This window comes from Amblyomma maculatum, chromosome 5, assembly GCF_055883805.1.
Source record: "Amblyomma maculatum isolate TAMU_Amacu chromosome 5, ASM5588380v1, whole genome shotgun sequence".
Taxonomy (NCBI): domain Eukaryota; kingdom Metazoa; phylum Arthropoda; class Arachnida; order Ixodida; family Ixodidae; genus Amblyomma; species Amblyomma maculatum.
This window is the reverse complement of record NC_139348.1, coordinates 68,964,281-69,036,221: the sequence shown is the minus strand read 5'-3', so window position 1 is coordinate 69,036,221 and position 71,941 is coordinate 68,964,281. Positions and strand designations below refer to the sequence as shown.

Sequence of the window (71,941 nt, the reverse complement as noted above, 5' to 3'; positions counted from 1 at the left end):
TCATTTCCTATATTTTCTAGGATGCCTGAGGAGAGTCAGCGTGTTGACGTCCTCTCCAGGAAGACCGCGGCAGCCATGAAATGATGGCTCGTAACAGTGAAGTAATGGGACGGCGGGCACAACCAGCAGGAAAACGCGACATCTTCAACTCAGCTTAGAAGCTGAAAGCAGTAATAAATTGATGTGAAGGCTCACAACCTTAGTAAGCTGTAAATGCCACTTCTTTATTACGAGGTTTTTAGCCTCTTTCGAATATTTAAGAAAAAAAAATAAAGAGCGCTGTTTAAAACTACATTTGTCGATGTGCAGGCTTTTTTAAGCTGCATACGAATGGGGTGCTTTTCACCTGCCCGGATAACACCATTGCTGATGCCAAAAAGTTAGAGCCCGCTTGGAGGAGATTGTGCGCATATCAAAATACTACCGCAGTGCAAACGCTTATGCACAATCGAACTGCAGACGTTTTAATGGGTAAACCATAGGCCATGGATGCGTAGACTCCTAATCATACCTGGATAAACCACCGGGAAGCGTGTACCGCCGAAGTGGTTGGGCCATGTGTGGGTAAGCCATGGCTCATGCATGACCCTAGCGCGGCAGTAGGCTGATAAAGTCGGCCACACTCGTCGCCCGCGGTCGACTGCCGATAATTGGCCGTTCTTAGGTCATTGTCAATTCCCGACTTCGGTCTGAGGTGGGTGGCCTAGGTCGGCCCGATGAGTTTTAGTCAGTCATATTGGCAATGGCCGAGCGCGGGTCGGCTATGCGCTTGCCGCTTGCCACTGCCGTGTGACATCAATAGGTATATTCTGGCTAGCGATGACACAACAAATGAATTGTTCGAGCGTACGCACCCGGTCGCAGCCATCTTCGGCAAACTGGCAGCGGAGCGATAAGCATTCACCTCATTAGCTGCAGTGTGTTTTATGAACTTCAGCACAATTATAATAGATTGTAACGATCGAGTAGCTAGATTTCTGTGTTCACACTTCAGCACTCAAGAGCTGTAAATAAACGCTTATGCGTCACAAGTATGCAGACAAAGCTAGTGATTTCGGCGTGTGTGGAAAGCGACATTCACCCGCTTAAGTGAGCTACCCACAAAATCAGCCGAAAGCTTATATGAGCTAACTAGCGGCCAGTGCAGCAGTCGTGGGATTAGATCGCTTGTGTATATTATATCGAGCCATTTCAAAAAATGAAAATGGTCGCCGAACGTCCTCTTGTTAACGATAATTAATATAAATTGTTTGCGCATCGTAGAAAGCATAGGAGCGGCAAAAAACTAGCGCGCCAGTATTATGCGGAGACAGCCGACGATCAAGCACTGATTCCTAGTGTTGGATGAATCACTGGCTGTCTCAGCCGTATTGCTATGGAGGCGATCAAAATACAACAGGGCACATGCTATACAATGGATGTGCGTCTTTCATCCTAATAAACCCAAGGCAGCTGAAACTAATCTGGAACTCATCAGTATAGTGTTTCTCATTGACCATAAATTTCATTACATGAATTCTGGAATTTTCTACATCTTCCTAAAATAATTCGCGCGATTTTATATCCTTCGTAATAATGCTGTAAAATTTGTTTCCTCTGTTTTTGTGCAGGTGCCATTTGCAAAAAAGTTGGGGTGGACGCTTTGGAGGCACACGCATTTATTCGCAGGTGCCTGCCTGGTTCCTGTGACAGAATGGGTGAAGAAAAAAGGCATTATGCTGAAACCTCCCCTAGCGAACCAAGCATGCCACCTGCGAATGAGATTGCAGGGTCAGCCCCCTCACTACGCCTATGAGTGTGCCCTCCCGCGCCTTGGCCCCTTCCACCTCCCGAGAGCTACCCTGCCCTGCCCAACACTGCCACTGCCCTGCACGCCCCTGCTGCCACTCTGCCTGCCACTGCCCCACCAGCTGCGGCTGTGTGTGCCCTCAGCACTGGCTAGTTACAACTGCCGTCTAGTAACAATTGCAATAAATATTATCTTTTTGTGAACCCTGCCCTTTTTTCGTGAATATCGACTGGATGCTCATGTGCGGCAATTTGAATTATTGTGGTCACTCTTATTTGAAAAGCCATTATTGTCCCAGCAAGTTCGATGTGCTGTCACGAATATGGCTTGAATGCAAAAGGCTGCATTTTATGGCCTGCACAGGCAGTGCCACAAAATCTGTAATCTTGACATGATCAATGGTTCATGAATGGAGTAGCCGGTGTACCCATGAACCTTTGGATGAATGTTGGTATCGACAATATGCGGCATGAATTGAGTAGCCAGTGTACCTGCAATGGCTGACCATTGGCATGATATTGGCATTGACGCTGGGTCATCAATGAAACAGCTGGTATTAAACAAATATTAGTAATACAATGATGGCATAATGCTGGACAGTATTGGCAAGAAGCATGGTGCATGAATGGAAAGTCAAATATTGTGCCTACATTGGTGGCTCCATCTTGGTTGAACACTGGACCAGTCTTGGAACGAAAGATGGGCCAAGAATGGAGAATGTAGTAAAATGCCCAAATTCAATTATCAATCCAATATTGATGCCATTCTTTTCTGTGATGAACCATTGTTGGACCAATGCTGGTGTGCCGCTTGGGTAGTGCGACATATACTGCGCCTTTCAATCCTGTGCATCAAATATTACTTGCACTGACATCGCACAGCAGACGTTCGCCTTTCCTTAACACCATCATCGAAGCGCAGCCTCCAGCTGTCGAGAACCTACCCGGGAAATTCGGCACATTAGGCGGGCATCTTAAAATACGCACCACCACGGCTGGGCAGATATTTTAACTGTTAGCACTCCTAGTTGTTTTCGTGATGTAGTATTTCTATTTGAGCCATAATAACATTTATATATAAAGTATCCGATAATTACGTGCCTTGTAGCTGTAATATGCTGCGCGTTTACTTTTTGCACGGATGCATGCAACCTAATATTCCTTTTCCGTTCTCGACTATGGGAGCTCCTTTTGCATTAGAATTTTGTGACACCACTTAACAACTTCTACTACGATTCAGGTTCTGACACCCTGAAAATGTCGCAGAAGCCTTATATGTAGATGCAGCGAGTAACGAAGATGATCCGTATAGGTATGCGATTTGCAGGATACGCAGGCCATGAGAGGAAGACCAGCCAGGCTTGCCTTCCCTAGGGCCATTGCCTCCTATGTAAACCATCGCCAGCCATAGACGCACAATCTTTGGTTGCATGATAGACAACTAAGCTGTGAAAAGAATGGTGATATGCACGCATTAACGACCATTCTCTCCCAGAGCAAGTGCACATCAGTGGCTTAATCCGCTGTCTTCAATATTTTTTTTACTTGCGCTACGTCAAGGAAATCATAATTAGGTGTCCACTGGAACAGATGGCTTTGTACATTGCTACATTGGCGGCTGTGTGCCGTGCAGGAAGAAAGTATCGTTTTCCAGTACTCCTACAGAAAGAATTCTAAGCTCAGTACTCAGAGGTATAGGCGAGCATGTGCCCTTCGAAATCTGCGAAGCTCCACTGCACAAGAAAGTACCATCCATAGCGGTTGCGGCTTCTTCAGCCGCGCCGTGCACAAAAGCCAGCAATTGTATATTTTAGTGCGCTATCGGAGGACCTTTACCACCGAGATCTAGGCAGTGTTGTGACCGTGCATGGTCCGCGCTTGCCCGCCCTATTCGCCTGTGGGCATGGTATTGATATGTGCTGTTCGTGCAAGGGCTCTAAGTGAGCCTGTTTAAATGAATCCTTTTGTGTGAGCCTGGTTCGCTTTGTCGAGACCCTGCAACTGCCAAATTGGCCATGTCAAGGGAACCTCAAGAAAAATACAATGAAATGTCAACCTGTGGGAAATAGCACTCAAGTGCTTTTGTTCAACTGTTCACCCTTCCCGTCGAGAGGCGCTATTGTCAAGTGAGGAATGCCTATTGTTCAAAAGAGAGGATCGGAATGGCACGTCCGCTGACTTACAGGAGAAGAGAGAAGCATGACGAGTACGGATATTAGAGGATTTCCCGGGAATGCAGGAAAGAGTTGCAATTGAAAGAAAGGGACAATGCTGGGAGCAGTATTCGTGGCGTACACGTGCACTTGGGTTTCTGAGAAGGAAATCCACTTGCCGGAACCACCATATCGGATCTTTGCAGAATAGAAATGTACCTCCTCGCCGTTCTCAAGCTCTACCCGCCAACACGTGAAAACGCCCGGCGAAACAATACCGGCCAGTCAGTGCATCAGACCATCAGTGCAGTGATGTGTTCGATTGGATGCCGATATCTGAGGGGCGTGCCCTGGAGCTGGTTGGTCAGCATCTTCAGAGAGGGGCTAAACATAGGGGGTTTTAAGGACGTTGCAGAGCACGAAATGACGCTTTGAGCCCTGGGTAAACGGCAAATTCGGACGCTTCTCGCTATGAACTCTTAACGCTTGCCATTTTGCTGATATACCCTTTTTTCATGTAAATAATTTTTCTCAAAGTGCCATTAAACCTGCTTGTATATATTTTACCAACTTCGAAGATTCAATCCTTCATCAACCCGGAGTCTCTGCACGCTACCTAGTAAGGACCGGGTCGACTTAGTCCCAGCCCCATGACAACTTGTGACCAGCGGTGGAATCTTAATGTACAAGCCACAACATCTGGTGATTGGATGTGGATCAGAATCTACAAGCCACATCTGGTGATCGGAGGTGGCTTCTGAAGCTACAAGCCACAACATCTGGTGATCGGAGGTTGCATCTCAATCAGCAATCAGGAGCAACAATCGGCCAACAAGAGAGCAGCTCGGAAAATCAATCGCATGTGTGGATGAGTGCTTGGCTTTTCTTGTGATGTGGACTATGTTCTAGAACAGGGTTAGATTTTAGAACTGGAAAAGAGTGTTGAAACGCCTTGAGGTTTGGTAGTGTGCACAGGTGTTTTTGGAAGTAGCCGACACTCGGAGCGATCATGGACCTACAAAAGCTGCAGAAACCGGAACTGTTGCTATTGTGTGAGGAATTGGGAATTGATACAAGTGGTTTGGCACGAAAACCTTTGATTATAAAGACAATCACTGATTTGGGAACCGATGATGAGGAGCTCTGTGAAGCATGGAACCTCATCGGACAAAAAAGGAGGAGCAGCTCAGACAGCAGAAAGAGCGGGAAAAAGAGGAAAAGAGGCTTGAGCGTGAACTTGAGAGAGAAGCAAAAAGTCTGCAGCAAGAAATTGAGCTCCGGAAATTAGAAGTAGAGTTGAGCAAGAGGTCGGGAAATTGTCCCCAGCTAGCGGTACCTCTTCTCAACAAGGAGGCAGAGTTCAAGATGTCAAAATACATGCAGCCATATGTGAGATCAGGGCATATCGGTCTGTATCTGGCTAACTTTGAGCGAACCTGGCAAAAACAGTCCTTCCAGCGAGACACTTGGTCCCAGAGATTATTGACGGTTCTGCCCTGGGAGGCAGCGGAGGTTGTCGCGCGGCTAAGCAAGGAGGACGCGGACAACTACGAGAAGGTGAAGGCTTGTCTTCTGAGAAAGTATAGGCTTAGCGCTGAGGCGTTCAGACAACGTTTTCGGAACGCTACCAAGTCCCGGGACGAGAGTTACCCTGAATTCCTGTACAATTTAAGAGTCAATTTGGGCGAGTGGCTAAAGAGCACAGATTCCTACAGTGATAGGGATGCTGTAGTCGAGCGAATTCTTTTGGAGCAGTTTTATAGCTGCCGCCCAGAAAATGAAAGAAATTGGTTACAGGACCGAGGCGACATTAAATCGGCAACTGAAGCTGCCGAACTCATTGAGGAGTACGCTTCGCGCCGACAATTCAGCAACCCAGCAGTGGATAGGCCCCGCAATCCCAAGTTTAGTGTGAATAACCGTCAGAAAAGGCACTTTGCTAGAGTTTCAAACGAAGAAAGGAAAGTTTCTTCAGGCAAACTTCCTAGAAAGGACTTCAGTGAGAAAAGTGGGGAAGTGACCAACGCGCAGAACACAAAGAATAATATTGAGGCTAGGAAGCCGCTCACATGCTTTAGGTGTAATGAGCAGGGTCACATTTCCGTCAACTGCCGGAAAGAAAAGATTGCTTTCTCGTATGTCAGTGAATGCGATGAAAATATACAGCCTTTGGAACCCTACCTGCATGAAATAGTAGTCAACGGGAAGCCTTGCAAGGTACTGCGCGATTCGGCCGCAACGATGGATGTTGTCCATCCGGCGTATGTGTCGCCTTCCGACTATACAGGACAGTGTGCATATATCTGCCAGGTAGTGGAGGAACAGATTGTGGGCTTGCCAATCGCGAACGTGGTCATCGAGGGCCCTTTCGGCGAGTTAACAACTGAGGCTGCCGTTTCACGAAACCTTCCTAAGTACTATCCGTATTTGTTTTCCAACAAATCGGGCATGCTGCTGCGAAAGAGGGGCATTCTTTTCGGAGACAGAGTTGTGCAAGCCTTAACACGTTCAAGGGCTCGAGAACTAGCTACAATGCTCATTCCAGAAAATTCCACAGCGTAGGAAACGACAGTGAAAGCAGTGGTCGATGCGGAAGATAGCGGGTCAGAAAACTTTGAGAGCGAGGCATCTCAGATAAGTCAACTTGAAAGTGAGCTTGATGAGACGCGGAATGAGGACGTTCTTGAGAGTAACCTCTTGCCGCCAGTGTTTAGTAATCTCCCGAGACTTTTAAGTGGAACCCGAGAGGACGTAGCTATGGAGCAAGCCAATGATCCTAAGAGAGAGGAGATAAGGGAGCGCCACCGCGCCACTAAGACAGCAAAGAATATTTCTTTCGAGATGAGAAATGGAGTGCTGTATCGCTTATTCAAAGATAAGCGCGGAGTAGAGCGGGACCAATTAGTCGTTCCCCAAAAGTACCGCGAAGACTTACTGCGACTTTCGCATGGCAGCTCGTGGCCATGTCACCTTGGAATAAGGAAAACAAAGCAGAGTCTGTTGCAGGAATACTATTGACCTGGATGTTTTAAGGATACGGAAAATTTTGTACGGTCAATGCAACACGTGCCAGCGTATTGAAAAGGCGCAAGATAAGTGGAAAGCTCCGATGTTGTTACTACCAATCATTACCGAGCCGTTTCACCGGTTAGTAATAGATGTAGTTGGGCCACTACCTGTGAAAGAGTCTGGGTACCGTTATATATCCTCACTATGTTATGTCCAGCCACAAAGTTTCCAGAGGCTGTTCCGCTGCACGAGGTTACGTCCGAGATTGTAGTGGATTCGCTGCTGTCAGTGTTTGCACGAGATGGATCCCCTTCCGAGGTCCAAAGTGATAAGGGTAGCGTTTTCACAAGTGTCCTCACCACCTTATATTTTAGGCGATGCGGCATTAAGGTAGTGCACAGCTCTATCCACCATCCGCCGAGAAACAGCGTAGAAAGATGGCATTCTGTTCTCAAATGCGTCCTGAGGGGACTGTGCTATGAAAACAAGCGAAACCTGCCTGCCTGCAGCATTGTTCGCTTTGCAGTCAGTGCCGCACGAATCCACTGAATTTAGCCCAGCCGAGTTGGCGTATGGAAGGTCACTGCGCTCACCTTTGCGAATGGTGCGCGAAGCCTGAGAGGGGCGCGGAGAAGACCCAACAGTAGTAGAATTTATTCTGAACTTCTTGAATCGCTTACATAACACTAAAGAACTCGTTGAGGCCAACATGAAGTCAGCCCAGGCTCGTTCCAAAGTGTACTATGATAAGTCAGCCCGTCAAAGGACGTTTCGTATCGGGGACCAGGTGATGTTGCTGAGAGGTTCAAGGCAGAATAAGCTCGAAGTACAGTGGGAAGGACCTGCTGAAGATGTTAAAAGCTTTCTAACGCTACCTACGCTGTGAAAATCCCCGGTAGGCGTAAAGAAGAGTACATTTATCACTGCAATCTTATGAAGCCTTATGTGCAGAGAAAAGCCGTGGTAAATCTAACGTTAAAGCTTCCCGAGGAGTTGGGTGACAACTTGATTTGCCTCAGCGGAGAAGAAATCAACGCTCAGGAGCTTCTCAAAAAGACGCAGCAGAGAGGGCTTATTGCTCGTGAGAGAAAGAGTGTGCTTGCATTGTATGGGCCATTCAAAAATTGCAGTGCTATCTTGGAGGGGCCAAATTCACCGTAGAGACGGACCATTGTCCCCTGGCTTGGCTGCAAACTGCGACATCGAAGAACAGTCTCCTTCTGATGTGGAGCTTGATTGTACAACAGTACAATTTTGAAATAAGATAGAAAAAGGGGAAGTTAAATGGGAATGCGGACGCGCTTAGCCGTTGTTTCTGAGCGATCCGAGGTGCTCCTCACCATGTATCCAAATTGATAATCAGGTTCTTTTTTTTTCGTGCGCTTCTATATATGTGACCATGTGAAGCAGCACGTTTGGTTTTCTAGGCATATGTGGGTCCTGAGCGTCTTGAGTGAGGGCTTTTCTCGGACAACGATGACAGTTTTCTTTTGACTTGGTTTCTTCAGACGGGTGCCGAGTGCTTGCTTAGACATGTGGTTAAGTTTCAGACAGCTCAAGCCATTTGGCCTACGACAATCAAGACAACGCGACAAGCGACAGCGAGCTTCAAGCGTTGATGTGCAGGCCATTAAGTCGTTTCTTCATGCAGCAGCTACGACTGCTGCCCTCCGTGACTCTTCTGGCGGGGGAGGAGGGTGTTGTGACCGTACCAAGATACTTTGTTGGCCGAGTTGGTACTTATTCATTATTAATATAAACAGCGCGAACACGAAAACAAGGGACAAGAAACAAGAAAGCCACAGTAAATGCGCTGTTTATGCATGTACTGTGGCTTTCTTGTTTCTTGTCCCTTGTTTTCGTGTTCGCGCAGTTTATATTAATAATGTTGTGGCCGTGCATGGTCCGCGCTTGCGCGCCCTGTTGTTCGCCTGTGGGCATGGCATTGATATGTGCCGTTGGTGCAAGGCCATAAGTGAGCCTGTTTCCATGAATCGTTTTGTATGAGCCTGCTTTGCTTTTCGAGACCCTGCAACTGCCAAATTGGCCCTGTCAAGGCAACCGTAAGAAAAATACGAAGAAATGTCGCCCGGAGGGAAATAGCCGGAAGTGCTTTGGTTCAACTGTTCACCCTTCCCGTCGAGAGGCGCTATTGTCAAGTGAGGAATGCCTATTGTCCAAAGGAGACGATCGGAATGACACGTCCGCGGACTTACAGGAGAAGAAAGGAGCATGACGAATACGGCCATTAGAGGATTTCCCGGGAATGCAGGAAAGAGTTGCAAATGCCGGAAAGGGACAATGCTGGGAGCAGTATTCGTGGCGCGCGCGTACACTTGGGTTTCTGAGATGGAAATCCACTCGCCGGAACCACCATATCGGATCTTTGCAGAATAGAAATGTACCTCCTCGCCGTTCTCAAGCTCTACCCGCCAAGAAGTGACCACGCCCGACGAAACAATACCGGCCAGTCAGTGCATCAGACCATCAGTGCAGTGATGTGTTCGATTCAATGCCGATATCTGAGGGGCGTGCCCTGGAACTAGTTGGTGAGCATCTTCAGGGAGGGGCTGGGCATAGGGGGTTTTTGAGGACGTTGCAGAGCACGAAATAACGCTCTGAGCCCTCGGTAAACGGCTCATCCTGACGCTTCTCGCTATGAACTCTTAACGCTTGCCATTTTGCTGATATACCCTTTTATTCTCATGTAAATAATTTTTCTCAAAGTGCCATTAAACCTACTCGTATATATTTTACCAACTTCGAAGATTCGATCCTTCATCAACCCGGAGTCTCTGCACGCTACCAAGTGAAGGCCGGGTCGACTTAGTCCCAGCCCCACGACAGCCGCACAAGTAGGTGGGTGCGAAGCCTTGGTGGAGAGCGCAGCGTCGCGTCGAAGAATAAAATTATGTGTTAGTCGCGATGAATAAAATAGTTAAGAGTTACTCTTAATGGGACACACACTTCACATCATAAGGATAGCAAACAAATACAGCCACGCCGAACACTGACCAGGGAATGAGGCCGCGGTCTTGGAAATACGAGCGCATGCGTGTTTGTGCATACACTTCATTACAGCGAATACTTGTTTTGTGCACACATAGGAAAGCGTCGCTTCCGAACTGGACTATTTGATGACAATAGTGATTGACAGCAGCTGGGAAAACTACCGGGCTTGGGGAATACAGGATGTTACTGCTGGAATCATCATAACCTGCAAATCGTTAGCCTCAGCAGAATCCCCCAGAGAAACAGACATAATCTTCACTGTAGCCACCACCTTTGCGAGCGAATTTAAACAAGCCATATACACCTATATAAAATGACGAACCTCTGGCACCGTCAGAAGTATTCTACTCAACTTTTACCCCAATGGTAACACGGGAAATAGTTACACTCTGGGGTGCAACAAACGCTGTTAACACAGGCATTCCATACATACTCCAATACAAGGCTGTGGGCGCCGTGGATGCCGTGGAATACATACTGTGGACGCCGTCTTAGACACAGCATGTGGGCAAAATACCCACACCGCACAGCTGACTTTACGGAGAGCAAAAGGTGGTGCAGAGAAACCCTGAAACCGTATAATTGAAATAATTAACTTCCAGATTCCTCAAGTCAGAAATCAACTCGAACTGCCTCTTCTGTGAGGTGGAAAGTTGGGCGAGTTGGTAATTAGACATGATTGAAAAAATACACTGAGGTAAAAAGGACGACGACTAAAAAATTAAAGCTTGTAAACTTTTAAAGCGCTTGTCCAGTTCTTTAAGTGTTTAGTAGTCGCCTTTTTTCGCGCACCGACTTTTTTTATGCAAATATGCCACTTATCTTGGCAAAAGGTAAATGTAAATCACTAAATGTACGACAGTTGGGCTACACTACTTGCATTACCTCAAATCACTCGCTTGATACATCATGTAATATAAAGGCCAGCGACGACCCGGATGTCCAGATCCGAGCCATGGCGTGTCATCATCGGCGGGGACGCGCCTACTGGCCACCTTCAAGCACCACCTACATTTTGCCCAGTAAATTATACCTGACTTCTTTCTCGCTTAAGACATTGACGGCAAATTCGGCAATTGTTTTTTGTTTAACTAAGGGGTTTGCTTAAAATGTGTCAATATTGAAAATCGCTACTGATTTTGTGTACTGTTTCTAGAGCTTCTTTATTACGACGAAGATGGTCTAAAATATCTTCAATAACCGATATCACTCCGGCCTTGGTGAAATTATAATCAGGATATTTGCCTATTCCTTTTATAATATTTAATATATAGTGAGCGTATTGTTGCAGTTAGGATATAATAGCGAAGATCTGTGCGTCTGTTTCTGAATTTTAGATACGACGATATTCAACTTGCTTCTGTGGCACGATGCTCAAAGCTACCTTCTCCAGAAACAAAACGACTCACGCTTATGGATTTAAAGTGCTCATAGCAAGACCCCCCCCCCCCTCTATTTCTGCCGGCTGAACAGAAGCATAGCATGCCGTGGCTCAAGGGGGGGAGAAACCTTATAAGGAGGTTAGAGTTGAGGGCTGCCGTGAGGCTGTTCCATCCTTCTCGACGGTCACAAATAATGCTGCAAGTGCGTCGACTGTAGTCTCTTTTTCCAGGTTCAATTTCTCTTGGATGACATGGAGATTGAGGTAATATACTTCTGTAATTACAAATAGGTGTCTATCTCATAGTTTGAAAATAATTAGATGATTACATTTACGTGCACAAAAAATTGCTTATCGCACTTGTTTTTTTTTCCCAATTTTCAAAACAAAGCCACTGTGCGAGAAACCATAGTTACGTAGGTCAAGGAGTGTAAAATGCACTACACCTTGGAAAGCTCTAGATGTAAAAGCGGCAAGAACATATTTGCAGAATTCGATTCCACACGTGCTGCTGCTTGTCTTTCATGTGATTTCGTTTGTCTTAAATAATTCGTAAACAGCTCGCTTTCCGAGTTATTCTCTGGATTTCCCGCCAGAATAGCACATAAAATTACACCGTGTTCATAGAATCGTATTCAAACCTTTGTAGCATCGCTGAAGAAATAATTTTGGAGAAAACCGATAGCTTTTGAATTCTCCCTCAAAGAGAAAGAAGTAACGTACAACTCTTTATTTCTAGAGCACGCTGTACGAAGGCTATCTTCGGTAGAAAACTCCCTGCACACATGTTCAGGAAGATTGTCGAAGGTAGAGTGTCTGCCGGCATTCAGTTCTTGTATTTGGGGGTTCAATCCGAAGTAATATCTAAGCTTTCCTCCCTTCACTGGGGAGGCGGGCCCGGTTTCACTAAATGACCCAAGATAGGAGTACCGCCTCCTGCTGATAGAGTTACTGGAAAAAAAATGAAAAGTATATATTAGTTCACTTGTTCTTCTACATTCTAATTCAACAGTGATTGGAAATATATTTACGGTGACTCGACTATGCTTACCCAATTATTAAACTGTATCAAAGCATTACAACTGGACCAAACAGAAGCCATTATTTTGAGCATTTTATTCTTTTTCTCAAAGTATTTCTGCACTCTGTTCCCATGAATATAGAAATAATGAGGAAAATATACGGTTGCATTTACAGAAAAACATCCGATGTCTAACTATACTTCGGGCTATAAAAGGGTGTGCTCAATGATTTCAATCACTCGATTTGCGCTAAACGAGAGTTTACTCAGCGAATACAGCCGCTTTCATTCGTATGGCCTGAATGTGGAGAGGCGATCATACCGGAGAGGTCGCTGGGGACCATGTTGAACGTAATCGATGGGACCTGCATAGCCGTATTCAGGGCGCCAAAACATACAGCATGCCAGTACCTTCTGCTATAAGAAAGCAGCATAAGCAAGTTACGGTAGGCATCTTTTGATTCTTTTTGACGTTTAGAAAGTAAAAAATTCGCGACAAATTTTTTAGCACACAGTTTTTCAAAAATTTGGTGCGGTGGCTTTAAGCTTCCCAACCGCACAATATGGCTTGCAGGGAATTCCCAGAACTCCAAATCTTCTGGAAATAATTCTTTGGTCCTATCCTCTGAAATAGCTAGGACTTTCACCAGTGTAAAATAAAAAACTGGCAACAATAGTAAGAAGAAAACCTCCTGGGTTCCTAAGAAGAAGAACCCTACAAAAAATTGGGCACACAACTTCAATGCCGTCTGCAAACATTCATTGGGTACTGATGTGTCCACTGCTTGGCGTCAAGATCAACACGGACTTGACAAAAGTGTTTCCTTGAATTGCCCCGTTGGTAAGACGCCCGACTACTGTCCGGAGTGCCCGGCTTCAAACCTGACCTCGGCGGCTGCGTTTCGTTGGAGGCGAAACGAAGAGGCGTCCGTGTGCTGTGCGTTGTCAGCGCACGTTAAAAATCCCCAGGTGTTCGAAATTACTCCGTAGCCCTAGACTACGGCTCCTCTTCCTCTCTTTCCACTTTCACTCCCACCTTCCTTCCTTCTCTTACGGCGCAGTTCAGGTATCCACAAAAAAAAGTGTGACAGTACTGCGCCTTTCCCATCCTGCGAATCAACTACTATTAGTAGTTGATTTTCCCCGTCTCACACAATTTCGCTATGAAGGCGGAGCCTTTAATGCCTCAACGTTATAAGTAACAGTTGTCGACAGAAATGTCGCGCTTTTCAGTTGGTCGAAATGATCGTGACTTAACAGTGCTCGAATTTCAAACGGGGCCAATTGTACTTGGGGTAGGGACCATGCAACCAAATAAAGATATATGGTATAGTTATGTTGCAATTAATTGGGACACTGTTTAGTTATCAGTTATGTAGCCATAGAGCTTATTTATCTAATTAGAATATTTATTCAATAATTAGTTTCCTAAATATACACTTAGTCAAGCTAGGCTGTACTTACAATTGAGCGAAGTGATAGTCACTTGCATTACTGGGCGAATTGTCAGAGTAGTGGTAATTAGTTTATTAGCGCTAGTTTTTGCTTGCCGAACCTGGATTAAACCTTAGTGAGAGGTGTGCTTCGTACTAATAATTTGCTGAAGTATAATACACCAATTAGCTAATGAACGTGCCTGTGCTAATAAGCCGGTAACTAGTGAAAGTTTATGCTTAGAGAATAGGGACTTTGGGTTGTCGGTAATTACGTCCTACGGTAAAATTGCACCAGTCTCTCATTACTGCGTCTGCCTTGAAGCACTTCAGTGAGCCGAAGTGTCCCCTGAATTTTATGACACCATCGAACTCGACACCTAATAGAACCAGGCCACGCTTACAAGTTTTGCACGTTATAGTGTTGCTATCGCTTTGAATTGTTTCATATTTGGCGCGGCTTCTGTTCAAGTAAAAAACAATAATCTCTAACGCACATTAACATGAAACTTTATGAATCAGACATCCCGCAACCAAAATTTCAAATTGACGCTAGAATGCTGCCGGATTTGCAATGGGTAAAAAAAATATATATTTCATTGAAAACGAGATCTGAAAATAAAAGAGTAACAATATCCTGAGTTGCTAGCCGATAGCGCAATTGCTGAGATGTTAGATTTAGTTACTGCAAGTATAAAAATCTTCCCTACAAGGACATAGTCAGAGTGGCTGAAATCAGTCAATAAGGTCAAAGCTGCTTCTACCTCATCGTGCCGCTGTGAGTTTTGATCCTTGATTACTCCTATTGTGCTATCTCCCCCCTTCACCCAATACCTGAATTTAAGCCACGCCTTATTGCGAAAGGGAATTGCTCGGGGAAATTCGACGTATCATAAGTATCCAGGATGTTTCAGGAGGATATAACAGAAATTCAACGTGACTTTTCTATTAACTATAAATCGTACAGTCAATGTCTGGCAATTCTGATAACCTTACGTAAAAAGATTGTAATTCGCTATTGAACAAGTACTTCCAGAGGTAACGTGTTGTAATAAATTAGCAGCATAGAATATATGATTTACCTTTGGTATGTACCTGTGTATGTCACTAACACTGATCAATTACATACGCCAATATGCTCTGTTTTCTGCCGTTCATTTTATAATGCTTTTATTTCAGGCAGAAATCGCAAGCAGAGACGGTGAGACGTTGCTTCCTAGACATTTGCTGTCACTAGAGTTTAGTGGTGATAATAAAGTTATACTTTCCGCGCGAAGACCGTACGTTGAATGAAAATCATTACAGTTAGTCTAAAATGTATCTGACATCCCAGTAGTCAAGAGACACTTTAAAATTACGTTGTTATCATTAAGGAAATAAATCTGAGCAACCGTACTCGGAAGGAAATCTGTTTGAATTTCAAAATTCGTGTGGGAAATTCGTTGGCGTGTACCATAAAAAGCTCGCTGTGTCCACCCAATGTGGGAGTTTTTACTTCCTACATGGTGCTTATTGCAGACAGACGTATATACAGAGAACATGATAAAGAACTCAGATAATGGCTTCATTTCCTTAGCTTGACAGAGGAAATAGCACACTACAAAGGCTGTAACGATAAATGCCGCATCAACAGCGGACGCTGCCCCACTGATCACAAACGTTCTCGATCTCGCTGGGGCAAAATACATAGACTAAATTGGCTTCTGTGTGATAAAGAATCTTCAACATTTCTTCTAGCGGGAGTATAGGCAGTGAAAGGCAGAATTCACTGCATATGCAGTGAATTCTAATGAGAAAAGGTTGCATGCAGTCCGTAATCAGTTTAAATAAACAGAGGGTAAATGAAACTTCAGGATTTTAACAACACTTTTTTTCCTTGATTACTAGTAACTCCTGCCCTAGGCTAAGCACATAACGGCTTTGGAATTTCAAGCCACAGTTTATTGAATATAAAAACTGTAGTAAATAGATGACTCAAAATATTTTAATGTTGGCTACTATAAAAGAGAAAGGGCACCAAGATAACGTTTTTGTCGTGAGCACTCTTGTAGTACCTGACAAACCAACACCACCACAATCGCATCATATTGCAGCATGCGCCGGCGTCTCTAGTTAGCACTCGCTCTAGACATCATTTGTGGGCACGTTGAATAGCCTCGGAGAAAGATAACAGTCTCGGAGCTATACAGGAGTGCACGAAAAACTCCACGAGTACCGTCAGCCAAAGCCACTATTAGATTCTTACAGGGGAACAAAATATAAGTGCACATTGAGGAACCGAACACCTAAAAGGTGCAACAAGCTGGTCCTCACACGACAAACCTTGAGCTCCCTCATGGTGCTTTCTAACCGTTATTAAAAATGTGATGACAAATGTTGTACTCTAGATTTCCCGTCAGTCGCTTGCAGGTGTGGGTGACCACGGTTCTTAGTTGTAGGTTATACTGTGCGCAGCTTTTTAACAGATAAAATAATTTATCAGGAACATTTTGGCAGCAGAGAATAATATACTGCCCCAGGTAGGGTAGGGTGCTGTGATTGCTCTTGCTCTGCACTCGGTGCCCAAATTTCTCCTTCAACACAATTGTCTATAATAGAAACGTATTTTTCTTACGCACCTATAACAACCATCGCCACCGATAACATGAATCCTGAAAGGTTTTCCATGGCTATTCGGTCCTGCAACAGAAGAAGAAATGTTAATTTGCAAGCTTGTTTTTTGCGTACACTACAATAGGGATACATATTGCCTTCTTCATAGTGGGATTTGATTTTATTCGGTTTATGGGTTAACGGTTTAACGAAGCGAAGCGACACAGCATTCGACAGACGCTGTATTTTCAACCACTTACGGTTATTTGACATGCACTAACATAATATAGCTCGCGGCTGCCTTGCATTTCACCTCCATTGGAAAGGAGCCACTGTTGTCCGGATTCGATCTTCCAATGACTGGGTACACCGGACAGCTGCCCTAACCACTCTGACAGCGCAATAAGGGCATCTTCTGATTTGAAACGGTTATCAGGGCATAGTTATAGTGCACACGCTATCAAATTGTAGGCGTATGTACGATCAAACATATATGATCATACTCTTGGGGGCACTCTTTATTTTGATGGCTCTGCACCAATTTCTCCCCTGTCCATCATCATTAATCATAAAGAGAACTCAAATACAAGGCGATATGAAAGAGCACAAAATAAAGTAAAAGGGGGGAAGCCTCAGTGTGGAGATCGACACAATGTTTCGCTAGAATAGCGCTCGTTGTGTCGTCCTCTAATCTTGTGCTCCCGTCCACGTTCCGCGCTGTTACCTCAAGACGCAATGTTTCGACAAATGGAATTGTCTTCGTATGCCCAGACGAAGACAAGTCCACTTGTGGAAACATCGGTTCGACCTGCGAAATGAGGCTTCCGCCCTCTACCCATGTTCAGTGCTCTGTCATATGTGTTATCTATCTCCCACCTCTCGTTATACCTAGGCGATATGAAAACACAGAACTCCAGATTGGGGACATAAAATAGTTTCTTCCTCTCAGCTTTCCTATACAGAATCACTATACTGACAATTATCTGCGAAAGCGAGAGCGTTAGTGTGTAGGGACAAGGGCTCTAAATCCAACGACAAGTCGTTGTGTGCGCATGTATCTCAAGCCGGCTTCGCAAACAGAAATAATTTTAATGCGGGTTAGCTACGCAGAGTCTGCATTTTGAACTATACGTAAGCAGGAGCTGATCTCATACACTGACAACAACCTAGGCGCACTAATCTAGCTTTCGTTTGTACCGCGGCATTTGTTACAATAACCGATCACGCGTCGTTCTTTAATGCTAGTATATTACGCGGTACCTTCGATATTGTCATAATAATCTAGTTACATATATACTCAAGTTGTTCAAGCACACCGTTAACGCATACCGCTCGTAGTATGAATTATAAGTCGCAAAAATGTGTACCATAATGAACTCCATCTCCAGCTTGACTGTACCTCTACCGCCTGAATGGAGATATCCTCTCTCAGATTCCGCCAAATCCCCAGTTAATTTGCGTCCCAAAAACCTTACTAAAGTAAACCGTTTTTCTTCTCCCTATTAAGCTTGCCTTCATTCGGACTTCACTCTGTCAACCTTAGGTAGAAAAGGATATCCTGGATTAGAATTGAGTTCACTGGCTACGCCTTTGTAAGCTAGGCTGTTATTAACTGATGTTATTTCGCTGATTCATTCGGCACACTTCCCCTCCTTTAACCCTGCACCCACCATTTTCGTTTTATAGTTAAAAGCGTGGTTATCAGTGCAGGTAAACTAAACCAAGTTTAGGCTAACAAACGTAAAAATAAACTACGTGCAGTGCAGCAAAGGTTCTAACCAGGAATTTGGCAGATATTTGCTGAAGGACTAGTTGTGAAATCCCATCCGCGAACCAAAAGAGGAATGCCCAGAACACCGGCGCAATGAAAACAACACGAAGCGAGAAACAGAACGGCGGAGCATGATACCAATGGTAATTTAAAAACGTATGCCGAACCTGCTTTTTCACAGCCGAGCTCAAAGTTTCCCTTTACGCACAAATAAATAACACTTGCACAACATTTCCCAAGCGGATGTGTCTGACCAAAATTCAAAGTTAGCAACACTGACATCCAAGAAATAAACAGTGAAACACGACACCGGAGCCTAATATAAACTGTTTTTCAAGCGGAAGCCGAACTTCCTCTTTCACACGCGAACACAGCTTTCTCCTCTACACCCAAATACATCACACTCGCACACCTCTCCTTCCTCAAAGAGATGTGTCTGGCGAAGAATAAATGTTAGCAATATTCACATCCAAGGTGGCGTCCTAGCGCCGCTATTCTAGATATCATGCTCATACTCGCCCTACAGCCTGTCATTACGAGAAATTTCCTTCCACAGTGACTCAGCGGTTACGGGTCTCGACTGCTGTGCCCAAGAAAGCGAGGTCGAATTGTGTCTGCGGCGGCCTTTTTTCGATGGAGGAGAAAAGTGAAACGAACATGTGCTGCAAGATGTTAATGCACGTTAAAGTACTCCACGTACTCCCCTACGCGCCTCTAGAGCCGGAGTCGCTTTAGGACGTCAGGACCAACAAACCCCATCAAACGAATACTAAAATTGAAATCACAAGGGTGAGATGGCGCACATGCTTCGGCCATGGCAAGTTCGACTGACCTAAGTACACAGCTTTCTGAATGTCAACCCAAACACATTAAAATTCGGAACGATGTAAGGCCTGTCAGTGATAAAGACTGACTGATCGTCAATGGACGCGTTAGCAGATACCAAAATTCTAGGGATCTCCACCCGCAACATAATCTTAGAGATGGCAACCAATGATTGGTCCCCTTTCTTGAACTATCCAATTGAATAGATTCCTCGCTTTCATGCAGCATTATCCAATAATTGCAGCCCCAACTATCCGCAAACTTGCCATCAACACTAACATTTCAGTGGTAGTATATAATCTAAATTATTAAGTGCATTCTTTTATAACTGGTCTAACGTTTCACTCATTGGTATAGCGTTCAAAATGTATTTTCCTAAAAGCGATTGGAAAAACATTAGACGAAAATAATTGATGGAAGGTTCAAACAGTCTAGAAAAACTCACACACAGCCTGCTGGGATTTGCTCGACAAGAGAAGTGTCTACTGAACTGATACCTGCATACCTCGGCATTTATATAGCGAAAAATTAGACTTGCCCACGTTGTCAAGATGAACAAAAATATAAACATTGCTTTTACACAAAATATATGACGACGATCGCCATTTTAAAAGTTGCCAAACCGGAATGCATATAGGGTTATTGCGAGGTCATTTTTGTTTGACAGCAACAATGACGTTGCACAGTAAGATGTCATTCTCTATAATTACATTTATTCCGTTGGTGAGCCAATCATTCTATGTTTAACCTCTGGAAATGAGAGTGGCATATTGTTTCAATTTAGATACAGAAATATGGGATGAAATGCTTTTATTTATTAGTTATGGAACATTTGTACGCTAGACGGATTAGTAGATTGAGCCAGAGTGAATGGCCGCGAAATACCAGGCTGCTATGAATATATACAGATATGAGACTTTGTATCAACCCATAAGCTGCTGTTAATCGGCATTGCAGCATTCAATATGAATATTTCTCCCCTGTTTGGTGACTGCTTGAATGTCTTGTTTATTACTAAATGTTCGCAAAATATTGAGCAAATTGCACTTTTAAAAGCGAACACTCAGTTCGCGTCAAACAGCGAGAAAAACGTAGCGGAGGGTCCTTAAGATTGATTATTTTCGGTGAAGGCGAAAGCATGAATATCCGATCGTGTGTTCTTTCGTCGCCAGTGTAAATCGCCTTCGTGCTCTATCTTCTAACTTGGTTATCAATTCAATCCTGCGAGGTTAGAGAAAACGAATGACGCTCACCTAATGCCACTGTACCACAAACCGTAATGTCTTAGCTGTTAAATATAAAGGAAGGGAAGCTCTAGTCTTACACGCCCATTTCAATTGTCCTGAGTTGGAATTCGTGTCTCGAGATAAACTTCCAACTTCTAAAAGACGTATGCTACGTGTAACATAAAACTGCATGAGATAATTCGAAACTCGACGTATGCCTGCGTCCCGTAGTTGATGCGAAAGTCCGAATTACTTCAAATTGGGGCGTTGCAACTGAAGATACATCTCCACCGATTATCATCTCTATCCTAATGCGGACTCCAGCTTACCCAGTAGGTGGATGCGAAATGGGAAGTGAATTGGTATGACATCCCTTGAAGGCTGCAAAAAAGGCGGTTGTGTCAAAAGTTTCATACGAAATCACGTAATAGATCTCACCATTCTTGCAAATGTCATTCATATCGCACTTTTCTCACTCGGGAGGTAGTCCAGACTTACAATGAAAGTCATAGCCAACACTAAACGATTGAAACCGAAACCGAGAATAGAAGATCGACTACAAATTATTTGCGGTCGTCGGTGAAAGCGGGTGGTGGTCTGAGAGTACTAAAGTCCTACACAACATCGTCAGACTTAAGTATTCCGCCAAGAATTATGCGTGTATAATAATTTAGAGAAAAAAAAAGACTATTGTTTAACATTGGTGCAAAAAAACTCACAGCTGCGTGGTTGCAGTCCCGTTAAGTTCTTGTTATATGCTGGAAAGGTTCACTTCTTGCTAATGCTTTTTTTTGTGTTACTGCAAACCAATTCGCAGTGTTGAATTGCGCACATTTGTGTCTACAGAGCGAATGTTCAGGTCTTTCGTTGACCTGACCTGAGGTGATGACATTGATAATGGGTGTTTTGGTTTACATATGGCTATTTTGAGCTAGATATTAGAGAAGAGAAAACTGTTAACGTGCACCAGGATGACATCAGAGAGCAATAGAGCTTTATCGAGCGAGCCAGGCACGTTTAATCTTATCAAGTGAATTATCGAATTTAATTATTAAGCAAAATTGCTTTGTGTCAATTGGAGGTGCTCTATTACACGCTGGTTTGAGTAGAGAAAATAAATCCAACATCGGTTGTGTGCCTAACTAAATGTCCAAGTCCTCTTCTAGCACTGTTGTCACCGTGTGACACACGTAATACAAGGTGTGTTTTTAAGGTACGCGTGAAGCTTATAGGGTAGTGCGAAACTGTACAGCCTTCCTGATGTTTAATAATAACACGGGAGCGCCGTTATCGCGTCGAAAAGGTGTCAAGGCGAAGCAGAACGGCAATTTGAGGTGGCAGTGAGCACGCGCACAGCTCGTGCTATGACAGTGACTATTTTTGCCATCGCCCGAAGCAACCAACCTCGAAGCACACTTTATGGCCGAAATGTGAGAGCATTTCTCTTGTGTTCTGCCTGTGGGGTCATGTTTGTGGTTTTGGAATGGGCAAATACCCAACGCTGTATGGGCGAGGGCGTTGTTTGTGATTTCATTTGCGGTTCAACTCCAGCCTCTTGGAATCCTTTAAGGAACCGACCAACGCAGTTTGCAAATCTATTTTCGGTCAAGGTACTCTCACCCTTTTACACATGTGCTACCATACTGTAATGGAGGCACTCTACGTAGGGGGGCTTTGTCATGAATTGAAAATACGCACCAGGATGAATTTTTTAATTACACAGTTTATCTAAAAGCCATGCAGTTTCCTTTTAAATTGTAGGGTTGCATTTCTGTGGACGGTAAATAGTAATTACTCCCATTAACCTATGGAAACTAATGAAAGTCGCTCTCAGGTATTTGTTGTACCTAACAAATGAGATTTCTTTCTTGGCCATCTAGGTGTTTTATCGGAACTGATCGCTTCTCTCGGTATTGCTCGCGCTACATGTTGGGGGTAAAAATAGTTGCCATAGTCATTTTGTGAACAAATTCATAATAGCTGATAATGATTGACAGAAACCATTTTTGCAGTAATGAGGGCCGCGTATGCCGGATGCCTCTCACTCTATTAGCAGCCACTGTGGGCTCTCCCTTGCCCTCACAGCCCTTCTCATCGTCCTCATCTTCCAGTGCCCAGGGGTAAAATTAAACGCCTGTCAGTCTCACGTAAGTCTCTTGCAGCGACCAACATGCCAGGATGCCTCTGTCCCAATTAATGCTTTTTGTTTCTCTCTAAATGAAGATGGGCAGTCATTAATGGGAATGCTGTTCTACGAACTATATCGCTTGTCTTTATCCCAAACTCCGTGTTCTCATGAATCACTCGTTCTTGTTAGGATTTAATTGAATGTCTGCCATGACTTTCTCCTTCAAATAACCGCAGTCTTGTGTTTTTTCCTAACCTTGTTCCGTAAAAAAATGCTATTTTCGTTTTACGTTTGACGAAATAATTTTGGTTGTTTGTTGTGTGTCTCTTGTAAAAAATAAAAAATTCTTTCACGCGTCGTATGTTTCTTGATCTTGGAAAAAATATATACATATGTAGTTATTAAAGAGAAATCTGAACTGCAGCGGGAGTGGAAAAATAGGTTCCAGGTTGTATGAAACATTTAAACTATTCATGAGCAATGCAATCGAGTAACTGATCTAAAAGCATCCAGCCTTTTGCGAACTTCATTGATTAACGATTTAAATTCTTGAATCCCCGGGCAATTTAAATTCTTTCATGGAACTTGTATGCGGCCTTCTCCACATGCACATAGTAGCCCAAGGGTGTAAACTTGGAAAAGTCCCGCTATACTGTACAGGTCAGGACAGCAACATTATAAAGCAGCAGACCTGATAACATTTAATGAACTCGTTCACCATCCTTTGACATTGTTCTGTGTTTCAGTAATGTTAAAATTGAAAACGTTTAATGGTAATTACCCTAGAGCAGTTGCGTGTTTTAATTTAACTTACCGGATATTAAAGAATTCGTACCTTCAATATAAATTCATGCGTCTATTTTGGTTTGATATCTCGAACGCCGATTCATGCATTCAAGTTCACTCTCTTTTAAGATATATATAAGAAAACATAATTATAATCAATGTCATTTGTTATTTGTGCTTACGACAGTAGTGGCTGGCTGACGTGAGTAGATTCGATAAGAACATACACAGTGAAACTACAATACCGCAGTCTAATAGGATACTGATTTGTACATTGCATTATTCAATCCCTTATAAAAGCTGATATAATAGGAAACGAGCAGTAGCGTTATACTGTAAGGAGATGATGCACTCAATTTCACCGATCACTCACTCACGCCGGATCAAAAGCGCCCTTTGGATCGTCTATATTGTCACAAGTTACCAGGATGCAACCCGTGCCAAAACCGAGTTAAAACATCCCAACGCGCGATTTCCCTTGGTACGCTAATAGCACCCTACTTGCTACTCTTGCAAATTGCTTTACCCTGCTGCCTGCTTCTGGCTTCGCCATCTCCAGATTGCAGCAATACCTGCTCCGTCTTCCGAATACTTACTTCCATCTTGTCAGTCTTACTTGAACAACAACCCGGTCGCCTTTGACTTTCCGCCATTCAATTCAAACTTACGGACGACCACTTTACCAGCAACCCGGCTCCAATTTTCCGATGCTTCATGGCTCAAATATTTTAACTAAGAGCTTAGGGTGAAACCTGCGCCCCATAGAACTTTCCTTGACAAACTAATAACACACATTTATTCAAATATTGGTCATGCAAGTTTTTATCGTTATCATGGGCTTCGACGTCTTTTTGCAATCTCTTTAGTAAGTGTCTATGTGACGGTCAATGCAGTGCCACGAGTTATAATATTTGTGTAGCCAAGTTGCCCACATAAACATTCTGCTGAGTTTTTACTGTGGTCTTGACGACAACGGAGGTGAGAATAGCTCCAATGGACGGAAAGTGTGCCCCTCTTTCAGTCAAGACAAACATTCAATTGCAGGTCTCTGGCTAAGCGCAGGAAGCCGTTAGAAGGATACCATGCATGAGCCGTGATCCATGACTGCATTTAGACGGTAGTACTGATACCTTAGGATGGGATTTCCTCCGACGCAATTCTGCTAAAATTGATTGTGTTCGGGTAAGGTTTCTGCTTTTACATATCCACTGCGAAAACATGCTTATTCGATTCCCAGTGTTATAGCCCCGCAGTCAGTCATCGGCTGTCTTCTTTGCTCTAGAAGTCCTTTCTTGTACGTCTTCGTTGTGTCTCTTTTAGTTGACACGAAAATGTAAACTGCTGTGCAGAAGTTCCGTAAAAGGCACACAAACTGAACGCAAGTTAGGAATAAATCTATGAGAGGAACAAACAGCAGATACCCAGGAAACTACATAGAGCTTAGTAAGTCACGTAAGCATGCAAGCTGGAGCCAGTCTCTAAGCTTAGACGCTTAGGGACACAAACCGCATTGAAGTCAACACGAAGTAAAATAGTCCGTCGACGAGAGCGCAAAAGCATTTCGTTACGTTTAGCAGTATACCGGCCTGCGAGAGGCAGTTCTTGACGTATTTCAGGGGGATAGACGTTGGTGCCAAAATCAGAAGAAAACACGGCTGCGCCCCTGAAGTCTCGTATTCTCCTTATGTGCTCCAAAAAGAGCCTCCAAAAAGATTTGAGAGCTTGGAGAAACATGAAATGAAATGGTTTACAAATATCGCAGTAAATTCATACACCATGTCTGCGCATAAGACCAGTTTTGATGCACCCATCGACTTTGTAAGGGGACTGCTAATATCCACCGCCGATATTTAAAAATAAAGAGTTGTGCACCGGTAAAAAGTGCATTGCGCTCTTGATGTACTGGATGAGCTGAGGTCCTTTGGCGAGACTGAATCCATAAACTGGACTTAATTCCACGCTGAAGAAAGTGGCGCCATTTTTGTTTTTCATAACCATAAATATCGAAGCCGAAATGTTGCTTTTGAGCTGAATGACGGCTTGCTGCAGTCTTTCGTATAATATGCTCCTCATTATATTGGACATTGATTGCATACTCATCACAGAGTGATTTCGTTTATTATTTTTTCAGATTTGAAGCTCACGATGTGCAAGGCAAAGCGTTCCAAACATGTCTAATTGCAGGACCACTCGAAACGGTTGCCAATAGAATCGCTGCCAATGTTTTTTCTTTCCCCCTAGAAACTCGCGCATGATACACGTGAGGGCGAACGCAGAGTGGCAGTTATGACAGCATTGCGCACTAAACCACCGGGACCCCTTTGTAATTGGCTTTCAAATTGTGGTCGGCATGACGCCGTTATCTTGCGGAAAAGATTTCATTACGCAGGGGAACATCCTTATGAACGCCTGCTCGAGGACAATGCAGACGGGGAATAGGCTACCATCAAATTCCAATTTGCTGCACGATGTAGAAAATGAAAGGTCTGGTCGCCAAGGCTTCGAAAGCACGAGTCATTAAAAACAAAAAAGGAACAACGAGCCGGAAGATCACAGAAGCGTTTCTAATAAAAAAGCAGACAAAAATACGTAAGCGCCACTTGTGCTTCGTTAAGAAAAAAACGTGCCAATCTGTTTGAGTGTGTGACATCATTTTTTGTTAGTTACTTGCACCTTGCTTGTTTCAGGTGCTGTATAGGAATGAAAGTCTGAACACAAAATAGATATGAAAGCTTTGATTGTTGAATACCGTGCCAAGATTTGATTTTCGTTGCTTGTCGAATCGATAATTGTTTATATCTTATGAGATACGTGCAGAAAAGCTCTCAGTTGCAGAAGTGCTGCGTCCGTGTACCTACTCGTCATCGTCCCTGTTCCACTTCGTGCACTTCAATTTGAAAAGCGATAACGAAGATCGCCCATGAATCGTTTCTACGGGAAGATTCAGGCCCTGTAATGTGTGGGCACTGGTATGCAGGGTGTGCAGCTGCGTCTACTGTGGCTGAGCAACATTGTAGGCTTTGGAGCAGGGCTAACTTATATTGAGGTACAAATGGGCCCTCAAGATCATGCACAGAACGCTTTTATAGGGAGGCATACAGGGTCAAAAATTTGTCTAACATGGAAAAAGAAATAGTGGACTAGGATTGGGCTGGAGACCTCTCGTTCGGAGAGCCATCACAAACAGTGAGTACGAATGTAACGCCTCGAAAAGCTATAAGCAACTATATTCACGTCTAGGTTGGTTTAAACTAAGAGTCACAAGAAAGGCGCTTTTCAAAGAAACAGCTTTCGGCAGCGGGCATGGGAAAGCAGAGCCCTCCACCCAAACACAATCGATTTCAGCCCCATTGATGCACCACACTCAGCCAGATTGGCACGTTTTTTTTCTTAGTGACTCAGAAGGGGCGCCTAAATAGTTTCATTTGCGCTTTGATTAGAAGAGTTTTTGCGATCATCAGGCTGATTTTTATTTTATTAAAATGTGGATTAAATAGTTGGTTGGAACGTCTTGCGCTGGCAGTAATTCGGGCACAGCAGGATCGAATTACCAGCCACAGGGCACAACTTCAGCGCGAGCGAGATGGGCGCCGGAGACAAGCGATGGTGATGGCGATGCCGCCGCATTGTTTGTTCTTCGTCTTCTTTACATTTCCCCCGCGTGAAGAAGTCGCCATCCTGGCGACTCACGCAGAAGGGACGACCAGAGGGTTGTAATACGGCTTGAGGCGGCTAACATGGACAACCTCACGGCCGCGGCGGCGGTGGTCGGAAGAAGGGCTGACTAGCACGATGATGAAGTTAACAGGAGATGTGCGTCCCAAGACGCGATAAGGACCGTGGTTTTTCGTTTCTAGTTTGCTGGTGGAAGGAACGCATAGCCAAACGAAGCTGTCGGCCAGGAACGTTGAAGCAGCGGTATCGCTATCATGCTGATTTTGCGATAGCCCTGAGTGTTGGAGGTAAACGTGCGAGTTAGCTGACGGCATTCCTGTGCCTTCTGTACAATATCGGACAAAGCACTGTACTCAAAGGCACCTGGATGGTATGGCAAAATTGTGTCCAGAGTACAAGATGGTTCAAGGCCGTATAAGAGAAAGAAGGGTGAAAACCCAGTTGCTGCTTGAGTGGCAGTGTTGTACGCGAATGTTACGAATCGCAGTACCTGGTCCCAGTTGGCGCTCCCAGATTCAGAAGTAACACACATTGCGAGCATGTCCCCTAGCGTACGGTTGAAACGCTCCGTGAGGCCGTTGGTGTGCGGGTGATACGCGGTAGTAGCCGGATGTATAGATTTGCAAGACGGGAAGAGCTCTTGGACTAGTTCGGAAAGAAAGACACGGCCTCTAACACTAGGTATCTCGCGAGGGGCGCCGTGTCGAAGAATGAAGTGGTGCAGAAAAAAATGAGCTATCTCTCGGGCTGTTGCCGCGGGAAGTGCAGCACTCTCCGGGTCAGGTGGTCGACGGCGACGATGACTCATCGATTAACGGCGGCACTGCATGGTAGCGGACTATAAAGGTTGATTCCCAGGCTATCAAACGTGCGAGCTGGAGACGGTAAAGTCTGTAGAGGGCCAGCGGGGTGGCGGGAAGTCTTGCGTTCTTGACAGGCGGTACAAGAGCGAATGTAACGATGAACGAAATTGTACATTACCCGCCAGTAAAACCTCTGACGAATTCGATCATAGGTTTTCAGGACACCGGCATGAGCGCTTTGCGGGTCAGTGTGATGGTGGGCACAAACCTCGTAGCGGAGGTGGCGCGGAATGACAAGAAGCCATTTTCTGCCGTCTGAGTTGTAGTTCCTTCGGTAGAGGAGGCCGTCCCGAATAGTAAAATGGGAGGCCTGTCGGCGGAATGCCCGAGGATGCATAGCCGCGGAAGTACTGCCTAGGATATCTAGCAGGTTAGAAACCCAAGGATCTTGCCGTTGCTCGAAAGGCACATCATCAATGGTGAGTGATGACAAGGATGCTTGAGGAGGGGATGATGAGTTAGGCGAACGTACCGGTGACCGAGAAAGAGCGTCGGCATCGGAGTGCTTGCGGCCAGAGCGGTACACTACACGGATGTCGTATTCCTGAAGCCTGAGAGCCCAGCGCCCGTGACGGCCAGACGGATCCTTGAGAGACGCGAGCCAGCAGAGAGCGTGATGATCTGTAACTATCTCGAAGGAGCGGCCATATAAGTACGGGCGGAACTTCGTTATAGCCCATACGATTGCTAAGCACTCCTTTTCGGTAACGGAGTAGTTGGACTCGGCTTTGGTAAGAGCACGGCTTGCGTAGGCGACAACCTATTCGGAGAAGCCAGGCTTGCGCTGGGCGAGGACGGCGCCGAGGCCGACACCACTGGCATCGGTGTGAAGTTCTGTAGGTGCAGTAGGGTCGTAATGGCGAAGGATTCGCGGTGATGTCAGGACATTGCGCCGCGTAGTGAATGCATCATCGCAGGCTGGCGACCAAGGGGAGAGGTTAGGGGCGCCTTTCAAGAGCTGTGTAAGGGGGCTATGATGGTTGCGAACGCTACTGCTCCTTTCCTATTATATCAGTTTTTCTAAGGGATTGAATTATGCAATGTACAAATCCGTATCCTATTGACTCCGGTACTGTTGTTTCACTGTTATGTTCTTATCGAACCTACTCACGTCAGCCTGCCACTGCAGTCGCAAGCACAAAGAACAAATGACACTGACTATAATTATGTTTCCTTATATATATCTTAATAGGCAGTGAACTTGAAGGCATCAATCGGCGTTCGCGATGTCAAATCAAAATAGACGCCTTACATTATAATGAGGCTACGAATTCTTTAATATCCAATAAGTGAAATTAAAACACGCAACTGCTCTAGGGTAATTACCATAAAACGTTTTAAATTTCAACATTACTCAAACACAAAACAATGTCAAAGGATGGTGAACGAGTTCATGAAATGTTATCAGGTCTGCTCCTTTATAATGTTGCTGTCCTGATCTATACAGTATAGCGGGACGTTTCCAAGTTTACACCCTTGGGCTACAATGTGCATGTAGAGAAGGCCGCATTCAGGTTTCACGAAAGAATTTAAGTTGCCCGGGGATACAATAATTTAAATCGTTAATCAATGAAGTTCGCAAAAGGCTGGATGCTTTTAGTGCAGTTGCTCGATTGTACTGCTCATGAATAGTTAAAATGTTTCATACAACCTGGAACCTATTTTTCCAACTCCCTCAGCAGTTCAGATTTCTCTTCAATAACTTCATATGTATATATTTTTTCCAAGATCAAGAAACAAGCGACACGTACAAGAATCATTTATTTTTTACACGAAACACACAACAAACAACCAAAATTATTTCGTCAAACGTAAAACAAAAATAGCATTTTTTTACGGATCAAGGTTAGGAAAAACAGAATACTGAGGTTATTTGAAGGAGAAAGCCATGGCTGACAGGCAATTTAAACCTAACAAGAACGAGTGATTCATTAGAACACGGAGTTTGGTATTAAGACAAGCGATATATTTCGTAGAACAGCATTCCCATTAATGGCTGCCTACATTCGTTTAGAGAGAAACAAAAAGCATTATTTAGAACAGAGGCATCCTGGCATGTTGGTCGCTGCGGGGATGTTGGTCGCTGCAGGCGACATTACGTGAGACTGACAGGCGTTTAATTTTAGCCCTGGGCACTTGAGGATGAGGACGATGAGAAGGGCTGTGAGGGCAAGGGAGAGCCAACGGTGGCTGCTAATAGTGTGAGAGTCACCCGGAATACGCGGTCCTGGTTACTGCAAAAATGGGTTCCGACAATCATTATCAGCTATTATGAAATTGAGCACAAAATGACTATGGCTAACTATTTTTACCCCCAGCATGTAGAGCGAGCAATGCCGAGAGGAGCGATCAGTCGCGATAAAACACATAGAAGGCCAAGCAAGAAATCTCACTTGTTAGGTACAACAAATACCTGAGAGCGACTTTCATTAGGGGCTAACTATCTTTAGGTTAATGGAAGTAATTACTATTTACCTTCCACAGAAATGCAATCCTACAATTTAAAAGGAAACTGCATGGCTTTTAGATAAACTGTGTAATTAAAAAATTCATCCTGGTGCGTATTTTCATTCACGACAAAGCGCCCCTAAGTAGAGTGCCTCCATTACGGTATGGTAGCACATGTGTAAAAGGGTGAGAGTAACTTGACCAAAACTAGATTTGGAAACTGCGTTGGTCGGTTCCTTAATGGATTCCAAGAGGCTCGTCCTCTCGGAATCCTCGTCCATACAGCGTTGGGTATTTGCCCATTCCAAAGCCACAAACATGACCCCACATGCAGAACACAAAAAAAGTGTGCTTCGGGGATGGTTGCTTTGGGCGATGGCGAAAATAGTCACTGTCACAGCACGAGTGGTGCGCGTGCTCACTGCCTCCTCAAATTGCCGTTCTACTTCGCCTTGGCACATTTTCGACGCGATAACGGCGCTCCCGTGTTATTATTAGACATCAGGAAGACTGTACAGTTTCGCACATCCCTATGTGCTTCACGCGTACTTAAAAAAAAAACTTGTATTACGTGTGTCACACGGTGACAACAGTGCTAGAAAAGGACTTGGACATTTAGTTAGGCACGCAACTGATGTCGGATTTATTTTCTCTGCTCAAAGCAGCGTGTAATAGTTTACCTCTAATTGACACAAAACAATTCTGCTTAATAATTAAATTCGCTGATTCACTTTATAAGATGAAACATGCCTGGCTCGCTCAATAAAGCTCTATTGCTCACTGATGTCATCCTGGTGCACGTTAGCAGTTTTCTCTTCTCTAATTACTAGCACAAAATACCCATATGGAAGCCAAAACACCCATTATCAAAGTTGTCACCTGAGGTCAGGTCAACGAAAGACCTAAACATTCGCTCTGTAGACACAAATGTGCGCAATTCAGCACTGCGAATTGATTTGCAGTAACACCAAAAAAAGCATTAGCAAGAAGTGAACCTTTGCAGCATATAACAAGAACTTAACGGGACTGCAACCACGCAGCTGTGAGTTTTTTTGCACCAATGTTAAACAATAGTCTTTTTTTTTTCTCTAAATTATTATACACGCATAATTCTTGGCGGAATACTTAAGTCTGACGATGTTGTGTAGGACTTTAGTACTCTCAGACCACCACCCGCTTTCACCGACGACCGCAAATAATTTGTAGTCGATCTTCTATTCTCGGTTTCGGTTTCAACCGTTTAGTGTTGGCTATGACTTCCATTGTACGTCCGGACCACCTCCGGAGTGAGAAAAGGGCAATATGAATGGCATTTGCAAGAATGGTGACAATTATTATGTGATTTCGTATCAAACTTTTGACACAGCCGCCTTTTTTGCAGCCTTCAAGGGAAGTCATACCAATTCACTTCCCATTTCGCATCCACCTACTGGGCAAGCTGGAGTCCACAATAGAATAGAGATGATAATCGGTGGAGATGCATCATCAGTTGCAACGCCCCAATTTGAAGTAATTCGGACTTTCGTATCAACTTCGGGACGCAGGCCTTAGTCGAGTTTCGAGTTATCTCATGGAATTTCATGTTACACGTAGCATACGTCTTTTAGAAGTAGGGAAGTTTATCTCGAGACACGAATTCCAACTCAGGACAATTGAAATGGGCGTGTAAGACTAGAGCTTCCCTTCCTTTCTATTTAACAGCTAAGACATTACGGTTTGTGGTACAGTGGCATTAGGTGAGCGTCATTCGTTTTCTCTAACCTCACAGGATTGAATTGATAACCAAGTTAGAAGATAGAGCACGAAGGCGATTTACACTGGCGACAAAAGAACACACGATCGGATATTCATGCTTTCGCCTTCACCGAAAAAAATCAGTATTAGGGAGCCTCCGCTACGTTTTTCTCGTGGTTTGATGCGAACTGAGTGTTCGCTTTGAAAAGTGCAATTTGCTCAATATTTTGCGAACATTTAGTAATAAACAAGACATTCAAGCAGTCACTAAACAGGGGAGAAATATTTATATTGAATGCTGAAATGCTGATTAACAGCAGCTTATAGGTTGATACAAAGTCTCATACCTGCATATAGTCATAAAAGCCTGGTATTTCGCGCCCTTTCACTCTGGCTCAATCTACTAATCCGTCTAGCGTGCAAATGTTACAACCCTAATAAATAAAAGCATTTCATCCCATATTTCTGTATCTAAATTGAAACAATTTGCCACTCTCATTTCCAGAGGTTAAACATAGAATGATTTGCTCACCAACGGAATAAATGTAATTATAGAGAATGACATCTTACTGTGCAACGTCATTGTTGCTGTCAATCAAAAATGACCTCGCAATAACCCTATATATTCTCCGGTTTGGCAACTTTCAAAATGGCGATCGTCGTCATATATTTTGTGTAAAAGCAATGTTTATATTTTTGTCCATCTTGACAACGTGGGCAAGTATAATTTTTCGCTATATAAATACCGAGCTATGCAGGTATCAGTTCAGTAGACACTTCTCTTGTCGAGCAAATCCCAGCAGGCTGTGTGTGAGTTTTGCTAGACTGTTTGAACCTTCCATCAATTATTATCGTCTAATGTTTTTGCAATCGCTTTTAAGAAAATGCATTTTGAACACTATACCAATGAGAGAAACGTTAGGCCAGTTATAAAAGAATGGACTTATTAATTTAGATTATATAGTACCACTGAAATGTTAGTGTTGATGGCTTGTTTGCGGATCGTTGGGGCTACAATTATTGGATAATTCTACATGAAAGCAAGGAATCTATTCAATTGGCTAGATCAAGGAAGGGGACCAATCATTGCTTGCCATCTCTAAGATTGATTATGTTGCGGGTGGAGATCCCTAGTATTGTGCTATCTGCTCACGCGTCCATTGAAGATCAGTCAGTCTTTATCAGTGACAGGCCTTACATCCTTCCGAATTTTAATGTGTTTGGGTTGACATTCAGAAAGCTGTGTACTTAGGTCAGTCGAACTTGCCATGGCCGAAACATGTGCGCTATCTCACCCTTGTGATTTCAATTTTAGTATTCGTTTGATGGGGTTTGTTGGTCCTGACGTCCTAAAGCGACTCCGGCTCTAGAGGCGCGTAGGGGAGTACGTGGAGTACTTTAACTTGCATTAAGATTTCCCTTAATGACAGGCTGTAGGGCGAGTATGAGCATAATATCTAGAATAGCGGCGCTAGGACGTCACCTTGAATGTGAATATTGCTAACATTTATTCTTCGCCAGACACATCTGCTTGAGAAAGGAGAGGTGCGCGAGTGTGATGTGTTTGGGTGCAGAGGAGAAAGCTGCGTTCGCGTGTGAAAGAGGAAGTTCGGCTTCCGTTTGAAAAACAGTTTATAGTAGGCTCCGGTGTCGTGTTTCACTGTATATTTCTTGGATGTGAGTGTTGCTAACTTTGAATTTTGGTCAGACACATCCGCTTGGGAAATGATGTGCAAGTGTGATTTATTTGTGCGTAAAGGGAAACTTTGAGCCCGGCTGTGATAAAGGAGGTTCGGCATCCGTTTTTAAATTACCATTGGTAGCATGCTCAGACGTTCTGTTTCTCGCTTCGTGTTGTTTTCATTGCGCCGGTGTTCTGGGCGTACCTCTTTTGGTTCGCGGATGTGATTTCATAACTAGTCCTTCAGCAATATCTGCCAAATTCCTGGTTAGAACCTTTGCTGCACTGCACGTTTATTTTTATGTTTGTTTGCCTAAACTTGGTTTAGTTTACTTGCACCGGTAACCACGCTTACAACTATGAAACAAAAATGGTGGATGCAGCGTTAAACGAGAGGAAGCGTTCCGAATGAGTCAGCGAAATAACTTCAGTTAACCACAATCTAGCGGAAAAAGGCGTAGCCAGTAAACTCACTTCTAATCCAGGATATCCTTTTCTACCTAAGGTTGACAGAGTGAAGTCCGAAAGAAGGCAAGCGTAATAGGGAGAAGAAAAACGCTTTATTTTAGTAAGGTTTTTGGGACCCAAATTAACTGGGTATTTGGCGGAGTCTGAGAGAGGATATCTCCATTCAGGCGGAAGGGGTACAGTCAAGCTGGAGATGGAGATCATTATGGTACACATTTTTGCTACTTCTAATGCATATTTCGAGCGGTATGCGTTAACGGTTGGCTTGGACAACTTGAGTATATACGTAACTAGATTAATATGACAATATCGGAAGGTACCGCGCAATATACTGGTTTTAAAGCACGATGCGTGATCGGTTATTGTAACAAATGCCGCGGTACAAACGAAAGCTAGATTAGTGCGCCTGGGTTGTTGTCAGTGCATGAGATCAGCTCCAGCTTACGTATAGTTAAAAATGCAGACTCTGCGTAGCTAACCCGCATTAAAAAATATTTCTGTTTGCCAAGCCGGCTTCAGATATGTGCGCACACAACGACTGGCAGTTGATTTTAGAGCCCTTGTCCCCTGACACTAACGCTATCGCTTTCGCAGATAATTATTAATATAAGGATTCTGTATAAGAAAGCTGAGAGGAAGAAACTATTTTGTATCCACAATCTGGAGTTATGTGTTTTCATATCGCCTAGGTATAACGAGAGGTGGGAGATAGATAACACATATGACAGAGCACTGAACATGGGTAGAGGGCGGAAGCCTCATATCGCAGGTCGAACCGATGTTTCGACAAGTGGACTTATCTTCGTCTGAGCATACGAAGACAAGTTCATTTGTCGAAACATTGCATCTTGAGGTAACAGCGCGGAACGTGGACGGCAGCACAAGATTAGAGGACGACACAACGAGCCTATTCTAGCCAAACATTGTGTCGACCTGCGCACTGAGGCTTCCCCCCTTTTACTTTATTCAGACAACGGAGAAATTGGTGCAGAGGCATCAAAATAAACAGTGCCCGCAAAAGTATGATCATTATGATTGATCGTACACACTCTAAGAACAGAAGGAGTACTAGAACTCCATTTGGAGGAGTTTTCGCTTGTCCCATATACGACTCCTTTTTCCAGAGTAAAAGAACTCTCTCTAGCCATAGAGTAATCGGACTCCACTGATGGAGTACTGCGCTACTCCTGTGAATAGAGTAAAACTACACACTGTAGTAGCGTCCTACAACTCTTCCAGGAGGAGTTCAAGGACTCCACTGATAGGAGTGTCTGTACTCCTTCAAGGAGAGTTTTATTTTACTCCTTCTGATGAAATTTCATGGCCTGTTTTACATATCCTACCATTTTTCAAACCAGTTCCAGCCATGTTTTGTAGGACTCACTTTGGCCATACCTTCCTCTGCAAAATGGTGCACAGTATTTCCACTACACACTGTTCAATGGTGAATGAACAAATTTTGCTTCACTGTACAAACTTCAATATTTGTGACCAAATTTTTTCCACACTTCTTGCACCATACACACAAGTCTGTGATGTGAAATCGGTGCTTCAATAAATAGGGATGCAAAAGCACGCTGATGACAGCTTTTATTTTCTCACAATTGCTGTGCATGCCAGCAATACATTTGGGATGTGCTCTGTGAGGTCTAGGCCCATCAGTGTTTTCGACACCACAGTCTACTTGGCATTAGATGCCCAGAACACTGCTACAAGCCAAGTGATCTTGTGAGCAAAGTTTTAACCAAGTGATCCTGCCGCTCGACCACATCGCAGCTTGCCGAGCCGACTGAAGCCGCTCAAGATATCCTTGCATTTTCCAGGTGCCTGCATATAGAATAAAAACAATGCAAGGAAGGTTAAAGCAAACTATTATAAGCAACTAAACATACTCCTAATCTCAAGTTTTCATTTTAACCTACAGCTAATGCAACACAACAAAACTTGGTGTGAAGGCCTGGGGTCGCCACCTAGGTATGCCCTAGCAGTGGCACATCATGACCAAGTGCAGACTTTTCATTCCAAATCATTAAACAAAGCTAGTGATCTAGAAATCCACATACCTCGTTTATTCTGACTGCCAATTTGCTATACCTCAAGTGGGAATACCACTACGCTAGTCCCTCAGAGGCTAAACACAAGCCTGGCCTGCTCTGAACCATTTGTTGCTCGAGAATTGGCTATGGATGTAGAACACATGCCGTTGTACTGGCGAACCTCCACTCCCTCTGGAGTTTACTGAGGTCGCTTCTGCAGAGTGGCATCCATCTACAACTAAAAACAGCGCTGCAGAATCTGAATTGGAGTAATGCAAAAGCACGGAATCTGCTGTTGGTTGCTTAATTCACTTATTGTTTACACATTTTATTTGGTACTTTCAAGTTGTGCGCCAATCCCTTCCTATGCCCTTCAGCTAGACTTCCGGTTGGGTGTGTGACGTCACAGTCTCTAGCTCACATTATCCACTTCTTGTTTATTCATTTTAGTCTTTGGTACTTCAAATTGCACAATCCCTTCATATGCCTTTTTTCAGCTCTATTTCCAGTTACGTGACGTCACACCTTTGACGCCACTCTAATTGACTGCCTTAACTACTTTAGCCTTTGATACTTTGAAATTGCATGCTAATCCCTTCATATGCCCTTTTTTTAGCTCGACTTCAGGTTGTGATGTCACATCCTTTAAGTCACCTTAATTCACTGGTTTAATCATTTTAGTATTTGATACATTCAAATGTGGCGCCAAGCCATTAGCTAATGAGACCATTTTTGCCTTTACTGTTTCATTTTTTGCCTCTAATAATTACCTAATTACCTTAATGGCCTAATTTTTTTGCACACATTACATCACCCTCTATCGATTAACACCACTCATTAACCTCTACAATTTCTCAATCACTCACAATTGCTACGGACACGATTTTGCATGTTTTGCCTGTAATTAATTACCTTATAGGCCTAATTATTATTTCAGACACAACACTACGTCACCCTCTATCAATTGGACCACTCATTAACCTCTACCACTTCTCAATTACTCACAACTGCTGCAGAGAACTTTTACATTTTTTGCCTGTAATTAATTACCTAACTAGCTTACTGGCCTATTTTTCGGCAGCAACATTATGTCAGCCTCTATCGATTGACACCACTCATTAACCTCTCACGTTTCTTAATTACTCGCAATTGCTGCGGACACGATTTTGCGGGTGCGGTCTACGGACAGAAATCTGTGAACATAGCGAAGTAACGCTTTCGTGTTAATAACTTGAATGAATCCTTGAGTTTAGTTATATTTAGAATCCAGGTGAAGAAGGCTTTTGTGTCAAATATCAGGAAGGTCATAAAGGCACGTTCGGTGTGATGACTGCTCCTGAACCAGGCTAGCAGCGACATAGTGAATAAAATCATGAAGCTGATATTGCAGTTTCTTGTTTTTCATGCCATCCATGACCTATACTGATTTCTGACACAGCCATTGCTATGGCGTTGAAATTGAAACAGATGATGGGAGAGATTGTATTATTTAGCAGCCATAAACAAATACTATGTGGTAATCCATGTATAGTCATGCACACTGTTACAAAGACAACACACAAAAAAATCGGGGCACTTTAAACTCTACCTTAAGTATGATGGAGCACATTGGGACTTCCATGTGGATTCTCATTCATGTACAGACACTTCACTACAGGCTAAATGAGTAACCCCACAATTTATTCTATTATGTTGTGCATACTCATTAACGCAGTTGTAAGCCATCACATTATGTTAGACCACATAAAGATATAGAGACCTGCTTTAACCAAGCCATTTGAACCTGCCTGAGTCACCTGGGGATGCCTGGTTGACTGGATCCAAAGAGCTTTGGATCCAGACAGACATGCTACCCCTAGGTCACTCGGGCACATTTAATGGCTTGGTTAAAGCCAGAATTCCTATCTGCCAACTTAGCCGTGTCATGTAGACTCGTGACGTGCGCAACCACTGAGCAGTGTCCAGCCATGTCACCAGCCAACCACCACCTGCTAGAGATATGCCCATGATTTTTGCTCAAAATGCCTATATCAGACTATATCCAGAATAAAGCCAGGAATGCTGTGGCATTATTATGGTGTCTATACAATTTTAAGTTAATACTGCCACTCAGGCAAGACCATGACAACGTAAATTTTGAAGTGACGCTGCTTTTGTAGTAATTAAATCAAATGACAAATTACATAAGGGAAGCCAGCAGCCAGCGAAACTAGAGAAAGCATAAAGCAACGTTTCCAATTTTTATTCATATTTGTCTTGTTTGTACCTACTGGCAGCCAGACATGCCAGGATTATTTTATGCTCGCTGCAGCCCTCCAACTAGCAGACAATGAAGAGGTTGATATGGAAGTGAGAAATTTATGCACTATTTTTAAACTGACTAGAAGGACAGTTGAGTATCATGCGACATTTCTTTTATCCGAGGGCATCATAGGTGCTCTTAGCTGATCCATGGTGCCCATTTATGGTATCTTTTTCTTTGTCAGCTGTCGCTGCTTATATACGTATAATATGCATGTGGCACTCTTTCCCACCAGGCAACTGACAATTGCAGATTTCTATTTCATAATGAACTCACTGAACTCGGATTCCCTATATATCTTTGATTGTCAAGTGCATAGCCTCGGCTTATTTTATGGTAGCATTTAATGACCTTCTCGAGTGTGACAGCAGATCATAGCCCTCAGTACATGCTCATGCATGCGCATTCATGCAAGCATATCGTCAGTGTGTGAAGCACAATCTGAGTGTAAAGTATTTTATTTTTCAATGCAGTGGAAATGAGGACATGCTCTGGTAATAGCTCAGATATATTTGAGATGTACCACATGCATGCACTATCATGTTTCACTTCAGTCATCAAAAAGCAATGTTTCTCAAATGGGAGTCACGATTTTAGGAGTCCACAAAACATATGTTAAAAAAAATTGAATGGTCATGCAATAGCTTTGACCCAGCTAGACACAGCTTTAAATGGCTAAAAGGGCGCAGGTTTAAAGCTGATTTTAGTTTCTCAAAGCTCAACATAAAAGGAGTGCGGAAACAGGGAGCATGAGAGAGCATCAATGGGATTTGTCGATGCCAGCATCGGTGATGCTCGAACTTTGGCTCCATTGCTGGATGGGAATGCAGTGCAGTCTTAGGAATCTATCTGGGGAAAAGAGGACACTATGTGGTAGAGCTGACATCACAGTGTGTCTGTTGCATGCCGTCATCCACGCATAACGTCGATAAGAATGTTTTTAATATGCAAGCGCCTCTCCCATAAATAAAAGTTAAGCTGCACACCGCAGGTTTGAATTCTTTATGCAATTGGGGCTGGTACAAAAGCAGCCAATGGTGTGTGCCGTGCCATCACTGTGGAGAAACCGCTAGCATGACCAACGTGACAGTCCTTGCATGTTGGTGTCCATGCATGATGGCTCACACGGGGAAGATTGGGAACGAATAAAGTGATAGATAGTGCATGCATTGGTCATTTCTCAAATATTTGAGTCTTTTCCAAAACACGTCCTTTTTCCACTTTGCAGAAAAATGAAATGAAGATGTGAAAAATGAGTGCACTCATGATACTGACGTACATGTACGGATTAATGTGCCTTCCTAAGCACGGGGAGCTGCAATCCGCGCTAATGCTCGAGTATGGACTTGAGAGATGAAACGCATTTTACAAATCAATCGGCTTAATGCGCATAGTATGACGCAAACATCTGCACTTTTAAATGGTGAGAAGAGATATGTTGCCCCACATACACAAAATAAGTAAAAAATGGCAATGGAAAGACACACATGATGTCCATCACGGGTGGCAGAAATAAGCACTATCCTTGAGATTGTACGATATGTCGTGTTCAATGAAGTACTGCACATGCTCACCACTTCCATATCACCTCTGTCGTCTGCTAGCTACCCAAGCACAGCCCGCACTAAATCGTCCTTGTGAAAGTCTGGCATCCAGCAGCATATCGTCGAGAAAAAATGAACGCATTCTGGAGCAACTAAAAGTAGCCCCCCCCCCCCCCCCCCCCCCCTACACACATAAAAATGCAAGAGCTGGCTCCACGCTCGGGCGCCCCTTAGGCTAATGAGATAATATGAGTGCAGTCAAAAGGTACCACGTATGCGGAAACTAACAATAAAATAGAAGAGTAAGTGTGACAGATGTCTCTTAAACGTAATTTATATTCATTATTTTACCTGTTTTTGCTGTGCTTTTTGTCATTTGTTTTTAATGTGACAGTATTGAAGGCCCCATTCTCCCCAAAATCTTGCATTATTGTTGACAATGTCGTGAGCAAATAGTCATAAGCAGGGTTCTAGCATTTGGTAATAAGCAGGTGACATTTTTGTGGGTCAGGCATTAATTTTTGGTGTTAGTTTGTGTGGCATCATGAGGCCGCATGAGATACAGAATTGCTAGGAGCTCCTTACGATTGAAAAGTGAGATGGCAATCAAGCCCCTCCGAGTCGCACTTTTGTACAATGTTGTTAAAGCAAATATATATATCTATGTCAGGTTGTCTTTCAGATAATGTGGTAGCTTATCACTGTATGCTAATAAATGTTTGAAATAAATGGATCAGTGACGAAGCAACTAGCAGCATACCCTTAAAGGCAGACTTTAGGTATCCCTGCAGGTTTTAAAGTTAGGTTTATTTTTCCGAGATTTCTTAACACCTGCTTTCCTTCCGGACTTGGTTTGCATTTGTAGCACTGCGTCGATTCAAGGTGGTCTCTGTTCCTGCAAGGGTGGAAAAATGAGCTAGCTGGTAGTTCATCTCTGGGAAAAAAAAAACAGCACACTCTTGAGACAAGGACAAAGCGCTGTGTTGTCATCTCTTTCTTTGTCAATGTCTTAGGAGTGCGGTTTATTTTTTCCCAAGCTCTCTATTCTTACTGAGTTTTTTCATTCCACCCCAGATGCATTACCTACAGCAATGAAGAAGATGAATTTATTTATTCATTATCGCCTACTGTTGTTTTTATTTTTTTAAACCTAATTTAACAGCTGCCACATGTGTGTGTATTCGATATGTCAGACTAAAGAGAAAATCCTCGACAGCTTGGTACCAGTGAGTACTTATGGAACTTGTTGGTACTGGTTTCACTACTTTTTTGTAGCTCTGAAGTAGAGCCCACCTATATTGGCCTCAGCTATAACAAATGCTTATTGTGAACGAGGGTGGAGCTACTGTCAAAATATGTGTTTATAGCCTTGAGTTTGAGACAAAAAGAACTACTGATGTCACCCTGCTTTGTTATAACGAACAACAATGCACCATAAAGTCAACCTACTGTCAAAACATGCATGAAGATCAGAGTACATCCTAACTCCCATTATCATCCTCAAAGAAAGTGTCGAGCATGTAAAAAACACTGCAAGAAACAATAAATCAGAAGCACTAGTAAAGTTAACCACTGCCCGAGCATATGCTTACAGGCTACAAGGTCAATCACTTGGTCCGTCAGTGTGCCGGCTAGGCAAAACTTCTGAAGTGTGAGCAGAATCAGGGTAGCAGCAGCTTCACTTATGCTATTCTACACTGGCAGTGATCAACCACTAACAGGGCTTTAAGAAGTTTGAATACGAGCCACAAAGTATGCTTTGTTAGCCGAACTGGTCACATGACAATGTGTCACCTGCCCAACTGGATCTGCACCTTCTTAATTACTGGAGCGTGCAGATAGCACACAGAGCAAATAATCTGCACCTCTCCTTTGTAGGTAGAGCAGTGCACACTCATCAATTGAAACTAGACAGCAGCCGATGGTGTTATGCTAAAGAGCCACTTCCTACCAGGCTTGTTGGTATGTGCAGATCTACTTGTGCAGAAAGGTTGCTTCAAAAGTAGAGCAACGGCGACTGGGTTGCAGTTTATTTAAAGCTCGATGTGCAGCTAGAATGCTTTAAACAAAAACTATGCGTACAATTGATGTTCTGCATGCACATGTGCTTGGTTAGCCTTTAACTGTTGAGGGTTGATGACAAAAACACCGACCCACCTTACCACCAGCTGTCGTGAACACCTCAACTGCTTTATTATTGCATTCCTAAAGCGGCACATCCACAACCAATGACTGCATCAGGCGCCTGAATGCTTGGATATCTGACTTTATTCGTATTTAACAGTAAACAAAAAGACAATGTGAAGGTGTATGTATCTATAGATAGCTCTGTTGCTGACTTTCAGTGGTCAGTTTAAAGAATGTGTAAAGGCCAGCACTTTTCCACGTGCGTATGTCCATAATATTTAGTAAGGGTTACATTTTTCATTCAGAACTGATACTGGTGTCTTTCTAATGCACTGTTAATGTGTGGTAAAAACTGCAGATTCAGTTCTTACAAAATTAATGCAGTCATGTGATTTATTTCCCAGCAGATGGCTGCGGTTTCACCCACAGAGCACATATATGGCAATTTTGCAGTGATCTTAACTGAAGGTGTAAGGAAATAGCCTCATGAAAAGGCAAGCAATTAGCTGAAAGAGCATAAACAAGACCACTGTAAAGGCAAATTGCTTTACGTTGCTAGTGGGGACGCAATAAGTATGCTTATTACGGTTGCCTGTTGCATAGTGTCACTTTCCCTAGTAGCCTGAAATAACAGACGGATGCATTGCTACAGGCAGACAACAGATATCTTTCAGCAGGGTGGCAAGAAGGGAGAGGTAGACTGCAGACTATCTTTGCATAATGCAGTCTAGCACTTTGCCGAGTGTAAATAATACTGAGAAAGGGCAACCCTTTTATGCAATACATTTTCTCAAAAAGCCTAAACGACCTGATCATCCATACCAAGGAAATATAGAGTGCCTTTTACACTCGACTAAGGGCTACAATTATGTATGAGCCACTTCTTGTAAATTTAGAACCTGTTATTTGGAAGGAAATGGAATCTGCATAGTACAGTGGCACTGCATGCACCCCGAGGTACTGCCCCTGCCTGTTGCCATTATTATCATCGTCTAGCTCTGTGGCATATAAAGAACAATTCAGACACATCTGTACTTTGCGCATGGCAGCAGTCAACCACGTAATGACACCATGAGGTTAGCTTGGAGTGTCACTTTAGCCTGTCTGTTTGCGTATTTTCAAATCTTTGCATGTGATGTCCCCAGATGCTGTTGTTGTTCAAAGGTTCAAATATATGGGTATTTGGGACGCAGAGCCTGTAATTGATTACTTCATATACCAGGGAGATGAGCCAGGTTTTAGTACTGCAGACAACAATAGCAAGAAACAAGAATAAGAGCTGGGGCGGCCCTTACCCCATCAGTAACATGCCGATGGGAATCTTAAGAGGACATCGGACCCGCCACATGCCCGAAGTGTTCCACACCAGCTGCAGAAGTGGATGTTTGCCACCTGCTGTGCACTTGTGCAGGGACCATCAAGGACAGATTCTGCAGGAAGTAGGACTAACTGCAACAAGGAAAGAGGACTTATCCAAATGGCTCACCGACAACGATAAGAGCAAGAGCCTTCTTCGGTTACTTATGGAAAACAATTTAGATGGGTTTTTATAATATGCCTTATGGCGAGCTTGCGGAATAAAAAAAAACCTAAATGTATGTGCAACTAGCCAGATATAGCATCATACTGTATTGCACAGCTGATTCCACCGAATATATTTGCAAAATTGGCTGATAATTGCTACTTTCATGCAAGATCCACACATTGCCAAAATAATGAAAAAAAAAGAAGTTATATCTAGCAGAGTGTAAAAGTTTTAGGACTGCCACCACTTCCTTTTTTGCATGATGCTTGCCATACCAAATTCAGTAAGCACCCTGACCCTGTCAAGCTAACGTCTAAGCTCTCTGGAGTGCTTATGTTCTTTTGACCGAGTCATTGGTTGTGGATAAGCCGCTGTAGCAACGCAATAATATAGTAATCGAGGTGTTCACAACAGCTGGTGGTAGGTAGGCTGGCATTCTTGTCATTGATCCTGAATAGTCAAAGATACTGCAGCAATGCTACCAAGCACATGTGCATGCAGAACATACATTATACATGTAATCTTTGTGTAATGCACCCCACCAGCCCAACAACCTTTAAGAAAGGTGATATCGGATCGCTGTTGCTTGAACCACAAAGCAACCTTTCCGCTCAATTACGTCTGCACAGACTAATAACACACTGCTCTACCTACATAAGAAAGGTGCAGACTATTTGCTATGTACTGCCTACACTCTGCAGTAGTGGAGAAGGCAGAGATCCAGCTAAGAAGGTGATGCATTGCAATGTGACCAGTTGGACCAACACAGCATACTGCGTGACAAGTATTCAAACTAATTAAAACCCTGTCAGTGGTTCATTTCCTGGCAGTGTAGAGAAGCTGCTGCTACCCTAATTCTGCTCACACATCAGCCCTTGCACACATACACACTGAGTGGCTGACCTCGTAGCCTGTGGGTATGTGGTCGGGCGGCAGTTAACTTCACTAGCAATACCTACCGCCTTATTGTTTCTGCATACTAGACACTTTCTTTGAGAGTGATAACGGAAGGTAGGATATGCTCTTATGTTCATGCATGTTTTGACAGCGGGATGACTTTACGGTGCATTGTTGTTCAATATAAAAAAGCAGGGCAACCTCGGTCGTTCTTTTTATCTAAAACACAGGGCTATAGACAAAAGAAAAAAAAAATATAATACCACAACATTAAGTGATAAGGCATAAACAAAGAGGCATGTCCTTCTTCATTACTGTAGGTCATATATCTGAGGTGAAATGAAAAAGCTCAGTAAGAACAGAGAGCTTGAGAAAAAATAACAGCGCATTTTTGAGACATGAACAAAAAATGACAACAGCTCTTTGTCGAGTGTGCAATCATTTTTTCCTTTCCCAATATGAACCAGCAACTAGCCCGTTCTTCCACCCTTGCGAGAAATGAGACTACCTTGAATTCACACGATTATAAATGAAAACCAAATCCGGAAGGAAAACAGGTGCTAAAAACAGCCCTCGGATAAATAAATTAAAATTAAGACCTGGAGGGATACTTAAAGTCTGCCTTTAAGGGCATAATGTGGTAGTGTGACTGTCTCCAGTCTGCATTTCTACAAGGTGACCCTCTTTTTCGTATCTGCATACTGCTATTCGCTTCGTCACAGATCCATTTATCTCAAACATTCATTAGCATACAGTGATAAGCTACCACATTATCTGAAAGACAACCTGACATAGATATATATATATACCTGCTTTAGCAACATTGTACAAAAGTGCGACTCGGAAGGTCTTGGTTGCCATCTCACCCTTCAATCATAAGGAGCTCCAGGCAATTTGGCATCTCATGCGGCCTCATGATGACACACAAACTAACACCAAAAATCAATGCCCGACCCACAAAAATGTCACCTGCTTATTACCAAATGCTAGCACCCTGCTCATGACTTTTTGCTCACGACGTTGCCAACAACAATGCAAGATTTTGGGGAAACGTGGCCTTCAATACTGTCACATCAAAAATAAATGACCAAAAACACAGCAAACACAAGTAAAATAATGAACATAAATTATGTTTAAGAGACATTTGTCACGCTTACTCTTTTTTATCGTTAGTTTCCGCATACGCGCCGCCTTGTCACTGGGCTTAAGTTATTAGCCTAAGGGGCGCCCGAGCGTGGAGCCAGCTCTTACATTTTTCTGCGTGTATGGGGGGGGGGGGGGGGGGTTCATTTTTTCTCTGATGATATGCCGCTGGATGCCACACTCTCACAAGGATGATTTAGTGTGGGTTGCGCTTGGGCAGCTAGCAGACGACAGAGGTTATATGGAAGTGATGAGTATGTGCGGTACTTCAGTGAACACGACATTTCGTACAATCTCAAGGATAGTGCTTATTTCTGCCAGTTGTGGTGGACATCTTGTCTTTCCATTGCCATTGCTTACTTATTTTGTGTATGTGGGGCAACATATCTCTTCTCACCCTTTACAAGTGCAGATGTTTGCATCATACTATGCTCATTAAATCGATTTATTTGGAAAATACGTTTCATCTCTCAAGTCCGTACTCAGCTTATTTTACTTGACTTGCTGTTTGAGGACCTTCTCGAGCATTGCCGTGGGTTAAAACTCCCAGTACGTACTCGAGAAGGCACATTAATAAGTGCATGTAGCGTGTGTGCCAAAAGTAACCAGGCTGCATGTTTTGCTTCTTGCTTGTATTCTGAAGCTAACATGGATCCCCTGAGGATCATAACTTTTTGGTAAGTGAAGACAGGAGCTCTCATTTATTTTGCACCAATTTACAGCATCAGAAGTTTTACGAGTTCTCTGCTAACCGACTGAGAAGCGGAACACGCAGCCTGTTTACTTCTGGCAAAGACAGTACATCAGTATCGTGAGTGCATTAATTTTTCACGTCTTCATTTCATTTTTCTGCACAGTTAAAAAAGGAAGTGTTTTCGGAAACACTCAGAAATATTTGAGAAATGCCAAATGCATGCACTATCTATCACCTTATTTTATCCCAATCTTCCCCGTGTGAGCCATCATGCATGGAAAACAACATGCAAGGCCGTACTGCCACGCTGGTCATGCTAGCAGTTGTTCCCCACAGTGAAGGCATAGCACACACCATTGGCTGCTTTTGTACCAGCCCCAATTGCAAAATGAATTCAAATCAGAGGTGTGCTGCTAAAGTTTTATTAAAGTAGAGGAGCTTTCATATTAAAAACATTCTTATTACTGCGGATAGGAGACTATGCACGGTGGAGCGTCGTCTGAAATGCAGGCTGCAATATCAAAGGACATTTTTTTTTTCTTTGCAGTAAGGGGGGGGGGGGAGGGAGTTGATTGACTCAGTGGCAGACCTTCAGACGAAAGCGCTTGAAGATGCTACTGCACAAAAGCAATATAGAATAAGGCATGTTTTCTACAGCATAAGGCACGGTCACAGTCAGCTTATCAGCTTTAGCTTATCGACGCATGATTTTTCGCATTACACTGGCGACGACGCCAGCACGACCAGCGGTCACCTATCACCGTAGTGTGAGGTTTTTGGCCCCGCGACACCGACGGAACTGATCAACGGAAGGTCGTCAAGAGGTACTGCTTTGTTTAAAAGTTTTGTCTGCTCCTTTAATGTTGCAAGGTATGCTCTCGCCTCAAGGTAATGCTTGCTTACTCTTAGTTTTTGGACCGAAAGAGCAACGGCAATACCTCAGCAATCAGGAACATATTGCTAACCCCTCCCCACTTTCGTGGCGCGGGTACACGGCAGGAAGAAATGGACAAGTACCTTTTTATATGCGTGAGCGCTTGTTGCTAAAACAAGCTAAATCTCACAGCGTAAGAATAATATGCTTCTGATTGTATGCTGAATTATACAGCATGAGCCCGTCCATTTCAGCCTCCTCGGCAATCTCTAGACGAAGCCCAAAACAAGTCCGAGGATCACTAAAGTCGCATATTATAGTAAAGGCTTTTCAAAGAAAAGAGAATATGCGAATAAAATATTTTTGCTGAAAAAAAAAAAATCTGTGACCACCATCCAAGCATGAATGCAAAAGTGCAGCCTACATAGCCTACATCGCGAATAGCAGACGACATGGGTATGATATCTCATGACGTCAGCGGCCAATGGTTGCCAGACCAGAAAGCCAATTTCAATAATAATAAAAATTATTTTTAAAACTATCTGCTGCAACGAATGAGCTCAAATTTCGAGGATTTATAATTTAACGTGTGAGGAGTGAAATGCAATAACTAGTTTATGCTCAGTTGTTAGCTGTCGTGACCACCTTAATGAATCAAGTGAAACGTGATAGTGCATGCATGCGTTACATCTTAAAATATTTCTGAGCAATTACCAAAGTATGTCCTTTCCACTGCGCTACAAAAGTAAATACCGAACACTCGGACCGTGTGTCGCATGCTGACGATATACTTGCATGAATGCGCATGCCTGAGTGCACAGGGAATTGAGGTCTGCTCTCACGCTCGAGAAGGTCCTCGAACAATGCTGTAAAATAAGTTGATGCTAGAACTTGACAGATAAAATATAATTTGCAAATCCGAACTCATTAAGCTCAATATGGAATGAACACCTGATCTTGTAAATTATGTGATACACACATACAAAATATGTATGCGGCGACAGTTAAAGATGTAATAAATGAGCACTGCAGATCAGCTGAAATGAGCACCTGCCTGCACATTATTAAAGACACCCTAAAAACAAAAGAAAATTTCACCTGAAGCTCTGCGGTCCTAGTCAATAAAAACAGCCGCAGACATTCCTCACCTCCCCATCACCTCTCCGTTGTTTGCTAGTTGGATGCGAGCAGCCAACATAAAATCATCCTGGCAAGTCTAGCAGCCAGCAGGTAGCCCGGAACTGCCCACCTGGAGAAAGACTAACGCCAGAGCAACACTAGTAAACAAATGGCTGGGCTGTACTCAGGCGACCTGCGGACAGTGGATAATCTAAGAGGCCCACTGATATACACAATGACAGTCAAGGAAAGAATACATATCATCAAATATAAAGCAAAGTCGACTAGTGTATTACAAAAAAAACAGCATTGAAGAACTGTGATTGAGTCCCCTTGAGTACAATTACATGTTTGGGAACAGAACAGATACAGTGACTTATAAACAAGAATTACTGATTCTCATGTGCTGCCAAGCAGAAGCACAGATCAACCAGTTCACTAATTATTGCCATTACTTAACAACACAAGACAATGACAACAAAATTATTAAACCAAGCATTGGCTGGAAGTGCTTGAGAACTCTACGCTCAGTGTCACATGCTGCATGGCAGCAATAGCAATAAATCAGTTGTCAAGATAAGGTAGTGATCCATTTTATGCAATTACCTACACAGATCATTCTCTCAAGATTAAATAAGGAGTGCAACAATTAACACACACATAGCATGGAAGGTAATAGTAGACCTGTAGTAACAGCACTTAGCCACAAAGTGATTGGTCAAGAGGTTGTGCATGGGTTGAATAGCATGCCCACATCTGCTACACTGTTCTTTAAGGACGTTACTCCACATTAGCACACTTCAGATGAACAGGCAGCATGAGTAGACAAACGGCCTTGCTCATATTTTATGTTCTGAAGACTGTCCTATACAGCAAACAATTGAAGAAATGCAATTTAAACACTGGCCAAACACACCCATTTATGGATCGTTCATTTCTCACTTTCTGATGTGAATGCTTTTTCAATCTGTAAAATGGACAGTTATCAACATGCATTGCTTAGAGCTTCAGCTTGGCGACGGACCTATAAGGCTGCCGCGATACCTCAAGCGACAAGATTCTGAATTAGAGGGACGTCACTGAACAGCGCACTACAGAAAAGCAACTGGAGTGGCTGAGGCTTCAGAGAGCATAATCATACATACTTACCGGGATGAAGACCAAATCAAAGATGCTTCCCACTATCTCACCAAAAAGCAACCAAAAAGAATTTACAAATTGTTGCCTCTGTTAGCGACAGCGTGTTCATAACAGGGGGTGAGATAAGGGCTGCCCTGAGCCTTAATGTGTCAGATAAATTTATTAGGCAAAGGCGTGACAAAGCAGGATTCAGATAGGATGGCTACACAAAAGCCCTAACTTTAAGGCAGTACTGGGTGGGCCTAGAAACAAAAAGAGTGCTGCCTAGTTGCTAAAAAGTAAATGATTATACTTTTGTCTTTTGACCTGTTGCTTGCTTTCTTATATACCATGTTTGCTTTGCTGCCAAGGCTGTAACTTTCATTAAATACTGCTATTTTAAGGTATGATCCCCTTTATGTCAATGGCCTCAGGCCACGCACTCAAAAATCCTTAAACATGTGAAGGGGGGGGGGGGGGGGGGGGGGGAGCTTACCACAAAGACAGCCTCTCACCTCTTCCCTGCATTGATGGTCAGCTGAGCTCCCAAGCTGATTTTGTAATCATTGCCACCAGCTCCTTTCTCACCTGCTAGAAGGACCTTGCAAGGATAGAAAAAGTTGTCGGGATAATGGTGTTTATTCATGATTGACAGTGCTTAATTAACCACAGGGACAGAGTAAACACATAAAAGACGAACACAGGCTCTGAACTTTAACCTTATTCTGGAACCACCGATACTCTGCTTATATATCCATAAAGGCACCGACTAGTGGTGATTTTTGACACTTGTGACAAATAAAAACAAAAAGAAGTACCGTAAGAGCAAACCCGAACAAGGGGAGAACAAAATAGGCAAATCATTTTTTAAGCCGCCAACACGTGGAACAACGGACTAATAACAGCAAAAAAAAGGAAAAAGAAATGCAATGGTAACAGAAAATGGGTAACAGAGGTAAGCTAACAATTAACACAGCAAAACGCACGAGATGAAGTACACTAAAACTGAAAGAAAAGGTGCATGACAAGAAAGATGAAGCCAACAATTGACCGCTAAATGCAGAAGATGAGCACTAAATAGCTAAAACAAAGCAGATGAAGGAAATGCTCATGAGCAACAAGGGTGAAGTCCACAATTAAATTGCGAAAGGATGAAGATGAGGTGAATAAAACGAAACAATAAAGATAAAATGTCAAGAAATGAATTCAACAAATGTTATAAAGCTAAAACCAGGCTAGATTAGAGAAATCCATGAAGAAAAGCAATCATTTTTTCCAAGAGTGAAATGGAGGGGTGCTAACACAATCATCCTTGAGCCTCGAAATCTTGGCAGCTTTAACTATTTCATGTGTCAGCTTATACCGATGTGTTTTTAACAGTTTTTTTTCGAAGATTGGGTGGCATGGCTTCTTTGAGTCAGTTCCTGCAGTGGACGGGCAGATTCCTGGGAGATATACCTGATAAGTCATTTTAATGCTCCATTAGCCTTCATCGGCCAGTTTGGTCGATGTATAGCTTACGGCAAGTGAAAGGCTTATAGTGAGCGCCTTCCGCATGTACTGCTAAGGGTTTTCTGTGCTTCTTAGTGCGGCCTCTTTCTTATTTATTTTTTTGCTTTTCTTTTTCATTAACGATTCACCAAAGCTGCAAATAGTTGCTCGGGGGCAGAAAACAACGTCAACTCCTGCTTTCTTTTCACTCGTCGTAAAGTTGTGGGAAATTTGGTGCATGTAAGGAATACCTGCAACATTATCACGTTGCCTATGTGCTTCAGCCAGCCGTTCAGTTTTTTGCACTTGGTGTTTTTCAGCACTTTTTCTGCGACAGTGGAAAGAACTTGTAACGGTTACCCTGATTGCGTGAGCCTGCATACCTTTTTCAAGAAGCTTTCTTGCAATTTGTGCTCGCATGACTTGTTCAAGGCATTGACAAGGGCAAACTGGATGATATTTCTTCTAACCAGCTTTGAACGAGCGGAGTCATATGATAGGAAGGGCTTGTTGCCCCTTGGTTCAAATGCCCAGCTCACGTGACTGGGTGTATAGATGCTTAGTTCCAGGAAGCACATGGAATCATTGTCTGGCATTTCTTGCTTTAATTCAAGGGGAGCCAGGATACTCTTAAAGACACTCAAAACTTCAGGTACTTCATGAAAAAAGGTTTCTACGTCACGGTCTAAATTAACTAAGAAGTCGTCCCGAAAGCGGAAAATTTTTTGAATTTGTGAGTTTTCAAAGTGATTCCTGAGACTACTGTCATGCATAACTAAGAACAGATCACTGATCAAGGGAGTAAGTAATACATGATATGATGCAGATCCCGTGCTTTTGGATAATGTGTGAATCATTCCTTTCTGCAAATGTTTATTTTAGATACACAGAAAGCAATTCTAAGAGACCATCTACAGAGACACCACACTCACTCTGGGAGGATATGGTTCCATGTCTGTCAATAGCTTTGCGAACGCATTTCATGAGGTCCATCTTGAGGTATAGAATAAAACAAGCCTTTTGCATTTATAGGAAAGGCATGATAGGCTTTGTTTTTTTCCCGTTCAAAAACCTAATGACTACATCTGCATTTTTTACCAGAAAGGGATCATCGATAGAAAGCAATTTCAGGTTGCCATGCAAATACATAGTGACGTCTTGCTACCAGATATACCTCTCGTGCCCTCTGTGCGTTATTGTTTCGGAGGATACCTGGCAGAAAGACGTCGCTATGTATTTGCAAGGCAACCAGAAATTGCTTTCTATCGATGACACCTTTCTGGTAAAGAACGCAGATGAAATCATTAGGTCTTTGAACTGGAATAGAAAGAAAGCCTACCGTGTTTTTTCTACAGATGTTAAAATTACTTTATTCTATACCTCAAGATGGGGGACCTCATGAAATGCGTTCGTGAAGCTATCGACAAACCTGAAGCCGCATCCTTCCAGAATGAGTGTGGTGTCTCTGTAGATGGTTTCTTGGTTATGCTTTCTGTGTACCTAAAATCAACATTTGTAGAATGGAATGGTTTACACTTTATCCAAAGTCACAGGATCTGCATTGGATCATGTATTGCCCCGTTATCAGTGATCTGTTCTTAGCTATGCAGGACAGAAGTCTCAGGAACCATTTCAAACACTAACAAGTTAAAAATATTTTCTGCTTTGTGGATGATTTCTTAGTTCTTTTCGACTGTGACAAGGAAGCCTTTTTTTCATGAAGTACCTAAAATTTTTAGTGTCCTTAAGAGTGCCCTGGCTTCCCTTAAATTTATGCACGAAATGCCGGACAATGATTCCATGCACATCCTGGAACTAAGAATCTTTACACCCAGTTATGTGTGCCGGGCATTTGCACCAAGGGGAAACAATCCCTTCCTAACATGCAACTCCGCTCGTTCCAAAGCTGGTCAAAAGAAATATCATCCAGTCTGCCCTTGTCAACGCCTTGAACAAGTCATGTGAGCACAAATTGCAAGAAAGCTTCTTGAAAAAGATATGCAGGCTCACGCAATCAGGGTACTCATTACAAGTCCTCTCCACTGTCGCAGAAAAAGTGCTGAAAAACACCAAGTGCAAAAACACAACCACTGGCTGAAGTGCACAGGCCACGCAAAAAGGTTGCAGTGATTCGTTGCATGCACCAAATTTCCCACAACCTTACGATGAGTGAAAAGAAAGCAAGAGTTGACGTTCTTTTCTGCCCCTGAGCAACTATTGCAGCTTTCGTGGATCGTTAATGAAAAAGAAAAGATGCCGCACCAAGAAGCACAGAAAACCCTTAGCAGCATGTGCAGAAGGCGTTCACTCTAAGCCTTTCACTTGCCGTACGGTATACATGGACAAACAAGCCGATGCATCAATAAAAGGCTAATAGAGCATTAAAATGACTTCTCAGGTATATCCCCCAGGAATCAGCCCGTCCACTGCAGGAACTAACTCAAAGAAGCCATGCCACCCAATCTTTGAAAAAAAAAAAAACAGTGTTAAAAACACATTGGTAAAGCTGACACATGAAATAGTCGAAGCTGCCAAGATTTTGAGGCTCAAGGATGATTGTGTTAGCACCCCCTCCCCTTCACTTTTGGAAAAAGAGATTGCCTTTCTTTATGGACTTCTCTAATCTTAGCTGGTTTTAGCTTTGCTACATTTGCTGAATTCATTTCTTGACATTTTATCTTTCTTGTTTGGTTTTATGCACCTCATCTTCATCCTTTCGCTATGTTAATTGCTGACTTCACCCTTGTTGATCATGCGCGTTTCGATCATTTGCTTTGGTTTAGCTATTTAGTACTGCTTGTGTTCTGCATTTGGCAATGTCAATTGTTGGCGTCATTGTCGTTGTTCATGACGCTTTTTTTTTTCAGTTTTAGTGCACTTCATCTTATGTGTTTTGCTGTGCTAATTGTTAGTTTTACCTCTGCTACCCATTTTCTGCTCCCCTTCCACATTTTTATTTTTTTTTTGTACTTATTAGTCCACTTTCCATGTGTTGGCGGCTTAAAAGATAACTTGCCTATTTCGTTCTCTCCTCGTTCGGGTTTGCCCTTTCGGTACGTCTTTTGGTTTTTATTTGTCACATTAGTTTTTGTTGCCACAAGTGTCAAAAATCGCCACTTGTCTGTGCCTTTATGGGTATATAAGCAGAGTATTAGTGGTTACAGAATAAAATTGAAGTTCAGCACCTGTGTTCGTCATTTATGTGTTCTTTACTCTGGCCGTGTGGTTAAGCGCTGTCATTCATGGCTTACAAGAATGGGCATTTTCTGCCGCAGCATTCTTTCCCTATCCTGACGGCGCACATTGCGAAAGTGCACCTTGAAAAGCTTTGTAGCCCATTACACTAGCTTGGCTTCCTAAGGTCGCTGATATGAAAGCCACTGAAAACATTTCAGACATTAAAAGCCAATTTGCAAAAAATGGTCCTGCACACTGCAAATTCTGATGAGTTATGGAAGGCCATCAAAAGTGCGTGGAAAGAGCTGCAGCAGATGCAACACTGTCGTGCCAGTGCTCTATGACTCCTTGCCATGCCAAGTCTGCTGTCATAGAGCTCGGCGATGACTTCCTCAGCTACTCAACTTCCTGTGTGCAGTCAACATTGGTCCCCACCCTCATTTTCTTTTTTTTGTGTGTGTGTGTTTCAGCAAGCACGCAGCAGGTCACTGAAATGTTTCCACATTTTTTTTTTAGATGTAGGACATTTTGCATTATTTTGCACAGCAACAAAGAATATTCTTTATGACTCGACAATTAATTCGTGAGCCATTCTTAGCAGCTTGTCTTTCTTATGAGCATGACCTAAATAGCAACTTTACTTTTTTGAGGTTTCAAAGTGGCTTTATAACAGCATGTCCATGCTGCAGCTATAAAAAAAGTATGCATACTGTTTATAAGTGACTTTTCTGCAGAAGAAAAAGTATGCCAGGAAGTGAAAAATGAACAATTCATTTTCTTCGGAATAACTCACGATTACTTCCTTGACTGGCTGCTACACAGGACACTAATCTTCAGAACATAAAGTGCAAGCAAACACATTCGCATACTCAAGCTGCTTGCCCATCTGAAGTGCCCTAATATGCAATGACGTCCTTAGAGAGAACAGCCTAGGAGACCATGGCAACAGCTGACCGCACTTTGTGGGCATGTGCGTAGCCTAAAGCCGCGGTTCCTCCACTTGTACAGCATAGGTAGGCAAATAAAGCATTTATCACCATTAATCATGGTAATGCCTTTTGAGAATCATGTGACGGAAGAACACACTTACGAGCTTAATGCTGTTCACGGGACGCCTTTAACAACCAAGCAAGCATCCACCCTGAGCAAGCAGCTGTCTTCCAGGAGAACATTTTCAAAAACGTCTATGTCAGTGTACACCTGGAAGTGCAAGGAACAAAACTGTAATGCCTCACTCAACCGGACGTAAACGTGACTGCCGATGCATATTTGTGATGATAAAAAATGGAAGTTATTAAAGTATGTATGCACAAGAACACATACTTCTGTGTCTACGGAAGAAAATTAGCGGTTACAGCACTGCCAAAACAAATAGCGCCTACGCGCCTCCCATGTTCGAACAAGCGACAATGCCACTGCTCCCAGTACAAGAAAATAGCGCTTGGTAAAACTGAGGCTTCAAAATATGTGCTAATGAACAGAAGTCTACACGCTTTTGCGCGTATTTTAAACTTGCAGTTGCGGAAAAAAAAAATAGAAGCGAACCTTACCTGAATGACTCCATTATTGTCCGGAGACCGTTGATGCCGTTGGCGAGCGAGCATTGAAAGCAAGTTGCAGGTCATATCCTGTGTGCGCGCTGCAAATGGTGAACACTGCGAAGGCTTGAGGCTTGCGATGCATTTCATAATGATATAACAAGGTAGTTTAAGAGGTCAAGCCGGCGGTAATAAAGGATTGCTAAGCGAAATACGATGCAACTGACAGGCTGCAAGAACAAACAACGCACAGCTAACGCAGCGCTTGAATTGAACAAGGAGAGCAACAGTAGCGCAACGCAAAAAAAAAAAAAAGAAGAGGGAGCATGAGTTTGATAACTATAAAGTATTTGTAAATGCATAAATTATTTTCAAATAATAAAGTTCATTTGTGAAGTTAGTTGTCGTAGGTTATCCGTTTCTTCAGGTAATTTTGGTTTGAGCAGTTGACAGTTGCGTAGTTGAAAACAGTAGCAGACGACACGCCTGGAAGTCTTTACCCTTGATAGCTGATTACTACTATTTAATGCGGTATCACGCAGACAGGAGGAAAAAATGGAAAAGAAGCCTGCTTCAATGTCCAATACGAACACTTGTGCTGCACGAGCAACAATCGAAACATGTGTGGTACGGAAAGTTATAATTTCTTTATCGCAGGAGTAAAACAACCTTTAACGCTATTTAAATCTGCAGGAGTAGAATGTTCACTTTACTCATTTTTTCTTGGAAGATTGAAAGGCCATTTCACTCTTCCTCGCATATGGCAGGAGTAAAGTGAGATCTGCAGGAGTAATTAGGCTGTTTGACTCTTGAAATAAGAGTGTACGCCTACTATTTGATAGTGAGTGCACTATAACTATGCCCTGATATCCTTTTCAAATCAGAAGATTCCCTTGTTGCGCTGTCAGAGTGGTTAGGGCAGCTGGCCGGAGTACCCAGTCATGGAAGATCGAATCCGGACAACAGCGCCCCCTTTCCAATGGGGGTGAAATGCAAGGCACCCGTGCGCTATATGATGTTAGTGCATGTTAAATAACCGTAGGTGGTCGAAAGGCTCGGAGGCATCCAATACAGCGACTGTCGCATGCTGTGTTGCTTCTCTTCGTTAAACGGTTAACCCATAAACCGAATAAAATCGAATCACACTATGAAGAAGGCAATATGTATCCCTATTGTAGTGTACGCAAAAAACAAGCAGGCAAATTAACATTTCTTCTTCTGTTGCAGGACCAAATAGCCATGGAAAACCTTTCAGGATTCATGTTATCGCTGGCGACGGTTGTTATAGGTGCGTAAGAAAAATACGTTTCAATTATAGACAATTGTGTTGAAGGAGAAATTTGGGCACCGAGTGCATTGCAAGAGCAATCACACCACCCTACTCTACCTGGGGCCGTATATTATTCTCTGCTGCCAAAATGTTCCTGATAAATTATTTTATCTGTTAAAAAGCTGCGCACAGTATAACCTACAACTAAGAACCGTGGTCACCCACAGCTGCAAGCGACTGACGGGAAATCTACATACAACATTCGTGAATGCATTTTTAATAACGGTTAGAAAGCACCATGAGGGAGCTCAAGGTTTGTCGTGTTAGGACCAGCTTGTTGCACCTTTTAGGAGTTCGGTTCCTCAAAGTGCACTTATATTTTGTTCCCCGCTAACAATCTAATAGTGGTTTCGGCTGACGGTACTCGTGGAGTTTTCTGTGCACTCCTGTACAGCTCCAAGACTGTTATCTGCCTTTTTCAACGTGCCCACAAATGGTGTCTAGAGCTAGTGCTAACTAGAGACGCCGGCGCATGCTGCAATATGATGCAATTGTGGTGGTGTTGGTTTGTCAGGTACTACATGAGTGCTCCGTGAGTGCCATAAGTCGAAGACATCATAAAAAGTATCCTGTAAACCGTGTTTTTGCGCTATCTTTGCTAATTATTTGTAGTCTGGCCTTAAGGCCCATCATGTGGCATCACAGGTGCACAAAATGTCAATTTCTCCTCACGACAAAAACGTTATAATGGTGCCCTGACTGTTTTATATTGGACAACAATAAAATATGTTGTGTCATCTCTTTACTACCGTTTTTGAATTCATTAAACTAGGGCGTGGAAACTCCAAAGCCGTTATATGTTTCGGGCTAGGGCAGGAGTTACTAGTAATCAAGAAAAAAAGTGTTTTTAAAATCCCGCATTTTAATTTACCTTCTGTTTACTGAACCTGATTGCGGACTCCATGAAACCTTTTCTCATTTTAATTCACAGCCTATGCAATATACGCGAGCTAGAAGCAAATTTAGTCTAAGTATTTTGTCCCAGCGAGATCGAGAACATTTATGATCCGTGGAGCAGCGTCCTCTGTTGATGCCGCTTTTACCGTTACAGCCTTTTTTACTTTGCTATGTTCACATTCAAGCTAAGGAAATGAAGCGATTATCTGAGTTCATTTTAATGTTCTTTGTATATAACGCCTGTCTGCAAGAAAGGCCTTGTACGATGTAAAAACTCCCACATTGGAAATACACAGCGGGCTTTCTATGATACACGCCAACGAATTTGCGTCAAGAATTTTCAACTCCAAGCTGATTTTCTTGCGAGCACGGTTGCTCAGGTTTTCTCCGTAATGATAACGAGTAATTTTCTGTGACGTCAGAACGCTTTAGACTAACTGTAATGTTTGTCCTTCAACGTCCGGTCTTCGCATGGAAATTACGACGTTATTACCACCACTAAACGCCAGTGATAGCAGAAGTCTAGGAAGCATCGTCTCATCATCTCTGCTTGTGAATTATGCCGGAAATAAAAGCATTTTCAAATAACGCCAGAACACGAAGCCTATTGGCGTATGTAATTGATCAATGTTAGAGACATACAAAGGTACGTACCAAAGGAAAGTCAAATATTCTATGCCGCTCATTTATTACAACACGTTCATTCTGAAAGTACTTGTTCAATAGCGAATGGTTATCTTTTTACGTAAGGTTATCAGAATTGCCAGGCATTGTCTGTACGATTTAGAGTAAATAGAAAAGTCACGTTGGATTTCTGTTATATCCTGCTGAAACATCCTGGATACTTATGATACGTCGCATTTCCCCGAGCAATTGCCTTTCGCAATCAGGCGTGGCTTAAATTCAGGTATTGGGTGAAGGGGGGAGATAGCACAATAGGAATAATTAAATAAAGATTGGGGCTTTTCATGTAAAGCTCCTTAAACGCAGCCACACCCATTTAAAATGTTTGATTGTTTAGAAAAAAAAAAAAGTTAAATTGGTTCACAGGAAGGGAAAGGCGCAGTAACTGTCACACTTGCTCTGTGGACACCCGAACCGCGCCGTAAGGGAGGGGAGGAGGGTGGGAATGAAAGTGGAAAGAGAGAAAGAGGAGCCGTAGTGGAGGGCTACGGAGTAATTTCGACCACCTGGGGATCTTTAACGTGCGCTGACATCGCACAGCACACGACGCCTCTTCGTTTCGCCTCCATCGAAACGCAGCCGCCGCGGTCGGGTTCGAACCCGGGAACTCCGGCACAGTAGTCGGGCGTCTTACCACTGCACCACCCCGGCGGGGCATTTAGAAAAGCGCATTTCGTGTTTTCTGGGTCGCTGACGTGAATAAAATCGGCGGTCAGCTGCTGGGGGTTTGAGTTTCTTTGCAGCAAATCGCACAGTCAGTTAGTGACTTTAGGGCAGGGTCGCGAATCGGGATTGCAAACGATTTACTTTCTGTGACTGAAATAAGTCAATGGCGACGCGTAAGTAAACAATGTAAATAAGCTGCGTTATTCTTCTTTCTAGACAACTGTTCATGAGCACAGATAGGCTTCGAAATCGAGTGAGGTCTGCCAAATAATCCAATCTGTTTGAACGGCATCTCGCAACAAATTTGCATATAATTCCCTGAATGTGACATTTTGAGCCAAGGATCAAATCTCACAGCGGCACGATGAGGTAGAAGCAGCATTGACCTTATTGACTGATTTCAGCCACTCTGACTATGTCCTTGTAGGGAAGATTTTTATACTTGCAGTAACTAAATCTAACATCTCAGCAATTGCGCTACCGGCTAGCAACTCAGGATATTGTTACTCTTTTATTTTCGGATCTCTTTTTCAACGAAATAAAATTTTTTATTTTACCCATTGCAAATCTGGCAGCATTCTAGCGTCAATTTGAAATTTTCGTTGCGGGATGTCTGATTCATAATTTTTCATGTTAATGTGCATTACAGATAACTGTTTTTTACTTGCACAGAAGCCGCGCCAAATACGAAACAATTAAAGCGATAGTAACACTATAGCGTGCGAAACTTGTAAGCGTGGCCTGGTTCTTTTAGGTGTCGAGTTCGATGGCGTCATAAAATTCAGGGGACACTTTGGCTCACTGAAGTGCTTCAAGGCGGATGCAGTAATGAGAGACTGGTGCAATTTTGCCGTAGGACGTAATTACCGGCAACAAAAAGGCCCAATTCTCTAAGCATAAACTTTCACTAGTTGCCTATAACCTTGCCTAATAGCACAGCCCGCTAATTAGCTAATTGATGTATTATACTTCAGTCAATTGTCAGTACAAAGCATACCTATCAGTAAGGCATAGTTCTGATTCAGCAAGCATAAACTAGCGCTAATAACCTCATTACCACTACTCTGACAATTCGCCCAGTAATGTAACTGACTATCACTTCGCTCAATTGTAAGTAAAGCCTCGCTTGACTAAGTGTATCTTTAGGAAACTAATTATTGAATAAATATTCTAATATGGCGAATAAGCTGTATGGCTACATAACCGATAACTAAATGGTGTCCCAATTAATTGCAGCATCACTATACCATATACCTTTAATTGGTTGCATGGCTCCTACCCCAAGTACAATTGGCCCCGTTTGAAATTCGAGCACTGTTAAGTCGCGATCATTTCGACCATCTGAAAAGCGCGACATTTCGGTCGACAACTGTTACTTATAACGTTGAGGCATTAAAGGCTCCGCCTTCATAGCGAAATCTTGTCAGACGGGGAAATTCAAATAATAATAATTGTTGGTTCGCAGCAAGGGAAAGGCGCAGTACTGTCACACTTGTTTCTGTGGACACCTGAACTGCGCCGTAAGAGAAGGAAGGAAAGTGGGAGTGAAAGTGGCAAGAGAGAAAGAGGAGCCGTAGTCTAGGGCTGCGAAGTAATTTCGACCACCAGGGGATCTTAACCGTGCGCCGACAACGCATGGCACACGGACGCCACTTCGTTTCGCCTCCACCGAAACGCAGCCGCCGAGGTCGGGTTCGAACCCGGGCACTCCGGACAGTAGTCGGGCGTCTTACCAACGGGGCAATTCAAGGAAACACTTTTGTCAAGTCCGTGTTGATCTTGACGCCAAGCAGTGGACACATCAGTACCCAATGAATATTTGCAGACGGCATTGAATTAGTATCACCAATGTTTTGTAGGGAGCTTCTTCTTAGGAGCCCAGGAGGTTTGCTTCTTACTCATGTTGCGAGGTTTTTTTTTACATTCGTGAAAGTCCTAGCTATTTGAGAGGATAGGACCAAAGAAATATTTCCAGAAGAACTGTAGTTCTGGGAATTCACTGCAAGCCATATTGTGCGGCTTTGAAGCTTTAAGCAACCGCTCCAAATTTTTGAAAAACTGTGTGCTAAAACGCTTTATCGCGAATTTTTTATTCTCTAAACGTCAAAAATAATCAATAGATACTTAAAGGAACTTGCTTATGCTGCTTTCTTATAGCAGTAGGTACTGGCACGCTGTATGTTATTGTGAACTTAATACGGCTATGCAGGTCCCATTGATTACGTTCAACATTGTCCCTAGCGACCTTTCCGGTATGATCGCCTCTCCACATTCAGGCCATACGAATGAAAGCGGCTGTATTCGCTGAGTAAACTATCGTTTAGCGAAAATAGAGTGATTGAAATCATTGAGCACACCCTTTTATAGCCCGAAGTATAGTTAGACATTGGATGTTTTTCTGTAAATGCAACCGTATATTTTCCTCATTATTTCTACATTCATGGGAACAGAGTACAGAACTACTTTGAGAAAACGAATAAAATGCTCAAACTATTGGCTTCTGTTTCCTCCAGCTGTAATGCTTTGATATAGTTTTATACATTTGGTAAGCATAGTCGAGTCACCGTAAATATATTTTCTATCACTTTTAAATTAGAATGTAGAATGAACGACAAGTATACTGATATGCACTTTTCACTTTTTTCCAGTAACTCTATCAGCAGGAGGCGGTACTCCTATCTTGGGTCATTTATTGAAGCCGGGCCCGCCTCCCCAGTGAAGGGAGGAAAGCTTCGATATTACTTCGGATTGAACCCCCAAATGCAAGAACTGAATGCCGGCAGACACTCTACCTTGGACAATCTTCCTGAAGATGTGTGCATGGAGTTTTCTACCGAAGATAGCCTTCGTACACGTGCTCTAGAAATAAAGAGTTCTACATTACTTCTTTCTCTTTGAGGGAGAATTCAAAAGCTATCGGTTTTCTCTAAAATTATTTCTACAGCGATGCTACAAAGGTTTGAATACCATTCCATGAACACGGTGAAATTTTACGTACTATTCTCTCGGAAAATCCAGAGAACAACTCGGAAAGCGAGCTGTTGACGAATTCTTCAGAGACAAATGAAATCACATGAAAGACAAGCAGAAGCACGTGTGGAATCGAATTCTGCAAATAATTTCTTGCCGCTTTTACATCTAGAGCTTTGCATGGTGTAGTGAATTTTACATTCTTCAGAGACAAATGAAATCACATAAAAGACTAGCAGCAGCACGTGTGGAATCGAATTCTGCAAATAATTTCTTGCCGCTTTTACATCTACAGCTTTGCATGGTGTAGTGAATTTTACATTCTTCAGAGACAAATGAAATCACATGAAAGACAAGCAGCAGCACGTGTGGAATCGAATTCTGCAAATAATTTCTTGCCGCTTTTACATCTAGAGCTTTGCATGGTGTAGTGAATTTTACATTCTTCAGAGACAAATGAAATCACATGAAAGGCAAGCAGCAGCACGTGTGGAATCGAATTCTGCAAATAATTTCTTGCCGCTTTTACATCTAGAGCTTTGCATGGTGTAGTGAATTTTACATTCTTCAGAGACAAATGAAATCACATGAAAGACAAGCAGCAGCACGTGTGGAATCGAATTCTGCAAATAATTTCTTGCCGCTTTTACATCTAGAGCTTTGCATGGTGTAGTGAATTTTACATTCTTCAGAGACAAATGAAACATGAAAGACAAGCAGCAGCACCTGTGGAATCGAATTTTGCAAATCATTTCTTGCCGCTTTTACATCTAGAGCTTTGCATGGTGTAGTGAATTTTACATTCTTCAGAGACAAATGAAATCACATGAAAGGCAAGCAGCAGCACGTGTGGAATCGAATTCTGCAAATAATTTCTTGCCGCTTTTACATCTAGAGCTTTGCATGGTGTAGTGAATTTTACATTCTTCAGAGACAAATGAAATCACATGAAAGACAAGCAGCAGCACGTGTGGAATCGAATTCTGCAAATAATTTCTTGCCGCTTTTACATCTAGAGCTTTGCATGGTGTAGTGAATTTTACATTCTTCAGAGACAAATGAAATCACATGAAAGACAAGCAGCAGCACGTGTGAAATAGAATTCTGCAAATAATTTCTTGCCGCTTTTACATCTAGAGCTTTACAGGGTGTAGTGAATTTTACATTCTTCAGAGACAAATGAAATCACATGAAAGACAAGCAGGAGCACGTGTGGAATCGAATTCTGCAAATAATTTTTTGCCGCTTTTACATCTAGAGCTTTGCATGGTGTAGTGAATTTTACATTCTTCAGAGACAAATGAAATCACATGAAAGACAAGCAGCAGCACGTGTGGTATCGAATTCTGCAAATAATTTCTTGCCGCTTTTACATCTAGAGCTTTGCATGGTGTATTGAATTTTACATTCTTCAGAGACAAATGAAATCACATGAAAGACAAGCAGCAGCACGTGTGGAATAGAATTCTGCAAATAATTTCTTGCCGCTTTTACATCTAGAGCTTTACAGGGTGTAGTGAATTTTACATTCTTCAGAGACAAATGAAATCACATGAAAGACAAGCAGCAGCACGTGTGGGATCAAATTCTGCAAATAATTTCTTGCCGCTTTTACATCTAGAGCTTTACAGGGTGTAGTGAATTTTACATTCTTCAGAGACAAAAGAAATCACATGAAAGACAAGCAGCAGCACGTGTGGAATCGAATTCTGCAAATAATTTCTTGCCGCTTTTACATCTAGAGCTTTGCATGGTGTAGTGAATTTTACATTCTTCAGAGACAAATGAAATCACATGAAAGACAAGCAGCAGCACGTGTGGAATAGAATTCTGCAAATAATTTCTTGCCGCTTTTACATCTAGAGCTTTGCAGGGTGTAGTGAATTTTACATTCTTCAGAGACAAATGAAATCACATGAAAGACAAGCAGCAGCACGTGTGGAATCGAATTCTGCAAATAATTTCTTGCCGCTTTTACATCTAGAGCTTTGCATGGTGTAGTGAATTTCACATTCTTCAGAGACAAATGAAATCACATGAAAGACAAGCAGCAGCACGTGTGGAATAGAATTCTCCAAATAATTTCTTGCCGCGTTTACATCTAGAGCTTTGCATGGTGTATTGAATTTTACATTCTTCAGAGACAAATGAAATCACATGAAAGACAAGCAGCAGCACGTGTGGAATAGAATTCTGCAAATAATTTCTTGCCGCTTTTACATCTAGAGCTTTACAGGGTGTAGTGAATTTTACATTCTTCAGAGACAAATGAAATCACATGAAAGACAAGCAGCAGCACGTGTGAAATCGAATTCTGCAAATAATTTCTTGCCGCTTTTACATCTAGAGCTTTGCATGGTGTAGTGAATTTTACATTCTTCAGAGACAAATGAAATCACATGAAAGACAAGCAGCAGCACGTGTGGAATAGAATTCTGCAAATAATTTCTTGCCGCTTTTACATCTAGAGCTTTACAGGGTGTAGTGAATTTTACATTCTTCAGAGACAAATGAAATCACATGAAAGACAAGCAGCAGCACGTGTGGAATCGAATTCTGCAAATAATTTTTTGCCGCTTTTACATCTAGAGCTTTGCATGGTGTAGTGAATTTTACATTCTTCAGAGACAAATGAAATCACATGAAAGACAAGCAGCAGCACGTGTGGAATAGAATTCTGCAAATAATTTCTTGCCGCTTTTACATCTAGAGCTTTACAGGTTGTAGTGAATTTTACATTCTTCAGAGACAAATGAAATCACATGAAAGACAAGCAGCATCACGTGTGGAATCGAATTCTGCAAATAATTTCTTGCCGCTTTTACATCTAGAGCTTTGCATGGTGTAGTGAATTTTACATTCTTCAGAGACAAATGAAATCACATGAAAGACAAGCAGCAGCACGTGTGGGATCGAATTCTGCAAGTGGGTTCTTGCCGCTTTTACATCTAGAGCTTTGCATTGTGTAGTAAATTATACACTCCTTGACGTACGTAAATATGGTTTCTCACAAAGTGGCTTTGTTTTGTAAAATGGAAAAAAAAAACAAATGCAATAAGCAATTTTTTGCGCAAGTAAATGTAATCATCTAATTATTTTCAAACTATGAGACAGAGATCTATTTATAATTAGAGAACTATATTACCTAATCTCCAGGTCATCCAAGAGAAATTGAACGTGGAAAAAGAGATTACAGATGACGCACTTGCAGCATTATTTGTGACCGTAGAGGAGGATGAAACAGCCTCATGGCAGCCCTCAACTCTAACACCCTTTTAAGGTTTCTCCCCTCCCTTGAGCCCCGGCATGCTATGCTTCTGTTAGCTGGCAGAAATAGGGGGGGTGGGGGGTCTTGCTATGGGCACTTTAAATCCATAAACGTGAGTCGTTTTGTTTCTGGAGAAGGTAGCTTTGAGCATCGTGCCACACAAGCAAGTTTAATATCGTCGCATCTAAAATTCAGAAAAAGACGCACCGATCTTTGCTATTATATCCTAACTGCAACAATACGCTCAATATATAATAAATATTATAAAAGGAATAGGCAAATATCCTGATTATAATTTCACCAAGGCCCGAGTGATATCGGTTACTGAAGATATTTTAGGCCATCTTCGTCGTAATAAAGAAGCTCTAGAATCAGTACACAAAATCAGTAGCGATTTTCAATATTGACACATTTTAAGCAAGCGCCTTAGTTAAACAAAAAACAATTGCCGAATTTACCGTCATTGTATTAAACGAGAAACAAGTCAGGTATAATTTACTGGGCAAAATGTAGGTGGTGCTAGAAGATGGCCAGTAAGCGCGTCCCCGCCGATGATGACACCGGGCGACACGCCCCACGCCATGGCTTGGATCTGGACATCCGGGTCGTCGCTGGCCTTTATATTAAATGACGCATCAAGGAGAGATCAGAGGTAATGCAAGTAGTGTAGCCCAACTGTAGTATATTTAGTGATCTACATTTACCTTTTACCAGAGAAATGGCATATTTGAAAAAAAAGTCGCTGCGCTAAAAAAGGCGACTACTAAACACTTAAAGAACTGGACAAGCGCTTTAAAAGCATACAAGCTTTAAGTGTTTTGTCGTCGTCCTTTTTACCTCAGTGTATGTTTTCAATCATGTCTAATTACCAACTCGCCCAACTTTCCACCTCACAGAAGAGGCAGTTCGAGTTGATTTCTGACTTGAGGAATCTGGAAGTTAATTATTTCATATATACGGTTTCAGGGTTTTTCTGCACCACCTTGTGCTCTCCGTAAAGTCAGCTGTGCGGTGTGGGTATTTTGCCCACATGCTCTGTCTAAGACGGCGTCCACAGTATGTATTCCACGGCGTCCACGGCGCCCACAGCCTTGTATTCGAGTATGTATGGGGTGCCTGGGTTAACAGCGTTTGTTGCACCCCAGAGTGTAACTATTTCTCGTGTTACCATTGTGGTCAAAGTTAAGTAGAATACTTCTGACGGTGCCAGAGGTTCATCATTTTATATAGGTGTGTATGGCTTGTTTAATTTCGCTCACAAAGGCGCTGGCTGAAGGAGCGCTGAAGGAGCCGCACCCGCAATGGATGGTACTTTCTTTGGCAGTGGCGCTTCGCAGATTTCGATGCGTACATGTTCCCATATACCTCTGACCACTGCGCTTCGAATTCTGTCTGCAGGAGTGCTTGGAAAATGATACTTTCTTTCTGCAAGGCACACAGCCGCCAATGTAGCCATGTTCAAAGCCATCTGTCCCAGTGGACGCCTAATTATGATATCCTTGGCGTAGCACAAGTAAAAAAATGTTGAAGACAGCGGTATAAGGCACTAACGTGCACTTGCTCTGGGAGAGAATGATCGAGTAATGCGTGCATATCACCATACTTTTCACATCTTAGTTGTCTATCGTGCAACCAAAGATTGTCGCGTCTATGGCTGGCGATGATTTACATAGTCCCAGGCAAGGTTAGCCTGGCTGGTCTTCCTACCTTGGCTTGCGTATCCTGCAAATCGCAAACCTACACGGATCATCTTCGTTACACGCGGCATCTACATATAAGGCTTCTGCGACATTTTCAGGGTGTCAGAATCTGAACTGTAGTAGTCGTTGTTTAGTGGTGTCACAAAATTCCTATGCAAAAGGAGCTCCCATAGTCGACAACTTAAAAGGAATATTCAGTTGCATGCACCCGTGCAAAAAGTAAACGCTCTTCATATTACCGCTACAAGGCACGTAATTATTGGATACCTAATATATAAATGTTAGTATGGCTCAACTAGACTACATCACGAAAACAACTAGGAGTGCTAACAGTAACAATATCTGCCCAGCCGTGGTGGTGCGTATTTTAAGATGCTCGACTAATGTGCCGAATTTCCCGGGTAGGTTCTCGACAGCTGGCGGCTGCGCATCGATGGAGGTGTTAAGAAAGGGCGTCCGTATGCTGTGCGATGTCAGTGCAAGTAATATTTGATGCACAGGAAGGAAAGGGCGCAGTATCTGTCGCACTACCCAAGCAGCACATCAGCATTGGTCCAAAAATGGTTCATCACTGGAAAAGAATGGCATCAATATTGGATTGTTATTGGCATTTGGGAATTTTACTACATTCTCCATTCTTGGCCCATCTTTCGTTCCAAGACTGGTCCAGTGTTCAAACAAGCTGGAGCCACCAATGTAGGCACAATATTAGACTTTCCATTCATGCACCATGATTCTTGCCAATATTGTACAGCCTTATACCATCATTATATTACCAATATTTGTATAATACCAGCTATTCCATTGATGACCCATTGTCAATGCCAATATCATACCGATGGTTAGCCATTGTAGGTGCACTGGCTACTCCATTCATGCCGCATATTGTCGATACCAATATTGATCCAATGGTTCATGGGTACACCGGCTACTCGATTCATGTACCATTGATGATGTCAAGATTACACATTTTGTGGCACTGCCTGTGCAGGCCATAAAATGCAGCCTTTTGCATTCAAGCAATATTCGTGACAGCACATCGAACTTATTGCTGGGACAATAATGGCCTTTCAAATAGGAGTGGCCATAATAATTCAAATTGCCGCTCATAAGCAACCGGTAGATATTCACGAAAAAAGGGCAGGGTTCACAAAAAGTTAATATTTATTGCAATTGTTACTAGACGGCAGTTGTTACTAGCCAGCGCTGAGGGCACACACAGCCGCAGCTGGCGGGGCAGTGGCAGGCAGAGCGGCAGCAGGGGCAGTGCAGGCCAGTGGAAGGTTTGGGCAGGGCAGGGCGGGCTCTCGGGAAGTGGAAGTTGCAAGGGAGCTTGAGGGCACACTCATAGGCGTAGTGAGGGGGCTGACCCTGCAATCGCATTCACAGGTGGCATGCTTGGTTCACTAGGGGAGGTCTCAGCATAACGCCTTTTTCTTCCACCCCCTCTCTCACAGGAACCAGGTAGCCACCTGCGAATAAATGTGTGTGCCTCCAAAGCGTCCACCCCAACGTTTTCTCAATGGCACCTGCACAAAAACAATGAGGAAACATAATTTACAACACTACTACGAGGCATATAAAATCGCGCGCATTATTTTAGGAAGATGCAGAAAATTCCAGGATTCATGTACCGAAATTCATGGTCAATGAGAAACACTATACTGATGAGTTCCAGATTAGTTTCAGCTGCCTTGGGTTTATTACGACGAAAGACGCACATACATTGCATAGCATGTGCCCTGTTGCATTTTGATCGCCTCCATAGCAATACGGCTGAGACAGCCAGTGCTTCATCCCACAGTACGAATCAGTGCTTTATTGTCGGCTGTCTCCGCATAGGACTGGCGCGCAAGTTTTTTTGCCGCTCCTACGATTCTACGATGTGCAAACAATTTATATTAAATATCGTTACCAAGAGAACGTTCGGAGACCATTTGCATTTTTTTGAAATGGCTAGATATAATATACACAAGCGATCTAAGCCCACGACTGCTGCCCTCGCCGCTGGTTAGGTGATATACGCTTTCGGCTGATTTTGTGGGCAGCTCACCTAAACGGGTGAATGTCGCTTTCCACACACGCCGAAATCCCTAGCTCTGTCTGCATACTTGTCACGCATAAGCGTTTATTTACAGCTCTTGAGTGCTGAAGTGTGAGCACGAAAATCTAGCCACTCGATCGTTACCATCTATTATAATTCTGCTGAAGTTCATAAAACGCACTGCAGCTATTGAAGTCCGCTCCGCTGCCAGTTTGCCGAGGATGGCTGCGACCGGGTGCGTACGCTCGAACAATATTCGATTGTTGTGTCATCGCTAGCCAGAATATACCTATAGCTGTCACACGGCAGTCCCAAGCGGCAAGCGCATAGTCGGCCTGCGCTTGGCCCTTGCCAATATGACCGACTAAAACTCATCGGGCCGACCTAGGCCAGTCACCTCAGCCCGAAGTCGGGATTTGACAATGACCTAAGAACGGCCAATTATCGGCAATCGACCTCGGGCCGACGAGTGTGGCCGACTTTATCAGCCTACTGCCGCGCTAGGGTCATGCATTAGCCATGGCTTACCCACACATGGCCCAACCACTTCGGCGGTACATGCTACCCGGTGGTTTATCCAGGTATGATTAGGAGTCTACTCATTCATGGCATATGGTTTACCCATTAAAATGTCTGCAGTTCGATTGTGCATGGACGTTAGCGCTGCGGCAAAATTTTGAGATGCGCACATTCTCCTCCAAACGGGCTCTAACTAACGGGCTCTAACGGGCTCTAGCCGTGCGTAACAGGTGTGTGTGCCACCAACGTCCGACAAAACACTGCAGGCAGCCATTTGCGTAGCTTTTTGACTGTGCAGCACGCCGCAATCAATTAGTAACCTGATACTATGCGCCCGGCTTTGTACATATATTTTAGGCAGCGTCTCTTCTGCGCGCAGGAAGCCATGTTCGCTTAGTTTTTGGATTTTGGTAAGAGTTAAGGGCAGTTTTTTTTTGTTTTCAGATGTACAGACGAAGTTTTGAAATCCGTTCGTGCCGTCTGTGCAAGCGAATGTTACAGTGGGGCGGACATTATGTGCGTGATGCCGCTTGATGATTAGGCTATAATTAGGTTATAATGAACCTCCACTTTTATAAGGGTTAATATCATATTGTGGAATTGAAAGCCGTGAACAGAGGAAGTGAGTGCCTTTTCAAAATTTTCTTAATCGAAGCCCCCTTCTGAGCACCCGCCTTCAGGTGAGGACGTTATCAGAAAGCAGCGACAATAGGAGAGCGATTTCGCAGACGCGCTTCGAAGGCGGGGGAAAATAACAATACAAGCAAAAAGGCACATAAGCCTTGTGTGCACTGCGTCCCTGTCTTTGCAAAGTAAACAACGTGCACGCGGTACACATTGTACAAAACACTGACGGCCGCAATGAGGCGACCATATTGTCCGAAATATATTGCTCGCGAAGAGCTCGATCACGGCGCGCACTTTCAGACGAAATGGGACAGGACGTCAGGTCCGCCTGTTCGGCAATTACAGCTCTTCGTACCTCGCTTACCGTACCGTATGCATGAAGTGCACGCCATAGCCATCGTGCAAAAATGTTGAAACCGAAGCAGCGATCTACGTATTCGAATTCTATAGGAAATTATTTGGGAGTAGAATAGCAACTTAATATGATGTGCATGGTTCTTTAATTAACGATGTGTATAAATGGACAGTTGAATAGCTACAGTAATTGAGTGTTCCGCTACAATTGTTTACGGCCATGACCGCAATAAATATTACTCATATTGCTCTTAGCTTTAAGCTCTGGCATTGATAAGCCTATCTGAAGAACCGACTGGCAGTGACAGGTTGTTTACAACTGTTGATCAAAACGTAGGCCATCATGCTATTATTGCAGGCATATTTGCTCCTTTTTGTACCTCTGTTTACTAAAACTTAATTTCGTTCCCCATTCCTGGGGACGCTGCACCTCTTACAACACTCACTGTTCAGTTGCTTTTATTCAAGGTACAAAAAGGAGGAAATGCGCATGCATTCATAGGATAGCCTGTCTTTCCGTTAACAGCTGCAAATAACATGCCACTGCTGCTCGGCACCTTGGATGAGGTTTTCAATGGGGTTACCTGAGATGCCTAGCAATTGCTGTAATATTTATACCAATCACTGCAATGAAGAAGAAAGGTAACACTTCATCACTTCATCTGCTGCATGCACCTTTAAACGTTCCTTCATTTTATGCCTATTCTTATAGACGCAGGACCTTTTGCTATAGGCTGTGTTCAGTAAGCAACCGTCTTTCATTGCTTCAATTTCTATCTCTCCACCACTTTCTTGTTGCTCTGGGTGTGATCATTTGATTTTATTGTTCAAATCATATTGTTTTATCATGTGTGAATGATTTAGCCTGCACATACATGCTTTCATTTTTTTAGATGCGCATCGGGAGCGATTTCTACGTAGAAATGGATCGATTGAGTTGTATTACTGGTGCGAAAACCGACAACCCCCAGAACATATGTGTCCTGTGGGTGGCAGGGGTATAATTAAGAGGATAATCAGCGGAAAAGCCTGCCTAAACACTTGCAAAGCTGGCGCAAAAGCGAAATGCTGATCAGAGTTAGTCTGATTACTTCTGTTATCCCTTTTCACTTGCTAGGTGATGGGACATATATGAAGCACCTTAGTATATTTTGTGGTATACTCACAAAAAATTGTGTGGATATTAAGTTTTTCTCGTTTAATTATTTTGAGGGACGCACGAATTGGGATAAAACGAAGTCATCCACACATCTAATGCCTATAGACATTAGATGCGTGGATGAGATCATTAATTGTGTTCCT

General features: G+C 43.1%; 2 long non-coding RNA genes across 3 annotated transcripts; one reads left to right on the top strand and one right to left on the bottom strand.

Annotated features, from left to right (window-relative positions):
• Positions 1–32,605: 32,605 nt before the first annotated feature.
• Positions 32,606–62,004, top strand: LOC146188462 (uncharacterized). Its single transcript, XR_014707209.1, has 3 exons — positions 32,606–32,655; positions 56,808–56,868; positions 61,806–62,004. It is a non-coding gene; the product is annotated as an uncharacterized LOC146188462 (long non-coding RNA).
• LOC146188463 (uncharacterized) lies at positions 35,568–55,839 on the bottom strand. Of its 2 annotated transcripts, XR_014707537.1 has the most exons (4): positions 55,593–55,839; positions 55,133–55,242; positions 48,285–48,396; positions 35,568–35,821 (listed from the first exon to the last, which is right to left on the bottom strand). It is a non-coding gene; the product is annotated as an uncharacterized LOC146188463 (long non-coding RNA). The 2 variants fall into 2 exon arrangements; XR_014707536.1 differs by lacking the exon at positions 48,285–48,396.
• Positions 62,005–71,941: the final 9,937 nt, after the last annotated feature.